The 70,273-nt window shown below is 38.6% G+C and overlaps 7 protein-coding genes across 8 annotated transcripts in view; 2 read left to right on the top strand and 5 right to left on the bottom strand.

Moving 5' to 3' along the window:
• The window catches only part of trip10a (thyroid hormone receptor interactor 10a), a 12,091-nt gene extending 7,844 nt beyond the window's left edge, over positions 1 to 4,247 (bottom strand). The window contains exons 1-2 of one of the 2 annotated variants that reach the window (XM_033970879.2): positions 3,888 to 4,247; positions 104 to 219 (exon numbers count right to left, since the gene is read on the bottom strand). In XM_033970879.2, coding sequence (XP_033826770.1) covers positions 104 to 219; positions 3,888 to 3,911 — 140 coding nt within the window. In that variant the 5' untranslated portion in view covers positions 3,912 to 4,247. The remainder of the gene's footprint in view (positions 1 to 103; positions 220 to 3,887) is intronic. The other variant, XM_033970880.2, reaches the window with a different exon arrangement.
• Positions 4,248 to 4,432: 185 nt separating this feature from the next.
• icam5 (intercellular adhesion molecule 5) lies at positions 4,433 to 9,165 on the bottom strand. The gene is made up of 10 exons (XM_033971200.2): positions 8,913 to 9,165; positions 8,220 to 8,480; positions 7,550 to 7,822; positions 6,797 to 7,039; positions 6,447 to 6,701; positions 5,933 to 6,253; positions 5,613 to 5,849; positions 5,304 to 5,531; positions 4,951 to 5,208; positions 4,433 to 4,857 (listed from the first exon to the last, which is right to left on the bottom strand). Exons 1-10 carry the CDS (start codon positions 8,962 to 8,964, stop codon positions 4,691 to 4,693), a joined length of 2,295 nt encoding a protein of 764 aa, XP_033827091.1. The 5' UTR covers positions 8,965 to 9,165; the 3' UTR covers positions 4,433 to 4,690.
• A 778-nt stretch (positions 9,166 to 9,943) lies between these two features.
• Positions 9,944 to 16,902, bottom strand: angptl6 (angiopoietin-like 6). The gene is made up of 8 exons (XM_055223557.1): positions 16,878 to 16,902; positions 16,692 to 16,748; positions 15,247 to 15,701; positions 14,534 to 14,671; positions 14,228 to 14,450; positions 12,161 to 12,354; positions 11,301 to 11,571; positions 9,944 to 10,186 (listed from the first exon to the last, which is right to left on the bottom strand). The coding sequence occupies exons 3-8, from the start codon at positions 15,676 to 15,678 to the stop codon at positions 10,002 to 10,004; spliced, it is 1,443 nt and encodes a 480-aa protein (XP_055079532.1). The 5' UTR covers positions 15,679 to 15,701; positions 16,692 to 16,748; positions 16,878 to 16,902; the 3' UTR covers positions 9,944 to 10,001.
• Positions 16,903 to 18,013: 1,111 nt separating this feature from the next.
• On the top strand, positions 18,014 to 23,259 carry LOC117375188 (suppressor of SWI4 1 homolog). The gene is made up of 14 exons (XM_033971455.2): positions 18,014 to 18,219; positions 18,356 to 18,526; positions 18,602 to 18,703; positions 18,870 to 18,920; positions 19,096 to 19,266; positions 19,457 to 19,533; positions 19,709 to 19,816; positions 19,898 to 20,021; positions 20,078 to 20,156; positions 20,344 to 20,473; positions 20,761 to 20,915; positions 20,993 to 21,394; positions 21,997 to 22,019; positions 22,262 to 23,259. Exons 1-14 carry the CDS (start codon positions 18,205 to 18,207, stop codon positions 23,213 to 23,215), a joined length of 2,562 nt encoding a protein of 853 aa, XP_033827346.2. The 5' UTR covers positions 18,014 to 18,204; the 3' UTR covers positions 23,216 to 23,259.
• Positions 23,260 to 24,922: 1,663 nt separating this feature from the next.
• eif3g (eukaryotic translation initiation factor 3, subunit G) lies at positions 24,923 to 26,844 on the top strand. The gene is made up of 9 exons (XM_033971379.2): positions 24,923 to 25,034; positions 25,109 to 25,155; positions 25,556 to 25,641; positions 25,747 to 25,806; positions 25,873 to 25,977; positions 26,039 to 26,234; positions 26,306 to 26,416; positions 26,502 to 26,638; positions 26,714 to 26,844. The coding sequence occupies exons 1-9, from the start codon at positions 24,943 to 24,945 to the stop codon at positions 26,822 to 26,824; spliced, it is 945 nt and encodes a 314-aa protein (XP_033827270.2). The 5' UTR covers positions 24,923 to 24,942; the 3' UTR covers positions 26,825 to 26,844.
• A 636-nt stretch (positions 26,845 to 27,480) lies between these two features.
• Positions 27,481 to 41,096, bottom strand: dnmt1 (DNA (cytosine-5-)-methyltransferase 1). Its single transcript, XM_033970612.2, has 34 exons — positions 40,902 to 41,096; positions 40,522 to 40,558; positions 40,219 to 40,326; positions 39,904 to 40,141; positions 39,760 to 39,832; positions 39,602 to 39,683; positions 39,486 to 39,526; positions 39,363 to 39,414; positions 39,201 to 39,284; positions 39,015 to 39,124; positions 38,830 to 38,948; positions 38,673 to 38,765; positions 38,449 to 38,600; positions 38,191 to 38,378; positions 34,550 to 34,733; positions 34,382 to 34,479; positions 34,153 to 34,300; positions 33,864 to 33,979; positions 33,427 to 33,628; positions 32,896 to 33,029; positions 32,643 to 32,819; positions 32,339 to 32,563; positions 31,788 to 31,980; positions 31,625 to 31,715; positions 31,394 to 31,534; positions 30,893 to 31,175; positions 30,632 to 30,773; positions 30,386 to 30,552; positions 29,987 to 30,164; positions 29,534 to 29,729; positions 28,654 to 28,817; positions 28,101 to 28,217; positions 27,933 to 28,026; positions 27,481 to 27,864 (listed from the first exon to the last, which is right to left on the bottom strand). Exons 1-34 carry the CDS (start codon positions 40,946 to 40,948, stop codon positions 27,827 to 27,829), a joined length of 4,512 nt encoding a protein of 1,503 aa, XP_033826503.1. The 5' UTR covers positions 40,949 to 41,096; the 3' UTR covers positions 27,481 to 27,826.
• Positions 41,097 to 42,714: 1,618 nt separating this feature from the next.
• Positions 42,715 to 62,454, bottom strand: s1pr2 (sphingosine-1-phosphate receptor 2). Its single transcript, XM_033971075.2, has 2 exons — positions 62,049 to 62,454; positions 42,715 to 45,374 (listed from the first exon to the last, which is right to left on the bottom strand). Exon 2 carries the CDS (start codon positions 45,257 to 45,259, stop codon positions 44,141 to 44,143), a length of 1,119 nt encoding a protein of 372 aa, XP_033826966.1. The 5' UTR covers positions 45,260 to 45,374; positions 62,049 to 62,454; the 3' UTR covers positions 42,715 to 44,140.
• Positions 62,455 to 70,273: the final 7,819 nt, after the last annotated feature.

Below are 70,273 nucleotides of genomic sequence, written 5' to 3'. Positions count from 1 at the left end.
AAGACGGAGCAAACATTTAATAAACAGTGTTATAATACACACTACTGATATCACAAGTGAACACACAAGAATCTGAGGCCTGGGCAGCGGAGGGGAGGCATACCTCAGTTGTTTGGCATAGTTTTGCTCAATCTCGGTTCTTTCCTTCACAAATTTGACATATTTCTCCACCAGATCCAGGCCTGACTGTGTGTGCTTCTCAATGATCTCGTATTGGTCCTGGGGAAGACAAAAAGGCACATGAAACAAATAAGGAAAAGACATTACACTGCAGGATGGAGACGGAGCATGTGCCAACTCTTAACTGTGAGGTGGCTCTGGTCAAATAAAGGTCACACATCTGTGCCCTCCATATGTTTTGATAAAGATCCAGTTTTTCATCTGCAAACACAGCAATATTTAGCCAAGCAAAGACGTCCTCCAAGGAAACGCTAGGCTGTAATGTATCCCAGTCAAGAATTAAGCCTGTTACAACTCACAACAATTACAATATCATTCAATATCTGATAGAAAGAACAATATGAACTGGAATATTGTGTTAGTGACATAAACATTTTTAAATATGATCATTTATCATGATATATCACACTTGTTATTGTGACAAGTAAGAATATACTGAACAATATCACACATTACATACATATAAACATGGTAAACAGTACTTTGTCCTTCTGTATATGTCTATTTAAATGTTTTATTACTACTTGATATAATGCACTCCTTTCAGGCATATGAATTGATTCAGAAAAAGGGAGTAGGAGCACTAAGATATAGTGTACATTAGAAGTATAATGCCAAATTCAGCACTAAACTGACATATTGGGGAACACTGGAATCATATTATACAGACTACACACTATTGTCACTGTATTGTACAAACAAAAAGTAAATTTTAGCTTAATCACACATCATCTATGATATTTCAGTTGTATACTAATGTTTTTTTATGGTTTAGAAAAAAGATTTAGGCTCACACAGAAATCTACAATAAACCTGATCTGGAGGCTCATTGCTCTACACTGTTGCTCCAGTCTGTCTTATTGGCCTTTGTATTTAAAGGGGGATTCCTGACAGGTTGGGCCTTGCTCTTCATACCCTTATCCTGCCTTCAGGTGAAACAAAAGACCAGATGAATGAAGTCTAATTACAGAACACAGATCTGGGCAGGCCTGGGGTCTGCTATCTATCACTACAATCACACAAAGAACAAAGAGCAATACTGGGAGCGTCATTAATAAAGCAAAAAGTTAAAAAGCAGTAATTTACAAAGGCACATTTGTTTATTGTTGTTATTTCTATTTGTTTTAAGATTCTAGAGAAAAGTATGTTACACTTTTCTCTAGAATCTTAAAACAAATAGACATATACATCATATACATCAGGATTTTGAGAAGTTGGCTTGAATGAACCACTTAACCTCAGTCTGTCTGTTCAAGAAGGAACAAAAACTCTTGATGGTTGAATCAGCAATAATCCAGACTAAAATCAAAACAAAATCTATCACAACACAGGCAGGTCAGGTGGTTATTTTAAGGTTATTTTAATACTGATATTTTTGCATGCAGCTATTTGCATTTTAGATCCTGGGGTTTGGATTGGTCAGCAAACATCACTTGACACAAGGGGAGGCAGCCACTGCAAACTCTACATCAAATATTTACACTGAAAAAAGTCTTCAGCCGCTGTGCCCAATCTTAAACAATCAGAGCCAATCATGATAGAGTCTGTGTGTGTGGTGATTGAAAAATCAAACAACCCTAAGGGCAGCCATCACAACAGAGCCCGTGCACATTATCTGTTTACAAATTTACAGTCTAGAGGAAGCATTAATAACTTATGTCCCATGTGACTATCCTTACAGCCTCATTAGTCAAGTGTTTTCCTCATTGTTTCATGTTCATGTTGTTTTTTTAAGTAAGAAATATTTCGTTCATCCCTTATTCAATCATGCAAACTTTTAACAAGCAGGCTGAACAGCAAAATGTTGATTAGGGATCAGTTCAGATTGAAAAAAATAAAACACTGTCTCATGATAATTATACATACTGTGAAATATAATTTAAGTGAGACCTGAACATGCTCCCCTAGTTAACACGTAGTGCACTGACCATCATCTTTATGTAATAATTAACCAAGATGTAGCTCATTCAAAAGTTACTCCTGCAGTGTAAGAATATCTTGAACCTAAACATCTTGAGAGCCTGGTTTCATTTAGCCCACTGTTTCCAGTAATCTCACAGACAAAACTGCTTTCACGCAACCAGAACATAACTTCAAAAGGAGTCACCGTATAAGTCGGGTCCACAAGGTTGGCAGATATTTCAGTTCTGAGTCACTACGAAGCCACACCAGTAGCACGCTCTCTCTCTTTCACTATTACAAGCTAATGCAGAGAGCTTAAAATAGACTTTGGATTAACAATAATCAAGGAGGCAGATGCCACAGAGTTGAGTTGGCCAAAGGGAGAATATTTGTAGACAAATAACAACATGTAATTAATGACACTATAAAGTGTCTCGTATGCAAGAATATTCAGGTTAGACAGTGACAAAAAACTACACAAAAGCAATCATAAACTGGGCTGTGGTTTTAAACCAGTACAACAACCACAGTGGAAGATCTAAGGATTGTAAAATGCCTGACGACAATGTTATGAGGTGATACGTGTAGCACTGACTCTATCAAAGTAGGGCAAAACTAATTAGGCTTTGCACCATCAGTGTGTAGGATGGAAAGGGGACAGGGAAGGGGCCCAGGGGGGAAAGTTTGTAATGAGGCCACAACCTCCCTGTCCTCATCTTGCATTGCTCCAATTTACATATCCAGGGTGTTCCGAGAATGTCTGCTGCCAGCGTGTGAGCTTATTGCTGTGGTTAAGTGGCATAAGTGGCGCCGGGCATCAAGGTAAAAAGGATTACAAGGTTTTGTGGCAGTTGTAAACATAGCTAGACGTAATGGTGTACAGACTGTATGCAGAACTTTCTCTGGTGTCTAAAGTCAACTAGATGAAACAAATTACATTTATTAAAAAGGAGCCATCACCACTGTTATTAACATTCCCAGCAAAATGTAACTTAACCTGTTAATGGTTAATGAAGGCAAATTCCATCAAACCTGAAATTAAAGTCATCTGCATAGCCTAAAGACAAGTAGCACAGACTGCAGGAGTAAAATGACCTTGTTCAAATGAAGTATATAACATAAATCAATGGGTTTTTTTTTGGGGGGGGGTTCCACAGTTTTGCTTTAATGCTGCAGTGAAAGGGCCTACATTAAACTTTCATTGGTATCAAACTAGGACCAAACACTCAGGCCTACACAAACAACTGAATATCCATTTTTCCCATAAACTAGGCTGATAGGTGGCTATTTACACTAGAAAATATCTTTAATAATGATAAAGTTTTTTTTTTCCAAGAAACCTCAGAATAGGTTACTCTAGATCTGCGATTTTGTATGTATTTCTTGCACAAAACAATACTTTCTTTGTGCATCAGTGACAGTGTTGTTGACAAATGGATAGATCAGATTCATCTCTATGGAAGCAAGGTGCGTCTGAGTGTAAACAATGAAGCATCCCATAAGACACCTACGTAAGCTTTTAACCTGTTAAATGTCTGTGTGTGTCGCCTACAGCCTCGTGGTTATGGCTCAGGCTGTACTGGCCAACATTACGCACAACTACAAATACACTTGGTGGTTCGCATTTAAACGTGGGCTATTCAAGTGTCGGGTTTCCAGCTCAAAAACTTCATCCCGTTATGCAACATGTAGCCAAGAAGGTGAGATGAGACGAAAAGAGCGAGATCTAACATGCACGCACGGTTAAGCGCACAGATCACAGCCTAATTACGCACCAACTATGACAAAAACATGGTCGGACTTACCCAAAGCTCCGTGCCCCAGTCCATGTTCAGCTCCTGGGCCAAGCTGAGCGGCGGTCTCGGCTACAAAGAAGTTATCCAAAGTTATCCCAGAGAGAAGAGGGAGAAGAGGGAGAAGAGGGAGCGAGTTCTCGGCCCTGTCAAGTAATCCGAGGAGCTAAATCCTTCTCCAAAACATGCACGGCCACTGCGGTTTAACAACGAAAGAAAAGTGTCATTTTAATTAACTGATTAGCTCAGACTGGTAGTCGTTAGTTTAGTCTGGTCAAGTATTTTTCATAGCGAAGGAAAGAGGGATAAACTAGCTTTCATATCCGCGTCACTCTCAAATCCTAATTCTTAAAGGGCCAGCTGCACGACACTGGCTGCGCGCGGTGATTCATGACCTACTGTAGTAACAATATTTAGCCTACCGGCTCTTAAGGTGTTAATCCATAGTTTAGATCTGGCGTGGACGTGTGTGAAAAGTTTATATTGTGTATTAAGAATTAAATCATTGAATAAAAGCTTCAATTAAGCCAGGAGAAAATTACGCACGACATTCTTTATTATTACTAAAGCCTTTGCGCACTGTACAAAAATGGAATTAGAGTCACAATCTTGCATGACTTTAAAAGGACATGTAACCCAATATACAAAGTATAAACAAAGCAGTAGGACAAACATTCAGTAGGTCTACTTTCAAAATAAAATAACAAAACAAAAGAAAGGATTCGATCAACTCCACCAAAACTCCAAAACTGATAGCCCAAATCTACATAACTACAAAAATTGCTTTAATTATTTAATAAATAAATAGTCTAGTCCTAAATCACACTTGACCTTGAAGTCAATGGTACACTATCAGATAGGCCTATAACATCATAATGCCCAGACGTCTTCTTGTGTTTGAGGTACATCAGAACCGAGACAAATATGACAAGGACGAGGAAAAGTAATACAACAATTACAATTATATCAATATGTGGTTTGCCTGCAAAGAAAGAAATAGAAAGTTAGAAAATGTGCACACTATGGCCAAACTACTGTAATCTTTAATAAGTTCAGCTGTGCGTAATAATAATACCTTTTATATGCAATGTTACGGTTTTTGTCGCGCTCCCAACTTCATTCGTGGCTCTGCAGATGTAAAGACCCGCGTTAGTGGACGTGGCTTCTGTAATGGAAAGGCGCTCCCTGGTGGTTTCATTCACGTTTGCAGCAACAGGGTATTCCCAGTGAAGTTTAGGGAGTGGGTTCCCATTTGCACTGCAGTTCAGGGTAAAGTTTTCCCCCGTGTTTATTTCTCGAGTGTCACTTTCTGATAAACTTGGGGCATCTATATCTATATATAAAAAAAAGGAATAATAATTACATTTTTTAAAAGTGCATCACATTTATAGGCTTATTTCGTATTGCATTCGGGTGTTTTCAACGTACATAAAACATTGATGCTCAAAGTATAGTTGGTCTGTCCATGTTTGTTGGTTGCTACTATTACATATTGTCCACTGTCAGATCTTTTACGCAGCTTTGAAAAATCCACCTGCTTTTCATCCTTGAACCACACAGACGTGGGCTTTGGGACTCCTTCTGGTTTACATTTTGATTCAAATTGATCATTTTCTGTAACGTTATAGTGGGTGTCACAAAGAAAGAAAGGTCTGTCTGTGAAAAAATAAATACAATTAAAATAAAGTAATGAGGTAAAGGTATAACATTTTGTATAATAGTACAAATTAGACTTACATTCAACAGTGATGTTAACAGTAGTGCTGGTGTTGCCAATGCTGTTCTTAAATTCAACCGTGTATGTTCCTGAATCTTTTTTTGTTAGAGGCTTGGTAGAATTGACCGGTTTGTCATTATAGTACCAGCAAGTATCAGGTTCAGGATTTCCAATGGCTATACACGGCACGTTATCCAACTTGAACTCATCTTCTTTACCAGCATGATTGGTTACACAATCTTGGATAATAGGTTTATCTAAAATACAAAATAAACAAACAGAATACTTATTGTTGTCATTGTTGTTATATTAATTCACATGGATAAAATATAAAGCATACACTGGACATTGGCGGTATAAGGTGCTGACACAACTTTTGGGTTTTGTCCTTGTTGTCCTAGAAGTAGCTCCGTCTCACATGTAAAGTTTGCCTTGTTGTGCTCTTTCTTAAGATCCAGGGTCAAAGTTGAGGTTTTATTTTGTGGTTCTGCCTTGGATTCATTGAATGTTTCTGTCAAGAGGAGTTTGTCATCCTGGTACCAATTTACTTGGAGTTTCCCAGCAAGAGCTACATTTAAAATTTCACATTGCAAGTTGTGTTGTTGGCCCTCTACTAACTGGTGGTTGCCATCTGGAAAGACATGCACCTTGTCTGGATTTTCTGCAAAATCAAGCACAATATTTCATTTTTCATTGAAATGATTTCCTACGATCCAGAATACACACATCTGCAATACTTTATCTCTCTGTATAAAAAAATATAAAGGGAGATATCATTCTGAACTTGCCAGGGAATTGGGCAAAACCAGATATAAAAATGTATACTGTTACTATACTTAACTATTTGTACTTACTGTAAATGATGATATTCAATATTTTAGAAAGCTGTTTTCCATCATTTAAATTTACAAAGCATCTCGCTGAAATCATCCATTGATCCACTTTCTTTATCGTCCACTCCAAAATAGTCACGTTCTCTGTTCGGCTAATGCCCCCAAGAGAAGCCTCCCAGCCCATACCATCGTGAGCTACTGTTGTGGTGCAGATGGCTGAAGCTGGTCCACCATATTGCAAAACTAATTCATTTGGTGTTATTTTCACTGGATACTCTGTAATAGTAGTAAAACAACAACAACATATGAATTGATAAACAAAATACATGCACGAATGGTTAGGATGCACATGTATAAAATGAAATGCTTACCTGGCACGACAAATGTCTGTATATCAAAACCAATATCATTAGATGCGTTACAGGAATAATTTGTCTTCTCATTTACTTGTGTAATATATAGATAAGTTGTGTTTGCAATAATCAAATCATTCTTGAGCCAAGTGTAGTCAGGAGGAGGGTTGCCCATAGCATCACACATCAATGTGATACTTTCATTGCCACTGAAATGACTATAGCTTATATCTATAGTTTTATTTTCAAATTTTGGGGCATCTGTAGACACAATAATAAAAGTTATATGTTAATAAGGAGAGCTTTTCAAACTTTTCACAGTTGAAGGTGCAGGTACAGAAACTGTGTGATGGAGAGTCTGCCAACAGCTTGTCTCCTTGGAGATGTTATTGCGTTGATATGGAGATAGACAAAAACAAGTTTGATAGTATTTTCTGACCAATGCAGTATATCTCCATGGAGACAAAACATACCAGCAAAAAGGTTTCATAGAGCACCTTTAAATAATTGGCTTTAAAATTAGAAACATAAATGGATTAAATGTAAAAAAAAAAAAAAAAAAAAAAAAAAAAAAAAAAAAAAAAGTACTTTTAGAGGGAATAGTCAGTAGTCAGTAATTAAATTAATAATCTGACCAACACTGATCATAACTACAGGACACAAAACCTATATTTTAAATTCTATATTTTAAATACCACTAGAACACAAGAATAAGTTCAAAAGATGTATTGAATTTATGGTAGGATCAATGTATTGTTAAGTCTTACTCACATTGTACAGATAAACTCCATGTCTTATTTAAAATATGATCTGTTCCGGATGGGCTCAGGTGTGACCATGTTTCACAGAGAAAGGTGGCTCCATCATGTGCTCTGCTTATATTCCACGTCAGGTGATCCTTTGTAGAAGATTCTGGCTCTATTATTTGGCCATCTTTAAACCATGTATAGGTGAAGTTTTCAACTGTAGCAACATCAGGGATATCACATATGAAGGTATGCTCATAATTTTCTTGTATCTTGTAATCTTTGTTTTCAATCACGTCTGTCAAAATAAAATTCAGATATTAGTTTTAATAAGTACTGATTTGAATATATATATATATATATATATATATATATATATATATATATATATATATATATATATATATATATATTTATATATATTTTTTTTTTTGTTCATTTTACTCAATCAAAAGCTTAGCATAGCGCAATCCTTAAATTAAATACTTAAGTAGAAGTATTTATTTTAAAGGAAAGGGGTTGTTTTTTTTTTGTTTTTTTTTTTTTTTACAAAACAAATATGCCTGAACCACATTTATGAACAATTAATTAATTAGCATAACTGCCACTACAAATATCAAAGTATTGAAAAAAGTATGCAATAAGACCAATCCTAAAAGTATATTCCCACATATATGAGTTTGTGTCTTACTTACTGTACACTGTCAGTTGAAGGTATTCGCTGCATTCATAGGTGTCATTCACTTTAACTGTGCACATGGCTGTTGTATTCCAGTCAATGTGTGGTATTGACAGCTCACTGTGTGAAGTCAAGTTGCTGCCTGTTGTTTCATTGTCGTTATATCTCCAATACACACCCTGATGGAGTGTAGTGGTGCAATTGACAGAAATCTTGTCACCAACTTCTCTAATAAGATAAGGAGGCTCCAAAACCAGAGGACACGCAGTGGACACACCTGTGTAAACATGATTACATGAGTCAGGATGAAGTAAAACGCTGCTATTTGGCAAAACAAACCTGTATTACCAAATAAAATCCTTAAAAAAAATTAAAGAACAATTACACTACAAGTAAGGCAGACTGTGGCATAAAGTAAAAACCTTTCCAGTGCACTTTGGACTAGCTCTATGATTGGGTTACACCAGGGAGGGCATCTGGCTTTAAGTATTTCAAATCAGATTAAGTATTTCAAATCAGATTAAGTAGGAGCAAAGCCCATTCCTTTTTCTTTTATCTCATTAAAGATATTGGTGGTTAGATAGTAATGAAAGTCAGTTTGAAAAGACACAATTTCAAATACCACTATGTTGCTTGTGTATTAACATGTAACGAGACATTTCTAAATGTTCACCATTTTCACAAAAAGCACATATTTCGAGGTACTTACCCAACAGTGCAGTCAGAAGCAGAAGGGGGGCGCACATAGTTTGAAACAGCATCTCGGTCCACCATGAGGTCGTGAGATGGGCAGAGGTGAGTGCCAGGGTTCAGGATGCAAATTGGGGCGCCACGTTTAATAATTATAATAATAGTCCACACTCAGAGCTGGTCTTGATGGTACTGACCTGGGCTTTTGTGAGGTGAAAGGTTTTGGAGGGAAAGCTAATTGTATATAAAGGGAAACTCTACGCCCAGTGAACAGGAAACTGTGAACGGAAACGCTGTCACCACAACCTCTACAGGCTGAAAACATGCACACCTCCCATCACTTCTCACCAATCACCCATCAGTGATCCACACAGCACAAAATACTTTAAGGGCATTTATTGATAATGATCAGGGCATCACCATGGCAAAAGAAAATGTACATTAGCATTTGTCATAGATTTCTGCTGGGACTATAGTGTGGCACAGGCAGTCCTTAACATATTAAAAAAAACATCAATACTATTTTTTGAGTTAAAATCTCAGTCTAAATTTAAACAGCATGTAAAATAAATCAAAAAGTATAATAGGCTATAATTTGTTAATGGAAAGGAAGGTCACTGGAGGGTCACTATTGTCCCTTCTATCAAAGGAAAACACTGCCCACATTTACATACAAGTATTTTAGTACATTCATTAGAACAGTTTAGTATATCTCAACACAGCAAATGAATGTCCTCAATAAAGAACATATATACAAGAAATCACAAATGATATTCACAAGTGTGAATGCACCTTAATTTATGCAAAGGTGAATACTAATTTATTAGTTCATAATAAAATGTATGAGAATTTTACAAACAAGATGAACTGATGACAACAAACTTACAATAATTATTATAATAAATAAAATATTGAACTATTACACAGTGTTTACTTAAAGCTTGAAGGAATGAGTACTACTTAAAGATACTTCATTTTTCAACAATGATCATTCATAACAAAAGTGAAAGTAAATGCATCAACGTTTTGTTAGTGGATTTTGACGCCCATAGCCTTAGATTTTATTGCATTGCACAACTTGTGAGGTCTACCCACTTCTTTCTGCTTGTTAAATGGGTTTAACCATCATAGAAACACGTTTTAGAGAGTAGGAACCTCCATGGAACTCGGCCCAGTAGACACCGTCCTGGTAGCGGCTGCGGTAGTGACCGCCCCGATACCACACGCCATTCAGGTTTGAGTGGGCACACATGTGGTACCACCAGCCGCCCTTCTGGAAGTGAGCACAGTTACCTGAAACACACACAAAATAATTTTATTAGGAAATATTTAGCAAACTATCATTACGCAAAGCAAGGCAAGTTTATTTGTACAGCACAATTCATACACAAAGTAATTCAAGTGCTTTATAGAGTAAGAAAGACATTAAAATCACAATAACAAAATATCAAAACATAAACAATCATTGTAAAATCAACATTAAAAGAAAAGAGTACAGAATAAAAACTTTTCAGTCATATGCACAGCTAAACAGAACAGTTTTGAGCCTGAATTTAAACATTGTCAAAGTAGAGGCCTGTCTCACATCTTCAGGAAGACTGCTCCAGGTTTTAGCTGCACAAAACTGAAACTCTGATTCCCCATGTTTAGTCCTGACTCTGGGCACCAGCAGGAGGCCGGTCCTTGAAGTCCTCAGAGTGTGAGATGGTTCATGTGGCTCTAACATGTGGGAGATGTTCTTTGGTGCTGGTCCATGGAGAGACTTGTCACAAGCAGAGCTGCTTTAAAGTCTATTCTCTGAGCCACAGGAGCCAGAGACCTGAGCACAGTGTGAAGTACTTCCTGGTTCTACTCTGGACCAGAGCAGCAGTGTTCTGGATGTACTGCAGCTGTGTTAACGCTCGTTTGGAGAGGCCAGTGAGCAGGACATTACAGTCTAACCTACTGGAGACAAATGCATGGATAAGTCTCTCAGAGTCTGGTTTTGACAGTTTACCTTAAATTTTTGCTATGTTTTTATATGGTAAAAAGCTGCAGATGTTATTGATTTGATGTGGCTGATAAAGTTCAGAACAGTGATTCAAAACCGTAACAATAACAGAGCAAAATAAAGTCTAAATCTAAAGTGTAAAATAACCAGATTTAAACCAGGGCTAAACTAGTCAAAATATGCCTAGACAAAACCATAAGGAAGGATAGGGGTGGATGATATTTCAAAATGTTTATTATTCAAATGTAGTGTTTTGTATCAGTATTTCTTGCTTTGAAAAGGTAACCAGTTAACAACCCTCTTTTTCTGAGAGGTCACACTGTACTGTCATGAGCATCCTGTCTCAAGCCAGGTAAAACTTCAGACCTAACCACTTCCAACCCAATTATGTTTTAACTAAAGTGTAATTAAACCAACCTGAATAGCTGTCCTTGTCCCGGTCCAGAGTGGTGAAGGCCTTGTTATTGTGCCAGGAGAGGGAGTCCCCGGCCGTCCCGTGGTAGTGGCCCAAACGCAGGCGATACCAGTCTGTCTCTGGCTCCAGGTGGAAGCTGTTATACTCCGCAAACACCTGTCGCCCCTGCCAGTCCTCCAGAGACACACGCAGCTTGTACTGGCTCTGTTTGGTCAGCCAGTACAGGTGCTCCAGACCAAGCCAGTACTCTCCGTCTAGGTTTCCAAAGCCTTGCTGTAACACAAGCTTAGCTCAGTATCAAATGTCTGTGTAATCCCTCAGTCGTCCAGGTATGATCCCAATTATTTTTTCTTTTACTCAGGATCAAACGAACAGATATACTGGCTGGACACTTACAAAATATGTACATTTCACTCAAAAAAAGAAGAGGCACTTTATTATGAGTTCATGAGCTCAGTGGCTTAAAGGTAGAGAATGGGAATACACGATTATAGGTTAAAAAAGGAATTACATGCACAATTTAATCTTGCTCCCCAGTGCAACTCACAAAATATGCCTCATGTGACATCTCTAACCACTGAAGACCTAGCACTGATTAATGATTAGCTACGGCTGCTGGGATTAAATTAGTGAGTGTTTGGTTCAGAGAGAGAGAGAGAGAGCCCTTTTGAGGTTGTTTGCTATTGGATCTGGCAAATTAAAGCTCATTCTGCTTTCTAATGGTTGTCAGTCAATTCAGTATTTGATTTATGATACATTGTAGGGATGACATATCAGCCCCTTTGTGATTGTGTGGCCTGTCAAATCTCCATCTTATCCCTGAGCAACACAATACATCTGATAATGTCATAGTGATATCCACCTTATATTGTTCCCATGTCCTAAAGAAGTTGACGGATCCATCTTGTCTCCTCTGGATGACGGTCCATCCCCCCTGACTGCGGCTCTGCTCACACCAGGCCTGGAGGAGGCGGTTTGTGCCCTGAGGACGCAGCAAGTAAATCCCACTGGTGACCTCCCCCGAGTCCAGGACATGCTGACAGTCCCGCCACGGCCCTGACAAACAATCATGTTTAACACACTTTCAGTTTGTTTTGCAATTTATTCTAAACATTTAGTGACGACATAAAAGGCTAATATCCAGACTATTTGCTTTCAATTTCCTTTCTGATTTTTACACTATCTTTAATGTAATACTATCCATGTGTACTGTATAAAAACTCAATTTATAAAGGTTTAAGAATAAGAAAGTGTGGACATCCTGGTCAAGATAAGACATTGCATATCTTGAACTATCTTCAACAAAGCTTCTCAATGGACTGTCGAACTGTGGACAAAACTGGCAGATGACATTAAAAGTGTTCTGCTAAGATAAGGTTTAATTCCCTGCATCATTGTAAGATTTCTGGTTAGTGGCTGGGTGGGGGGAGAGAAGACGGAAGGGAAAGTAAGTGGGTGGGTAATTTGTTTTAACCTTTCAAAAAACAAAACAAGATGAACATGTTAACCTGAATAGTTGCCTATGTATATTGTTAAACTGATGTTCTTCTTGATAAAAAGTCAATGCTAAAAACAAAAAGAACAAAATTAAATTGATACAACATTGCAATTAAATACATTTTACTATATCCAAAATGGCATTTATTTTAACGACCAGCCATGTGTGTCAGATTGTGGTAAGCGCTTCCTTGCCACAGATATTGCAAAATGTAAACTTTTATAATGTGCATCCCCTGTCTAGAGTTTTCAGATAAACTCAAAATGGAGAATGCAGATTCCCATGGCTGCCTCCCACACAGTGATAATGTTTAATAGTCTTCACAGACAAGAATTTGGGGCTTAAGCAAACCCACTGATACACACAACACTTAACCTAAACCTTCCATGTTTCTTTGATGGTAATGATAGTGATGAGGTTTGACATAGTAAAATGTATTAAATTATCCCAAATGAAATATGAAATGTTTGGTATTTTAAAAATGTTGGTCCCTGGAAATTATCAGATGACATCGTGCCCTCTCCTCATTATAGAGCCTGAGCTCTGATAAGTGTCTCTAGAGGTTTCTGACACTGTTTAGAAGTTCCCATAGAGATAGGGTATGGTACAATTAGTTCAACGACTTCACTTCTGTTTGTGTGAATCCAGGAAAAAACACAATAGTGAAGATGGCTAAGCATAAACTGTACTGTGTGAAAACACTAGTGTGTGAAAAACATTAAAAGGCCAGAGTTGAGAAATAATTAAAGCGGCAGTACCTGATTTTTAAAACCATAACAGGAGTAAGTAGGTATTTTTAAATCTATCTACTGGCCACTGGCACAGCTTTAACAGCTTTTTCAGACAGAAGTGAAGCAACGTGGACCACCAAAACATAGCCAATCAGCTCACACTCGTTATAGCATATAGTGACTAACATGGCTCTTTCTAATAAGTTTGCATCTATAAAATGTTTCATGAAGACAGCGTGCAGTGGTCTGATTTAGTCACAAACTACTGTGTCTACATTACACTTTATTGGGGAAAAACTAAATGTAGTCATGTATAAGAGAACAGTTGTATAATTCAACTTTAAAGGAGGAGGATAATAAGTCAAATAGACTTTTATTAGCTTTTAGCCACGTTTTAATGGTTCTTCTTCTTCATTACTAACTTACTGAGAGTTGTAGTTTGAGTAATTCATGCATTTTGGGTAATCCTGTATTATCCTGCGTTTGAGGCTTGAGTGCTTAGTCTACTTCTACCACCTGACCCCTGTCTCTGTGCACTGCTCTGTACAGCAATTCTTTTTTCTTTTTTTTTTATCTGGGGCATACATGGAGGGTTCATCACAAAACCTTTTTTCCAACAAGAAAAACAACCAAATGAACTTAATAAAAAATTCAAGTGTTTGCACATTCTTAAAAACAAACAAAATGCACCACTCACTACCTGGTGTCTTTGTAACAGGGAAGCTAATGAAGGGAGGCTCTGTGAGTGCGTCAGCGGCAGTGGTGGGGAGGGGTCCCACTAACATGCTGTTTTCCTGCTGTTGTGCTGCAGGAAGACTTTGGTCTCTTTGAACATCATTGGTCATTTCGTTTGCGTCTGAACTGTAATTATGATACACACTCGGATTAGGAGGTTTGGGTGGTTCAGTCGCGACCTGCACAGACTAGCACAAAAACAGTTCAATTTAAGAATATTTTTACAGTATTGTCAAAATAATATGATACTGATAATATAATGTGACCTTACCACAGTGGTGTGAGGTGAGTTTTTGCACTGGCACTGCTTTTCAAGGCGTGAGATAAATTGATTTTGGGTGCTCATCATGGATGTAAGGGTGCCATATTTCTTTTCAAGCTCTCTGTAATTATTAGACACCTGCAATGCCTTTATACACAAAATAAAGTGATATTACACTCTTAAATATATCTCAAAAGTTTAAAAAATGTCTAAGAAAACAAGTTAAGTTAACAAGATTTTTCTAATTCAAATTAATTAGATGGTTATTGATTTCTATTTGGCTATTTGGTCATTCAGTCACTTTACTTTTCATTGCAGCTGTTAGTACCTCGAAATTAGGGGGTGATATGGCAAAAAAGATATGATTTTCCTGGAGCCATATTATGATTTATATTTTACCATGATTCATGAACATTTTGTATTGCCTTTAAAAGGACATAAAAAGTAATCTGACTCTTCTGAAAGTTCATATTTCTCTTTGATTGGTCAAATTCAGCATTCACTCACTCAGAGCCTTACAGAGGGGGACCAATAAGAGAAATGTGTGGGAAAAAGTGTCTGTATTTAAATAAACAGCTGCATTAAATAGAGAAAGAATCCAAAACTGCATACTGTGACTGGGATTAAATCATAATTCGATTTTTATTACCATACCACCTAGCCCAATTGTAAATGTCCCAGTTAAATTCTTTTTAGTTTACCAGCTCATAGAACACTCTTACCTGAGCTGTGGCATTCAGCAACAAACTCTCCACCCTTTTCTGCTCCAAAATCTGGTCTTTTTTGGTGATGACTTCGTTCAGTAGCTGGGCATAGAGCTGAGCGATGCGAGAGTTCATGTTATTGCTCTCTTTGCGTAGGGCCCGTACCTCCATCACTAGCACCCCCTCCTGTTCCAGCTGACCCCTCAGTCTGTCCATCTGCTCCTGTTGTCTCTTTAGCTCTGCCCTCAGCGCCTGCACTTCGGACTGGTTTGCCGAAGCCGTGTTCACGCAGAGAGCTCCCGTCATCTTCTGCTGAGGTACTATGAAGGTGTAGGCGCAGCGTCCACCTTTGGGATCCGAACGATTTATGACTTTTTGAGTATTGCAGCCATTGATATTCAAGCAAAGAGTTATCAGAAGAGTCAGGGTGATGGTCAGTGTCGTCCCCATGAATTTGTGTGAGGTCTGGACCTCTAAGAAAAACAAAAATGTGCAAATATTGTGCAGGTTAAAAATTGCAATGATAAATAATAAGCAGGCTGTGTTGACTGATGAGGAAAATGTTGATGATGCAAAAGTGATAAGATGCTTTTTGGTTAGCATTTTAAATATTTGAAATCAACAAAGACACAAGCATGGAGAAATTGGCAAACACAGAGGGGCACTACTTAAACATTACAAGTTTTAAACCCATCAAACACAGGGCTAGAATGCAAATATCATCCAGAGAGGACTTAGCGATAGACAGATATTTTGGTTTGGCTGGTATAACTACTACGCTAAATGGCCAGTCTGCTGTTTTATATGACAAAACAACAATACATTTCTAAACTACATTGATACAGAGTCCATAATTAGAATGCTTTTCTAGTTGAGGCCAGCACACTGTATACCAACTGATTGAGTTTAGTTAGTAGTTAGTTTAGTTAATAGTTAGTAATTTCAGATCATATAATTTGCTGAAGGCTATCAAAAACAGTTCTATATCTGCCCTAAAAATAGGTATTAGGTCACTGACTACTAGGGGATTTATAAACAAATAAAATGGTATCGGCCATGACCTTCTTGCTGTTGAGATATAATCAGTGTCTGCTTGTGTGGTCCCAAAAACGTGACAGTTAGAAAAATGGGAAATAACTAAAACCACATTATGCTTACAACCACAGTGTTGCAGTTGTTGCTGATGGCTCTCGAGGTGCATTAAGGTTAAAACACTTTGGTGGTTTCTGGCTGGAATTTATTAGCAAGTCAACAATGAGGAGACAACTGTCAATACAAACCAGTAAGAATCAACAGAGCTCCATCTCACAGCCAACTGAGCCCCTTTGAGTCAGTTCAACATCATCACAAAACGTCAACACCATAAAACCATTAACCAAATATTGACAACTTGTTTCTTTTAGGTTTCGGACTGATAAGAAAGACAAAAATCACAAGAAAATTAAATATATTTTGTATCTTACCTTTTGCACCAAATGAGCGATGAATACTGCTGTTGTCTTCAAGGCAGAGATGTAATCCTGCATAAAGAAGGCTGCTCTCAAAATTACATCCTTAAATTGACTTTCAGGTGTAAGTGAGTGAAAGTTCAATGAATTCTAATGTATTATTCGAAATTATTCACATTGATGAAGCATTATGGAAATAACCTGAAAGTCAAGGACACAAGGCCTGTTCCACGGGGTCTGTGTGAGATGTCTCTACTTGGGATCTCTCAGGAGGAGCCAGCTAATTACAAACTGACTCCCAGCTATCCCAGTGACACCGCCTTCAGCAGCAGGAGCTTGGGCTGTCTCCTCCCTGCCCCCAGTCATCAACCTGTTCATCCTAAAACAAGCTTTTTAGGTTTTTTTTTTTTTTTAGATTTTTTTTTTTTAGGCTTCATTTTGTTGATATTGGTGATGGTACAGCCTCAGATTGACAGAGAGCCAGACTGGTACTTTGATACATTCTCCACAGCAATGTAACTTTTTAGACAAAACTAGAAAAATAGAAAGTAAAAGCATGTTGTTGTTGCTGCTGCTGCTGCTGTTGTTCTTCTTGTTGTTCTTGTTGTTTTAGTCACTGAACATTAAAAAAAACAAAACAAACCCTGCTCGTTCTGTGAGCAGGCTTACATCTCCACAAACCTGACTCGGGCCTGGAGGAGGGCCTGCATTTGACTGTAATCTTTCCATGTCCCGGTTTTAACTTTCTGTTTCCATAGAATATTGCAGGTGAGGTGCCATCCCCACAAAGCTTCATACTGTACCTTTAATGTTGTACACAAGTCATTCAATAAGCCATCCATTTTACTTAAGTTATCTATCTAAATTACATTGTTTAAAAAAGTCGCATGAGGAGTTTTTGAACATTCCTGACATTCCGTTGTATCCTATCATGAGATTATAAACTCTAGCGCTCTCTGGTGGCCATCATGAGAAGTATATGTTCGTGTGTGACATCATGACTGTATACTAACTGCGAATGATTCAAAATGTATTAAATCTGGAAGAACGAAAGTATGTCTCAATATGGAATAACCGAAGAGACAATGTGTCAATTGTTGTTGTTTTTTTGTTCTTTTTTTTTTTTTTTTTTTTTTTTTTTTTGACACCTGCCTTTTCATCATTATGAACATAACAAAATAAAAAGCACATATTAAGTTGTTTTGGTTTTTGTTTTTTTGTTTTTTTTGTTGTTGTTTTTTTAAAGGTGATGCACAAAAGCACAGATTATATTTTGTAATCTAGAAAAAATATCTGGCGGACCATCCCACCTAGGAACTATTTCTTCCGACCTCGTTGCACACGCATACAACACAGGGTAGCACACAGCAAACGCCACAGCCATGTGGAGTTGGACTTTAGTTATGATCTTATTTTTCACCTAGTTTTTCTTATATTCTGTTTTTTTATTCATATGTTTGTTGTTCAGCCTTTGAACTACTGACAAGAATACTGTTTCACCTTTGGTAAACTACCAATTTATGTGAAAATGGTGAAATCGAAGGTAAGATATGTTGGTAGCTTATGCCTAATTATTTTCTTCTTGTATCATAACGTTGTATGTACCATCGACTAAGTCTCGATGCAAAAAAGTTATATACAGTTATTTATTAGTTGGCATTTGTCTTATTTGCTATTAGACCAAAAACCAGAAGAAAGCCCGAGTTTCAGCTAACCATGTGGCCGAGGAGACGTATGGTACAGTCCCACACTCTTTCGTCTTTCACCGCGGACAGATTGGCAAAAATGTGAGCCAGCTCATCCTGGATGTCCGAAAGGTTATGAAGCCATACACAGCAGAAGGCCTGAAAGTGAGTGTTAAAGAGCAGAAACTATGTAGCGTTGTGTCCATAATGTAATGATCTATTGATATATTTGTCTTTTAGGTTAGAAAAAAGAATGTCCTGAAAGATTTCGTTGCAGTTGCTGGACCACTTGGAGTTACACACTTTCTTATGTTCAGCAAAACCCCTTGCTCTGTTAACCTGGTAAGGTTAATATATATTATAATAATTATAATAATATAATTGATTTATTTGTGTGTATATGTATGTATGTGTGTGTGTATATATATATATATATATATATATATATATATATATATATAAAAATAATGAATGTCGTCACACAATTAACCCAAAAGTTGTATTTCAGAGGGTTGCTCGGCTCCCAAAAGGACCAACACTTCATTTCAAAGTGGTCCAGGTAAATGACGCATCTGTTACTACACTTATTAAGTTGGTGCTCAGATGATGATTATTTATTAATATTGATTGAAAGTGATGTTTTTCAAAGTAAACGCACTGATGAAACCAAGGCACCACACATTCAATTCAGTTTGGCAATGACAAATTTGTAACTAGACATTTGTATTTTTCAGTACTCTCTTGTCAAAGATGTGGTGTCTGCTCTGAAGAAGCACAGGATGCATGACCAACAGTTCACACACCATCCACTACTCATCCTCAATAACTTTGGTTCCAATGGGATGCACATCAAGCTTATGGCTACCATGTTTCAAAATATGTTCCCCTCCATAAATGTACATAAGGTAAATAAGTGAAGTGTGAAGTCTTAACTGACTTTTCCTTAATGTATGATGAAAGTATAGTCTGCTGAGTTCACTTTGAAGATCAATCGGAAAGTAAACGCTTTCTGACATTACCATTTTTGTCCCCATTTTAATAACAATAAACATGTGGAATTGTTATTTGACCTTGGGGTATTGTGATATGTTGCAGGTTAATCTCAACAACATCAAGCGATGTGTGCTGTTAAGTTACAACCCAGAGTCTGAGGAAATAGAATTCAGGCATTAGTAAGTTGTTTATTATTACATTGGTCAAATACAGTTCAAATGATGACAATTTCTGACTTGATTGTTCAGTGATTCATGTGTCAAAGTAAACGCACTGATGAACCATAGTATTTGTACAGTAGTTATTGCATTTGGTTGAATGGGACAATGACATCCACTGTTTCTGAACCCGTAGTAGCCTTAAGGTGGTACCTGTGGGTATGAGCCGTGGAGTAAAGAAGTTGATGCAGGAACGGTTTCCCAATATGAACAAGTTTGAGGACATCAGTGAGCTGCTGATCAAGTAAGGCATTTCTAAGTATAATAAAATGCTTGTGGAATGAGTGCTGTGGTCACACTAATATATGCTACTTCTGTGTTTAAGGGGCACAAACCTGTCAGAAAGTGAAGCCGAACAAGATGGAGACCATAACATTACAGAGCTGCCCCAGGCCTATTCAGGTCGAGGCAATATGGCGTCTCAACAAAGTGCTGTTCGTCTAACGGAGGTAAGTCTGTTGTATTATGTGAAAGAGTTTTTCATCTAACATTTTTTTGGTTTTAGATTGGCCCTCGTTTGACATTAAAACTCATCAAGATTGAAGAAGGAATAGGAGGGGGAAATGTCCTGTATCATTCTGTCAGTAAGTACATGTGCTCCAGTTTGTTTTTGGGTTTTTTTTGCCTTATGGTGTATCTGATGACACGTTTTGTATGAATTATTTAATGATTCATTTCCTAAAGTAAACGCTTACTGATGCACACAGTTTATTTGTCTGGAAAAGAATAATTTTTATATACTGCTTTTAAAATGAATTGTGAATTTTGCAGTTACTAAGACGGAAGAAGAAATCCAGGAAATCCTAAACAGAAAGGAGGCTCAGCTAAAAGCAAAACAAGAACGACGGAAAAAGCAAGAACAAAATGTGGCCCAGAAAAAAGAACAAAGAGAAAAGAACAAGTAATATTTTAGATTTTTATTAAATTTGTTTTTATATAGCCAAAAATCATAATAGCAGTTGCCTCACGGGACCTCACAAAATCATAATCCCAGTTGGGTTTTACATGATATTCTCACAAGTAATATCTTCACAAATGTTGAACGTTTTATTACAATAATAATGTGCTATACATTTTGGTCACCACCCCATCTGTATTAAAAATGATTGGCCTATAGAATATTATCATGTTTTGTAAAACCCAGCAGTACTTGAATTCTTTAAAGTCTAAATTGTACTTTGTCATTAGGTTAAAGAGCCTTGAAGGTATAAAAAAGAAACACACAGACGCTGATGAGGACAGTGAAGTAGAGGATCCCGGGGCACAAGATGACACGGTAAATGCAGATTCAGATGATGAGGTGGAGTACTACAGGCAGGCCGTTGGACAGGACCCAGATGAAGGTAAAGGATTTGCCTATATAAATACATGGCTGTGCTTGAATACAGTTTAGTTATTCACTTAATTCCTTTGTGCGCAGACATGTTCCCTGGAGCCAAGAGAAAGCGAATGAGGGACAAGTCAAATGGACCTGCCAAGAAGAGGAAACTGTCTCCTGGCAAATTGTCAAACAAAGACAAGCACAGCAAATCAAAAAGAAATGGTCCAGGAGCCGACCGGACAACCAAAACTGGAAAACTGCATAAACCACGGAAGAAATTTGGTGATTCAGAGAAACATTTTTCAAAGGTTAAGCCAGGAGGCAAGGTGTTCAATAAGAAAAGGCCTGGCGGTGCAGAAAAGTTTGGCAAAAATAAATTCAATTCAGATAAAACTCATGCAAAGAAAAACAAGGACAAATTTAAACCTAAAGGACAAAAGGGCAAACCGGGGTTTAAAAAACCTACAGGAGGTAAAGGCTTCAAACAGAGGAAAAACAACGGCTGAAAAAACATCTGGACTGTTTTTGGACAACATCAGTTGCAACATCTGTGAGGACTTGTAAATAAAGAATTGTAAAATTTGTTGATATACAGTTGGAATAAATATTACAATAATTCACTGACATTTTGGTCATCTCCATGTTTTGTTTTTTTTTTTGTCCAAATGGTCAAATGATACAAAAAATATGACTCTATTTGACATGACTTCCCACAGGTTTAGAGTGAAGGCAGAGAAGGCAAAGATGATAAAAAGATGTGTCCTGCAGGTAGCTTCCAGTCTTTTTAGTCCGTTACGGTAACAATTCCCCTTTATTCAAAATTTACTAAATGAAATTTAAGTCAATTTCAATTTCTTTAGAGTAGTTGGTGGTACCTAAGTATATTTTTGAGAACAGAAACTGCTGTAAAAACAAAACAAACAAAATGGACATTTCCTGTTGCAAATTTGTTGTTGCAAATGAACACAAAATGAGCTGAATGTTCCAGTGGAGAGAAGAGTGAGAATCAAAACATGGAGCAGTTCTTATACAAGATGAGTGCCTTTTTTATTTATTTTTTTTATCTCAATTATTTGAAATTACACTCAAATATTGTTACCAAGTGTGGGTTATCCATCAGACCAAAGTAAGCAAATTACCATCAGTTTTACTTCTTCATATTGTGAAACTTGTAGAGGGGAAGTTAGATTACGGTTTTTGACAAGGCTGTGCTTGTGGTTTATGTGCCAGTTTTACCAAGAGAATACAGGAAATGTAAACTAAAACAAGCCTGAGGCACAGAAACTGCATCTTTTTTGGTGAGTAAGTTTTTCCTCAGTTGTATTTTGTATCATAAATAATAAGATCTCATATTTTACAGATTGTTAGAAGTGTGGCCAAGTGTTACTCAAGATGAAGTCTGATATTCAAGGCTGTGAGACATTTCAAATCAACCTGCTGCCATCCTTGTATGGGATTGAGTTTGTCATTGCTTTAGTGGGAAATATGTTTGCATTATATCTCCTTGTGACTAAAGAAAGGAGAAACTGGCACACGGGGATTGTCTTATCCTGCAATTTGGCCATCAGTGACCTGCTCTACATCCTTACTCTGCCTCTGCTCATTGTTTACTATGCCCTGCAAAAAAACTGGATATTTGGGAGAGCTGCATGCAAAATTGAACGGTTTCTTTTCCACTTTAACCTCTATGCCAGCATCTTCTTCATCACGGTTATAAGTGTGAACCGCTTTGTGGCATTGAAATACCCATTTTTTTCCCGAACATACTTAGGACCAAGGCAGGCAAAGATCACCAGTGTTGTCATTTGGATTTTGGTTGGGGTCATTTGCAGTCCAGTTTTAAAATTTGCTTCAACATGCCCTGATATGCACAACAACAGCACAAAGAATGTGTGTGTCTCTAATTGCAATCAGCACAATACAGAGACGTCACATTTTAATTACACAATGTTTCTCTCTGTGTTTGGGTGTGTTATCCCCTTTTTGATCACCTTTGCCTCTTATTGTGTGGTTATTCAGGTAGCCTGGAAAAGTGTGAGCTTAACCACTCTAGAAAGACGCAAAGTAGCTCTATTGGTGATATCAGTCGTTGTGTTATATGCCATTTCATTCTTGCCCTACCATTTTTTTCGCATGAAACACTTTCACCTTAAAATAATCAAACACGTTGACTGCCCAGTGTACAGCGCATACCAAGTGACTAAAGGCCTGGCCACTCTGAACATGTGTATTCACCCTCTTCTTTACATGGCAGTGTTTGACAGCATCAGAGTGGCCTGTTGTGGGGGGAGGAGAGAGAATAAAACACAAGATATGAACTGAAGTGCTAAATGTTATGCTCTATAGTTTTTCTATTTATATAACTTTGATGCATGTTATTGTTATTGTATTTCTATTAGAATCTTGCCTGATATAATGTATAGTGATAATTACTCAAAGTGTAGACTACATGTTCTCATTTTGATAACCAACTTTTGGAGACAACTAACTTGATAATATTTCCACTCGGATGTTAATCGGGTACTTTGATCTTCAAGTCTAAAGTAGACTTTGTTGCTTAGAATCATCCGTGGTATTATTATAATGTAGATTATGTGTCTCCCAGAAGACAAGCCTGTGGCACCACCAGGCCTTGTTACAAGTCAGATCTGTGGAATGACGACCACGCATGTTTTTCAAGGCTGCCGCTTAATGTAAAGCAGGGGTCACCAACCCTGTGTCCGCGGGCGCCATGTCGCCCCCAAGCCCCACATGAGTCGCCCGCAGACCGGTTCTAAAAATAGCACAACTCACTAATGAGCTTTTTATCACCCTTGCGTTTATATAGATTTAAAAATGACAATATCTTAAACATATGTTCATTATACGTGAAGTTTAGATAAGTTAAGGTGAACTTTGACCTACTCACTTCAAAGGTCAGTATTGTGCACGTGACAAAACCAATGCTCCGCTCTGCGCTGTGAGGATGCGCTGAATGCAGTTTCTTACTCCAAAACATGGTAGAAAATAAAGAGATCACTTTCACAACGATTTAAGACTGTAAAAGAAACCTGCGCGTATCTCATCTGTGGAGCGACTGTGGTGACGGCAAAGCGGCACAATGTGGAGGGACATTTCACTACATCTCACAAAACTCCACACTAACTACCCACGGGGACGAGCGCTCCCCACGGGGACGCGCACTATGGGCAGAACAAGCCCAGAGCTAAACGCAGCTTTGGGTAAACAACAGGCTTTAAAAATATGTAAGCTTATTTTTCTTTAACATTACATAATTGATAACTTTATGAAACATGGTGCAATGTATATTATTTATGTTTTCTTAAAAAGGTTTGTCAATGGATAGTGAAAATGGGACACTTCTCCTATGAGATGTAGTGATATAAGTGTCATCTGGAAATTTAACAATTACTAAGATTAGTAAAGTTAAAGTGCTGAATACTGATATCTGTTTCCCTCCTTGCTCATTGTTTATAATTATTTTGAGAAATCATTAATGTGATCAGTGTGTTCACATATATGATTATTATTTATCATTATTAATAATGTATAACTAAAGGCAAACTGAGAAAATGTGTTATTTCAGAAGAGCGTCTCAAACTGGTCGCCCTTCGTATGACTCAGTGCCCATAAAGTAGCTCTCAGGTTAAAAAAGGTTGGTGACCCCTGATGTAAAGGATGTTAAATATGGAGTCATTTTCAAAGTTAACGAAATAAAAGGAACATTTTCTATGCTTGTTCATTACTGGCCAAACAATATATTCACAGTATGTAAATGACTGAATGTTTAACCTTTCCTACAAATATATCTAAATGAATTTTCACAATTTAAGAAAATTGTGCCATGTTGAATCCAAATGACTGTAATCCTTTCTATACAGTCAAACGTCTACTATCAGTAAAACGCTTTACAAAGCCTCTTTATCATTTGTAATCCCATTAATATTTTAGAACAATGTATTCTGTTTTGACAATATTGATTACAATTTTACAATAAAGTGAACAAAAAATATATACTTACTTTTGTTATGAAAGTATGTCGGAAGTGTATGGTGACAGCTTCCCGTGCACGTTCCTGTTCGCGGTTGCTAGCTTTCGAAGCTAAGCTAGCCTTCAGGATGCCGTCTATTGAATACGACGAGTGAGTATCTCTACCCAAGTTTCTTGTTGTGGTTCGTCCTCATCTTCTGATCCCACATGTTCATCTGTTCTCAGCTCCAAGCCCAGCTGGGCGGACCAGGTCGAGGAGGAGGGTGATGAAGGTACAATTACAATTAGCTAATGTTAGCACGCCCAGAGGCCGGCTATCTGGCCATTTTTCCACGTGTTTGTTTAACTCGTCTTTTTTGTTTGTTTATTAATAATGTCTCGATTCAGGTCTACATCATAATGTAAACCGCGTACACAACTCCAACGCTGGAGTGCGATAAAGTTGTTGTAACTCTTTTTGTGCTTTGTTGTTTGTTCAACAGTCAGTAGCATACGTTAACATACAGGCTAGTCCCAATGACTTGTGTTTATGCACAATATATCGTTTGACATCTGTAACAGTTCGTTTTTACTATCAGGCTATAAGACTGTAAGGGCTGTATTTGATTTCTTGGGCGTTGTCCACTTCACTGGTCACACTATATTATTCATAAAGTCGAACTTCTGTGGCAGGTACACTTCCATCACCAAAGGAAACTATTAAAGGAAACATTAAAACAGTGACTGAATACAAAATAGAAGATGGGAAGAAGTACAAGGTGAGTTGTGGTATTTGTACATTTGGATTCTGGTTACCTCATGAATTTATTACCCATTTCACACACATTTTTCACTTATTAAAATGTATCTTAATTATTCATTAGATTGTGCGGACTTTCAAGATTGAGACCAGAAAGGCTTCAAAAGCTGTTGCCAGGAGAAAGGTATTAGTCTAAATTTAGATTTTTCTGAGAAACAAAATTTAAGTATTTACGCCTCCGTTTTTATAGAACTGGAAGAAGTTTGGAAATTCTGAGTTTGATGCTCCCGGCCCTAATGTTGCCACCACCACTGTCAGCGATGATGTTTTTATGACTTTTGTTTCCAACAAAGAGGTAAGAAAACATAATATTTTAATATACTGCTCTAGAGTCTCTGAATTGTTGTGTGTTACAGGATTTGAATTCCCAAGACCAAGATGAAGATCCCATGAACAAACTGAAGGGACAGAAGATTGTGTCCTGTCGTATCTGTAAAGGGGACCACTGGACCACCCGATGTCCCTACAAGGACACTCTGGGGCCCATGCAGAAGGAGCTGGCTGAACAGCTTGGGCTTTCCACTGCAGACAAGGAAAAACCTGCTGGCTCTGGTATGAGAGAGTTGAGAAAAGAGTAGCAAAGAAATACAAGTTCTTCTAATTTGTTCCATTCATTTTTTTAGCTGAACCAGAACCTGCACAGCCTGCTCAAAGCAAGACTGGTAAATATGTTCCCCCGAGCCTGAGGGACGGGGGAACCAGGAGAGGGGAGTCCATGCAGCCTAACCGCAGAGGTGGGTTTCTCTTCACTATATGAGATCATGGACTCAGTGACGTAGAATTAAATTTTTACACTAATGTAATTTTTGCAATTTACAGCTGATGATAATGCAACAATCCGCGTGACCAATTTGTCTGAGGACACCCGTGAGACAGACCTACAGGAGCTATTCAGACCATTTGGCTCAATCTCAAGGATCTATCTGGCCAAGGACAAGAATACTGGGCAGTCCAAGGTCTGTGTCAGACAACACGTTGCCTTAAAACAGAAGTGATTTTTTGATTTTATTCTCCTAACTATTGTCCCACAGGGATTTGCCTTCATCAGTTTTCATCGCAGGGAAGATGCTGCCAGAGCCATTGCAGGAGTGTCAGGATTTGGATATGATCATCTTATTCTTAATGTTGAATGGGCCAAGTGAGTGCTTCTATTCTGATGTGTTAATATGTTCACTGAAATCTCTGACTGATCTTATTCTTTTTACAGACCGTCAAACAACTAAAAGCCATTGGATTATTCCTGGACAGGTTTTATTTGGGTAAAATTTCACTTGTACCTGAATAAAGAGAATCAACAGTGTTTTTTGTTGCCATTTCTTCACTGGTGTTTTGGTGTGTTAGTCCATTAGAGGTAGATATTGTATGTTTATCTTTTTTTACATTTAAGGCTGGGCAGTAAAAATTCAATTAATCTTGTAATCTGCCATTTATATGATTCTGCACAAACTCTTATAAATCAGATCATGGATAATTTGTAGAACATGTACTTTCATAAGTGGATGTTAAGTTAAAATGAAATGCTTAGCAGTAAAGTTTTTTTCTACCGAGTCACCCATGCATGTTTTAAAGGCTGTAGACCACTGAAATAAGTTCCCTTTAAAAAATGCCAATGAGTAGATCTTAAACAGCTGCAATCTTCAAGGCTTTACTATCCAAGCATTAGCTATTACATACTTAAATTTAAGGCTGGAAATTAGTCTAGTCACAATTAGCTGATTAAAAGTAGTATTTTAATTGTAATCTGAACTATACGCTCTTGGAAGATTGTGGCATTAAATAAATGAAACCATTTCTTATTCTCATGAAAGACTAAATATTTAATGTCTTCAGTCACCATATTTAGACCTTCATAGGGTAAGTGTAAAATTTAAATGTACTAATTTTACAATAGAAAATTTCACTAGTTAAAATAAAATCCAACCATATTTAAGTCTCAAACTTTTTTTTTTTTAGAAACAAATTTCATAAGAGCTTTAATTGAAATATTATAAAAACTACATACAATCCACATTGGCAAACATTTAACACATGATTAAAAGCACATTTAAAAACACTGGAATGATACAGCACAATGTGACTGACAAACTGGAATAAAACAATGGCAGCATTAAAATTCATGAACTGATTCAGTCCTTCAGATGGGACTATTCAGAGACCTCCATCTTCTCTTGTTTGATGTTTTCTGATAAGGGCAAAAAAAAGTTTACAGAGTTCAAGTTTCCAAGTTCAACACAAGGCAAAACTACTCACCTGATCCTTGTTCCTCCTTCATTTTGTCCAGAATGCACTTTTTGAGCTCCAAACCTATGGCTTTGCTCAGAGGAGGAGGCACTGCATTTCCAACCTATAAGAGATTTTATTCCAGTTTCTATTGAAAATACACTTTTACGACTACCAAAACTTACTCTGAACCATTACCTGTCTGTGCTTGTCCAGGACATTTCCAAAGAAGCGGTAAGTGTCAGGGAATCCTTGAGAACGGGCACATTCCCTCACACTGACCACCCTGTGCTGCTCTGGGTGCAGTACGCGGCCCTATGGATACAAATGTTGAATTTGTTTTGACCACTTAAGACAATATAAACCTACAAAAAAATTTACATTTCTCCATGTCAGTGTCACTCTGATGCACAAAGTTACTTATATTGGGATCTCCATCATACACAACTAGTTTGTTAAATGCTTCAGGCAGCATTCTTTTTGGGGTGGCATTTTGTCAAGGGTCAGGAAAAAAAATAAATAAAAATAATTGCATTAAAACTTTACCTTTGTCCATGTTTATAGCACTATGTAGGCAAAATAAAAGGTTAAGGGGATAAATAACTGGTGTGATAATTACTTTGTCATTTGTTTTGCAATACATTTTTAAAGATTTGTATTTTTTGAGTTACTTTACAGAATCCAAATATAATATTCTGGTTTTACATTTAGTGTTTTTCATCGGTGGGCAATATGAATAGAACAAACGTACCTGCTTGCCCATAGGCTCAGGATTGGTCACCGTGGTGCTGAAGAAGCCGTCCCACTCCAGGCGGCCGTACAGTCCGGCCCAGTGGTTGTGGCGATTCCCGGTGTGAGGTAGACACCAGGGGATCAGAGTGTTGAACTGCCGGTCTGCGGGGTCACACGGCTTGCCTTCAACATAAAAAATAAATTAATTCTTTATTAATTTAATGCATAAAGACTTTGTGTTGGTCCAATTGATAGTTGCAGATGACAACACCGTCTTTAAAATGACAAGATTAAAACTACCTACAATTTTAGATGAATACTGCGATTTTTAAGTGTCCAAAGAAACTAAGCTGCTGGCTTCAGCACTAGAAAACTGGTGCCCAATGGGAGCTGACGTCGACATAAACGTCATCCGTACAAAGCTGTGGAGTTCTCAGCCCCTCCTATGGACAGCTGCACATCAAGCCAACAAGCTGGATTTTTTTCCTCATTTGTGCCCACATTGTTCTCCAATTTTAAATTCTTAAGCATAGGAATCACCAGCATAGCAAAGTACAGAGCAACTTTTCACCAGTACACGTCCACTGATCAAAAACAAACATCAAAAGATTGCTGAAACCTGCAAATACGAGTAAATGGTGAGGGGAAACAACTAAAATAGTTTTATGCAAAACCAACTTTTCAGAGCTTTATAAGTCTGCTTTAAATAAAAAGGTGGCAAGATAAGGACACAATTTGCGTTATCATTTGTGGATTTCCCTTTTTCCATTTCTAGGTTGGGGTTAATTCTGACTAAATGTCTTTAATGTACAAATGTCCAATATCTAAACATTTCAAATACTGTAAAGCTTGTGTCTACATTTAATTTGAATTAATAACCATTTAACTTAAGCCTGTACCTCCAGCGCAGGTGCAGACCCCCCTCAGGGCCCCAGTGCCACTGCGTCCATTCTTCTTGTCAGCGTGCGTGTAGCGGAGTTTCTTGGTCATGGTACCATCCTTCAGTCGCACCTCCAGGTTGGGCAGGTCCCTCCAGTCAGAGCCGGGGGCCAGAGGGATGTGACGCATTCGTCCCTCCACTAGAGCGCTCATGTCCTGGGAATACAACAAAAAACAGTCACATGTCATTTCTATAGTTTAGCTCTGAAATGGTGAGTAGCAAATAATTGGGCTAGAAACTCTGAATTCTGATCAATTTATCAATATTTATAAATATTTGAGTCCATCCACTTTAGACAAAGGAGTAGAACAGATTTAAACTCTTCACAAATCTCAATACTGTTTACACATGTCACCACATACAAATGTTATTGGATCAGAAACATTAAGTGAATATTAGTGAAAGTATGAACCTTGCATATGTGGTCTCTGAGGATGGGCTGATACTGTGTTCCTCTGATCTGTCTCTGGAACCAGGACTGGGGTTCTCCGTTGTAGGAGATCTCCAGAGCAGCTGCCCCGTTTCTTATCTCAGGCAGGTCTGACATGGCGTCCCTCACTGTGATGGTCCTGTAGATCCCACCATTACCTCTGCAGAAAAAAAACATGAATAAGGAAAATTTAAAAGCTGAATATTGGGTAGATTAAGCACTCAGCTCTTTATGCATTTTGAGACCAAAAGAATGAATCAGGTTATATTGCTGAAAGATTTGAACAATTTTGTGAAAAATATTTAAAATCTAATTGATGTTTCAGTATGTGACAAAGTAGTATGTGAAAAATTGTAGAAAGTATTTTCAATCTAGACTTACCGAGTGACATTGCTGACATATTTCTTCTCATCCACAACCACATTGAGGGAGCAGGCTCTGGGGGCAAACACATGCAGAGGCTCAGGGTAACGTGGCAACTTCTCTCCAGGAGCAGCAGCCAAAATGATGGCCCTCCTGCGAGTCTGAGCCACACCGTACTGACCAGCCTGAACACAAACAAACCAAATGGATTAATTTTATTGAAATGACTTGTTCACTTGCACAAAAAAAGGAAATAAATCAAACCTGGAGAACCCCAAAAGTGCACTGATATCCCATTCGCACCAGACAGCGAAGAGTCAATTTGAGCACCATGGAGCTTTTGAAGGAGACAAAGTTTCTCACATTCTCAAGTAGGAAAAACCTGGGCCTGTAGTAGTCACAGTAACTGCAAAACAAGAAAAATGCATTGTGTACAACTTGGGTGATAATGAAACTACAATTAATTTGGTTGATGCGCGCATACAAATAAGTCAAAAAATAATTAGAACATCCGTAACTTTATACCTCAGGTATGAGACAACGAGGGAGTTCTTGAATTTGGAGTAAGTGCGGGAGTTGAAGCGGTTCATGCCACTGAAGCCTTGGCATGGAGGCCCTCCACAGAGCATCTCCACATCCCCCTTCTGTGGTAGCCTCTGGCCCAAAGAGTTGGTCTTCTCTCCAGACATGACCAGCTTCAGTAACACATTACAGTCCTCAGTAAAGACTGTGGTGCCCGGATTATTGAGCCTGAAGGCCTGAGCTGCAGGCTCCCACATCTCTATGGCCCACATGGTCTCAGAGATCCCTGAAGAGAGGGTTAGAGACATCTTTACAGGGTTTGTACAGTGTAAAGACTGCCAAAGAAATTCACAAGACAGCCCTACTGACAGTTTGGACACAGCCACTTCATGCATTTAAAAAGGTCTTAAAATGAGATGGTGAATGAATATTTAAAATCATCTTTGCTTTATGGACTTAATGTTGAGAGAGTGAATGGCTAACCATCTGTGGAAACGTATTTACCCGCTTGATGGAAGCCCTCAGACAGGCCTCCACATCCAGAGAACACATCCAGGGTGCGATATTTGGGCAGTTTGATTTCCTGTGTTCCACTCTGAGACTCCTGTGCTTCTTGAGCTGCAGCCCCCTTTCCTTTGCCTTTACCTGAAAAAAATAAAATTAAATAATTATTAATGATAATGAACACAAGGATTAAAAATGGTATAAAAAAAACCAACACTTGTGATCACTTACCTTTTCCTTTGCCCTTCCCTTTTCCTTTGTTGACAGCAGAGCGAGCATGATTTGGAGGGTCTTCAAAGCTTTTGGTTTTGGCATTATAGGCCTAAGGTAATACATAACCAACGTTAACAGTTTGAAATAGTTTTAAAACACATTTCCCATTTGTGATAGGTACCTCAAGAAAGTAGAATCTGTCAGGCCCTGCGCTGGAGTACTCCTGGACAGTCTCTGTGAGGTCCTCTCCGTATTCCACCTGACAGCGACCCAGTACCTCCGACATGCTCACAGTCACCTCCTCATCACTCCAGTACAACTGGTTTATGTCCGTGTGATAACTGCCCTTCACTCCTTTGTGAGTGTTCTCTGGCCTGGACAAGGATTACATGATGATGGCACACAGAGTCCAAGTACTCACAATGCCTTTAGCAGATCAACCTTCACAAGCATCAATTATATGTTTAAAATGCCCAGGTTTGTTGCTATAATGCACTTGGGTAAAGCGTGTAACAGCAGTGATTCCTTCCAGGTTCAGAATTGTTAAATATATTGGACTTTCTTTTAGTACAGTAAAGAGTATATCAAAATTTTGGACTGACTGTCACTGCATATTGATGGCTAGAGCCCTATATATATATATATATATATATATATTTTTTTTTTTTACAAATTTCAGCAGCAGAGTCAGGTTGTGCTACAAGTGAGAATCTCCAGTTTTGAAGCATGTACCTATAGAGTTTGTAGAGTCTCAGTTTGACCTCTGTAGTGTCTGGTTTGCCATTGCTGCGCCTGTGACAGAAGATCTCCTTAATGCGGCCGATGCGAAAAGGTGGTGGTGCATCCTGGTTTGAGCCCTTGATATAATCTGAAGACTTCCTGTAATACTCTGGATACAAGTCTTCATCCACATCCTCTTTTCTGTGAGAGCGCTTCACTGGACTGGCTGGTTTTACACTACAAAATACAAGATGCAATATATTTCTATAAAGCAAACTAGTAATTGTACACCTGAAGCAGGTCTGATTCTCCCTACCTGAAGTTAAAAGCATCTGGGGGCAGGTAAACGCTGTCTCCCACTTTGAACTGTTCTCCTTTAAAGCAGGCCAGAGCATACAAAGCTTTTCCATCATCTTCATTATCCAAAGGTTCAAATGCACGGGGTGTCGCTTGCGCTTCCTTCTCCTCATTTCTAACACAACTGCTACAGAACCTGGCCAAAAAATATGCACAATGGATTAGAAAAATAAAATTGACAGAACCATGGCTGAAGTTGTACACAATTTTACTTGAACTTTGAGTCTTCTGAAGGAACAGTCTTGGGAGGAGTTTCAAAGCGGGCAAAGTCCGTGTCATACCAAAACTGGTAGAAGAAACTCTTGCCATCATCCTCAATGACTTTAATGTCGTCATCCATTCCACCCTGGAATGGGAATGTCACAATATCAAAATTTAGAGTTAGAATTACTGTGAGAATAAACCTGGTAATTCTATCAATACTCTTGAATAATTGCAGAAACAGTGAAACAATTCTTCCAATATGAGAGGGGAATGGAGGGTAATGAATTACACAGTATATGGCCAGCTAAACAAAGTAAAAGTTAACTTCAGGAATAACAGTGCATCTTTTGGCATATGGACCAACTGAAAAAGACTTTCATCCTTTTTAAATTCTCATGTTTTGCTTTTGTTCTTGTGACATGATTGATACTGATTAGAGTTGGGAGGTCACTTAACAAATGCAATAGAGTGCTGCAAGTTGAGTTGGTGTATTCTAAATTGATTGATGCCCACCATACAAATAGTGAGTTGAAGTTTACCTCCATGAACCAGTTTTCAGACGGGGCTTTGTACATGACATTGACTTTGCCTTGTATGTAACTGAGCTGCATGTCTTCACACTCGTCCACAATGACCAGCTCCAGAGGGTCAGATGACTCTCCCAGCACTGTGTTTGTTCCTCGATAAAACCAGTGAGCGTGGAACATCTTCTCTCCATTTGCCTCCCAGAGTGAAGTGATCCTGGAAATACAGAGTTACACGCATTAATCATGATGAACTAGAGTTTCATGATATGAATTTTTAGTGTTACAATTATTGTAAGATCATTTCACAATTGTCAATTCATTTGATCAGATACATTTATAGCATTAACTGATGCCATGAAGCTAGTCACATGCTAGATGAATTTAATCAATTTTTTTTATGATTAAGAAACTTTGACAAACATGCAATTTTCATCCATTTGAGAACTTACCTGGCCAGATACTGAGGAGTAGATGGGTCCTCTGACAAAACTGAAACACAGTCTCCCACCTCCAGCTCCTCATCATTCACACAGACTTGCCTGTAATACTGCTTTTTCCCTTCCACCTAAAATGCAAAAGAAATGTACAGGTTTACAGAACTTCCAAGACAGTCACCATCTCCCACAATCTCATTTGACAATAGAGCCGTTAATTAGGTCAGTCCAGCTTGTCTAGTGTTCACCAAAGCAGTGTGAAAAAGTATACAATGGAGAGCAGTTGTTACATTAAAGCACCTACCTTAATAGGCTCTCCAATCCATGAAAGTTTGGACTGGCTCTGCTTCTTCCTCTTTGTTGTAGGAGGCTTTTTAGTCCTCTCCACAGGAACATCTTCCTCCTCAATGTTTTCATCATCCTCAGCTTCTTTAACTGCCAGATTGGGGCATCTAAATTGCAGATTTTCAATATTTATTAACATGTTCAACTCTGGTGTTCAACTGGATCCTTGTAGCAATGCCCAACCATACCTCCTTTGCTTGCATGCCTGTTTACTCTTTCCACTTCCTCCAAATTTGATCATGTCTTTGCAGGCACTACACTTTCCACAATCGGCAGACTGGCAAACCTGAAAACAAACATCTAGTTTTTAATTACGGTAATAAAATGAATGCTGTGCCTCATCAGTAGCTACCAACCTCACACACACCACAGCGCTGACGTTTAAGCGGACCATTCTCTTTATCATTCTGGTCAATCTGGTCAGAGAAAAATGCGTCAAAGATCTGGTACACAAGCTTAGTGGTTGTGGCTTTGGTTGGCCCTTTGCTGTCCTTCTCAATCTTGGTGGGATGTCGAATGGCTTGTCTCCGTGCTGCTCTCCTGCATTAAAAACAGCACAAATGTTTAAATTGTGTCAACTTTCTCCATTTGAAATGCATCTGAATACATTAGGCCATGCAAACTGAAATGAGCGACTGAACCAAACACTGAAGCTGTGCAATCAAACGTTTACATTATAGCAGGGGGTCTCCAACTTGTACCAGTAGAATTCTATATATTAAGCTGAATGAGGAAACTTTTGTCACAGACCGGACTCATACCAAACTACTCAACCATTTAGTTTATAAATGTAGGATTTAAGCATTTTGGGTAAGCTGTTAATAGGTGGGGTGCAGTTAGTTGCACAAACCAATTCTCATAGTGGCAGATCATTTGTAAGCTCCAGTTAGTCTTGAGTTCATAAAAAGTAACTCCTAGGACATCAAGATTGGAGAGCCCTGCACTACAGTCTTATGCACGCATGTTCATGTTGGCCAATTAAATTTATAGCAAGGGCTGGGTACCAAAGCCATCAATTATTTTACCCGTTTAGTAAAATAAATCTTTAAAAAAGGCAACAGAAGAATAAAATCCACAGATTGGCTTTGCCCTTTAAAGTTCAAATTTTAAAGCTTAGCTAAAATATAATTATCCATGTCTACAAATCAGTTGTTATCGGCAGCACGAAGTCAACCATGATAAATGATCCAGTCTTGGAGCCATCAGACCCCACAGACGCAGCGATGTCACGGTGCGACATGTGATGCCGTCTAAACGCGCACACTCATTTTAGCATGTGCACAACAAAGGCACTAGTGTGGTCTTACAGGTGAGCAGATGAGCTGACTGAACAAGCCCAGAGTTGAATCCACCCCAAAAAACATGAAGTCTGCACCACGGAGCCTCTAGGGCATGTTACCGCCTGTGTGTTGTGGCTAAAAATGGATATCCTGTGTGCGGCGCATTTTCTTGCAAACTTGCAGCCAAGCGGACAATTTGATCCAATCTTTGCTATAATCATCCTTCTTTGTCAAAGTTAAAGCATATTTCTCATGCAATCGCCAGCGAAAGCCATGAGGAGCACTGCCTTTGAATGAACTGATCTGACAAATCGAAAGTGAAACTTAACACGTGTCTGCCCACGTGGTATGTAGGCAGGCCAACCAGAGTCTGTTCACTTGTTTATACTAGGACTGCATTCATTTAATAGAGTGCTCTGAAAACAAAACATTTACCCGATTTTCAGGTAAAATGGGGCAAGTTGGCATTTAAATAGTTCCTAAGTTCAAACACTTTGCTATATTGGTAGCATTTGCACACGCATAGGTTTTTGGATACTAGTACAGCTTAAAAACTGCTTTTTTTTTTTTTTTAGACAAAATTAAACCAGTGTGACCCATTAAAAGTCTGGGCTCATCCCAAAGCATGCACATGGCTCTTGTTTGTGTAGTTCCATGTGTTATCCATGTCTATTATTTCATTACTCAAATAAAGCCATTAATGAAAAAAAAAAAAAAGTCTACATGCCCATCTGTGTAGCCACTTGTATGAATCGTGTTCTAGCCAATATACATCTTTCTTACAACTGAGATGTCACCATTCTTTACATCATGAATTAGCCAATGTTTTTGTGGTCAACATTGCTCAAGAAAGTCAGAAAGCCAAATGAACCCCATACTTTTCATTTCAAACTCCTTGAGAAAACAGTTGCTGCCCACCTCCACACTCATCTTTCCTCCAATAACATCTACGAACAATTTCAATCTGGCTTCCGTCCCCTCCATAGCACTGAAACTGCCCTTTTGAAAATCACAAACGACCTCCTCCTCTCTGCTGACTCTGGTTCACTCTCCATCCTCCTCCTGCTAGATCTCAGTGCAGCATTTGACACCATTTCACACTCCATCCTCCTTGACAGACTTTCCTCCATTGGTGTCTCTGGTACTCCCCTCTCCTGGTTCCACTCCTACCTCTCAGATCGCTCTCAGTTTATTCAGCTCAAGTCATTCACCTCACACCCCTTCCCTGTCACATCAGGTGTTCCTCAGGGTTCTGTCCTCGGTCCTCTGCTCTTTCTAATCTATCTTCTCCCCCTTGGTTCCATCTTTAGAAAACACCACATTCACTTTCACTGTTACGCGGATGACACCCAGCTCTACATTTCCAGTAAACCCAACTCTACACTTCCACCCTCTTCCCTGACAGACTGCCTCACAGAAATACAAACCTGGTTCACCTCAAACTTAACGGCAATAAAACAGAACTCTTACTTGTCGGCACCAAATCCACCCTTAGCAAAATAAATCCTTTTTCCATATCTATTGATGGCTCCTCCATCTCCCCCTCCCCTCAGGTAAAGAGTCTGGGTGTCATCCTCGACAGCACACTTTCCTTCACCTCCCATATCAACAACATCACCCGGTCCGCCTATTTCCACATCAGAAACATCCACCGCCTCCGTCCCTCACTCACCCCACACACCACCGCCATCCTCATCCATAGCCTGGTCACTTCTCGTATTGATTATTGCAATTCTCTTTTGTTCGGACTCCCACAGAAATCACTCCATAAACTCCAACTGGTCCAAAACTCAGCTGCCCGCATTATCACACACACACCCTCCCATCACCACATCACACCTGTCCTGCAACAGCTCCACTGGCTCCCCATCACGCACCGCATACACTACAAAATCATACTCCTCACATACAAAGCTCTCCACAACCTGGCCCCTCCATACCTGTCTGACCTCATTCACATCTCCACACCCGCCCGCTCCCTCCGCTCCTCCTCTTCCCTGCACCTCACTGTCCCTCCTGCCCGTCTTGTCACTATGGGGAGCAGAGCCTTCAGCTGCTCTGCTCCCCAGCTCTGGAACTCCCTCCCTCACGACCTCCGCAACACACACTCACTCCCACACTTCAAATCTAAACTCAAAACTTATCTGTTTAGAAAGGCCTTCACATCCTGACCACTCTGACCATAACTGCTCTGTCTTTTAATCTATATTTGTTTTTAAATGTATTTTTAATCATTTTACATTGTTCTATTTGTATTGTGTATGTGTGTATATGTGTACGGCGACCTTGAGAGCCTTGAAAGGCGCCTAACAAATAAAATGTATTATTATTATTATTATTATTATACTCTGGGTTGCTAGATCACATGACTTCAACCAGTTGTGAATAACAATAATTTTTATTTTTATTAAATTACCAATTAATGCTTTTAGTAAGTACCCAGTCCTGTTTAAACAAACGTGTTTTTAAATGGCCATTTTACAAATCATCTCACAAATATGGGAACACAATTACAAATGTTGGGTTTAAAGCAACATGAAGTGTAACATGGTTCACATAAAAACAGCACAAAAAGCAATCAGCTACCTACCAGTACAGCAGCATGCTGCATAGGAAATGTTAAAGAAGCAGAGTAAAGTGAAAAGGGGACAACTTTACTCAAGAGAAGCCCTTAGTTAAATCAGATTTGGTCAGATTTAAAATGAGAAAAGACCCACCTTTTTCCCAACGTGACTCCAGCAAGCTTGATGAGGTCCCTCATGCAGGGAGTGACAATGATCGGCTGCTCATCTGAATCTCCAGCCTCATCATAGCTTTCCACCTGCTCCACCACAAACTGGGCGTGACGCAGCAGAGTGTCCTCTGTGAAGCAGTTAAAGTTCAGCCCTGCAGGGGGCACAGTTGTCTGAGGACACAAACATTTGTCAGGATCAGCTGATGTTAAATCACCACATGCATCACAGGACAAATCTCACCTCAATCTTGTTAAGAAGGTCTTCATAAGTGACATCAGGGTTTTTCTGAAGGAACTCAACTACTATCTTGCTCATGTAGATCTTCTCCTGCATCAGGGCAAAGATGGGGCCATACTCCTCGCTGGGTTGCATTAGGATGTAATCAGCAAATGCTGGATTTTAGAGATAAATGTCATGAGTAACTGAACACCTTAGTAAGCAGATGTGATTTATATAAGGAATACCTGTAGTGAAACCAATAAGTGCTTTCTCTCCCCCATCAAAGCCAGTGATCCACCAGGAGTTGATGGGTCCTAGTTTTTTGGCAGGAACACCTCCTGAAGGTACAATCATCAGATTGAGTACACTGGAACATTACACTGGTGTATCAAATTTTCTTACCCTCCATGCATGGATTGTCATCATAGATGGGTTTGACGACACAGCTGAAGTAAAGCTCAACATTCTTCTCAATTAGGCCAGAATCAAAGGGGCAAAGGTGACCCCTCTTGTCATACACACTAAAATAAAATACAAAATTAAATAAAAGATATTGTCATCTTATAATTTAGCATTGGGCCACAAACCTGAAATTAGTGATTTTGTGCTGTGGCAGATCCTCATAACTTTCAAAGCCATCTTCATTTGAATCAAACAGAGAAAGTCGTTCATCTGTCAACATTTCTGGTTCATCCAGCTAAAATGGTAGATAATTTTAAATTGGAGAAGTTTAAAAAGCGCACACATATTGAATAACCAATTCAGGCACTTACAGCATTGTCTGGATCCCCTTGGAAGAATTTTAGATCAGGGTCATCCAGGTACTGCCGACAGTCTGTGCACTTTGGTGGAGGACTCTGAAAGTCATAATTGTTGCACTGTATGAAGATGTAAAATATGTGACTTGATTTCTACTAACCTTTTTACCCAATTACCTTTGCAGTAGCAGCAGATTTTGTTACATCAGTCTTCAATTCTTGAGTTGGTCTGCATTTGCAAAAGTTTTAAGACAATTAAACAATAGTTTATTTTAATTTGTTACAGAATATCTAACCTACTTTGGATCAGCTTCTACTTTAAGCCTCTTTTCCTCACGAACCTAAAACACAAAAAGAACAAAGTTACTCCCAAATGCAGGTGACCCTATGCCATTACACATCACTGGCCTTTTTACCTCATCAACATCATCATTATCCTTCTTTTCTTCATGACCATTGACGGTTTCTTCATTCAAGTCTTCAGACTTGCGTTTTTGACTAAAGACCAGAATATTCAGAAGTCTTCAGGAAAGCCAAATTTATCTTTTTTTTTTTTTAATTAAAAGATACTTACACTTTAGCAAACATTGACATGATCGTCGGTTGCTTGCCGCCATTTCTTGTCACTCTAGAACTTGCTGGAGACTCTAAATATAAACCAGTAAATGAGACCAGTTCATTTAAGCTTTGTCAAAATACTCACGCAGCATATACTAACTTTTCAAGTCAGAGTTTGCTTTGCTCTTGCGGCCACCCTTTCCTTTAGGAGCTCCAGGTGACTTGAGTGACTCAGATTCATCTTCCTCCATGGTTACATCACCATTGTTTTCATTTTTATGAGACCCATTTGTGAGGCCATTAGAGTTTCCATTTTGCACCAAACCATCACCATGTGAACCATTTTCAAGAGAAAGCTCATTTCCCAAAACAGCTTTGACTTTTGAGAGATAGACCTCCTAAAGTCAAATAGCAGAAAGAATATTAGAGAAGCATTTTGCAAAGATGCACAACATACATATTTTACAACACTCACCTTTGTAATCTCAGAACTAGTCATCCTTTCTTTCAAGTTATTGAGCTGATCCAAAGTGCTGGCATTCAAAAAGTCCTGCAACAAACTCAGCTTCTCCTTCACCTGATCCTAAAAATGAAAATGCAGTGCATGAAGTCTACTGAACAGACAATGAAACAAACTTTTGAATAAAGAATAAAACGGTCTGGGATAGTCAGGTGAACAAGGGTTGGTCAACAAGTTGGTCCAGCGAGTCATGTAACACGTCTTATGTGAGTGAAGCTGCACCAGCAAAGATGTGCATAAGGCAACTGTAAAACCCACCTCATCTGAAACTCCATCTTCATCAAGCACCTGTAGCCTGCGGACACACAACCCAAGTAATTCATGCAATGCAATGAAAATCTATACCGTGCATTTACTATTACACTTATCAAAACCAAATGTCGCTGTTCATTCACAAAAAACTGTACAACTTGAGTGGCGCCAAATCCACCACGCCGTTTTTCCCTTTGACAGGCTACATGCTAACAGTTATGAGGGCTAACTCGCCACCACTCAAGCTAGCTTGACATGGCCAAGAGTGGCGAATGACAGATATGCATACACCAAATGATCAGTTGCTTTTAAAACTACAACAAATATTAGGCCGCGAAGACGCAGATCACAGGACGCTTTATTTACATTCTCAAAAGCAGCGTTACCTTTTCCTGACATCCTCTGGTAGTGACATGGAAGTGCTGGCTGGCATTGTAACAATCACACAGATAGAAAATGCTAAAATTGATTTAAAACGGGTAAAATCAAAGTTAAAAGCCACTGGAGGAGTCTCGGTTCGTGCGGAGTCCCTGAATGAGTCTTGATGACTGATACAATGGATGCTATAAGCGCTCGGGCGCGGGCCGTCTTTTCCCGGGTGTTGTGGACCTCACCATTTTGAGGCTAATACGGGGAAGCTGTTTCACATTCAACGCTTAAAACATCATTATATTCATATTTCTAACTCTAACCACAACTTAATACACATTTAAGTACATTTAGAATGTCGTATTCATTAGTATATAACATTTTCCTTTAAAAGATCTTTAATGACAAGGGCCAAATGTAAAAGTACTCCCCCGTATGTTGCCACTAATGTTCCAAGCGGAAGTAGTTAATTTGACAGTGTTGTTTACAAATGGACAGTTCTGCAGCCTCTCTCTATGAATAATAGACAAAACAAAATATTGCATCTAGCATTTCATTTGAGGCTTTGTGAAGCTAATCGCTTGAACATTCCTAACAAAACGGTGCCGCCACTTAAAGAAGGGATATTCAATTCGAGCAAATTTGTATTGGTTTATGCGAGATTATAGTATGCTATGGGATACATGTTTCAGTGTAAATGAACATTCTACTATTTGTTGATTAATTATGTGAAATCTGTAAGGTAATTTGTAGCTAATTGTTGTAGTGTACTTTTAGAAAATGGCAACAAAACAATCAGAAAACAGATGGCCACTTATTTACAAACAACAGAGACTGTATGATTGTAAATGAAAATCTGTGTCACCAATTGCATTACTTTCACAATTTCTTTCTGCCTTGTAGCTGGAGTTTTACAGAACAGTCAAAAGGTTGAACTTGTAAGCCCATATTTCACCACCAGATGGCGCCATTGTCCCAAAGATGTGTGGTGCTTTAAATTTCTCAGGGCAGCACCAACCAGGAGGAATCTCAATAACTACAAATTAACTTAGAGGAGGCAGTTTTTTCCATGCAGCTGTAGCCTATCACTTCACATCACAATCATTCAATAATCAGGCCACATAATGCTTCAGCTCCATAAATAAACAAAATTAACATGTAAATGGCAGTGAAGGAACTAATCATGTAATAATAGTTTAGACAGCTTATATTTACCAGAGCTATCAGACCTAAAAGTTTGTGTATGAAGCATTGACTGTATATAATGAAACATGTTATAAACACTTTGAGGTTTTTGAACCTATGTCACATCCTGCTGGGCTCTGGACAGACTTGGCTGGGGTCCCAGCAGTGCAGCCTCCTGGGGCTGGTTCAGCCATGTTCCCACCCAGGAATCCTGGATGTCTGACAGGAAACAGACCCAACTTTCCCAAGGCCACTCGAAGGCATCCTTTCCCTTCACCCCGAGTCTCCCCCCGAAGCACAAACCTCTCTTGGGGCCTCCCTCAATGCTTATTTCGGACAAAATATCTCACAAATGGACATTAAACCACTGTACAGCTTCAACTTGTACTTGTGGGCTTTCCCACCACAGACATGTCTCACTCAGTCTTAAATGGGTTTAATATTTAAAAGAAAGTCTAGATTTATTCAGTGATTAATAGTGGGATTTGCATGAGACGATTCCACCTTCATGTTGAAGCTGGTGTTTTTCTGACTTTGTTGGAGCATGTTGGCGTTAGTTGCTCTCAGATTCAGACACAAAAGAGAGAGGCGTCTCTGGACCTGCATCATATCTTAAATCATTTTTCTCAGAATTAAACAATATGACACGGTTCAAAATGTTTTATTTTATAAAAAACGGAATGTAATTAACATAATTCATGTACCTACATTAGTGTTTCAGACTGTACCAGTTTAACATAGGCAACGTGCTACTACATACAAGGCTATTGCACACAAGACAATATATACAACACAATCATACACACTATAAGACAGTACAAATATTATACATATTTATGGCAAAACAATGTCAGGCAACACATTGAAATCAGATTCTCTGTGTTGTTGGAAAGCAAATATGTGGAGCTGCCAAAGTGCTTTTTATCATTTTAAACAGAATTTGAAATGTTACATTAATGAAAACACTGAGGGAGCCACATGAAGAGGGAGGGTGAACGCCAAACAGGAACCGGACAGTGTTTAACGGGACTTCCTTGGGTCAAAGGAAGTAGAGTGTTGTAGACGACCCCTCAAAAGACCACATCCCAGTGTGACTTTAAAAATGGACCTGCTCCAGTGGAGTTATGGGGTCACAACAGAAACATGAAACATTAAATGGATTCCTTGAACTGGGGTGCTCATTAACGGGTTGTGCTAAAAAATTTCACAGTGAGAGTAAATCTACCCTGTCCATCCCACTCTCTGCTTGTCATTGATAATTAACAATAATACTGTCAAGAATGGAGCACCTGCCCCAAACACTTCATACATACATTCAGCCTTATTGCCCAAAAGGAAGGCAAAACCGTCAAAGTACATTGCAGTTGCTACGGTTTATAGAGCATCAGTCCCATTGGTTTAAGTGAAATTTATCAGTGCCACTTATTTAAGGAAATGTACTTTCTGATAAGGCCTTCCTCAAAGGAAACAGTCAAGGTACAAAGACTACAGCTAAAGCAACAGGGACAGGTTACAGGTTTGAATCGGGGCAGAAAGTTAGTGGTGAAACCGAACATTATACACACCAATAGAATTGAGTTAGAATTCATGCATTACATATAAGCACAATATGTAGGTTGTATTAAATCACATAGTTCAAGCAAAGGTATATGGGAGTATAATGTTTCTATTCACTGGTTAGCTTCAGCTCAGAATAGCATGAGAATAAAGATTGGGCCCATTTTACAAACATCAGTAAAGTGGAGTCATCTGTTTTAATCTAATGGTAAAACATTCACAAGTGTATGCGACCTTGATGGTCTGCTGTCACCCACTTTAATATGGACATGATGCATGTTACATTTGTATGGTTACAATGAGTTTATGTTAAAGAAGATAAGATGACAGGTTTATACTGGAAATGGCTTGTAACTCCATAATAATTAGTACCCAAAGAGTACACAATAGAAGGCTCATTTCACATCCATTCTTTGGATTTACTCCCTGTTTGGTTCGCCCCTAAAGGGCAGCCTGTTGGCCTCATAGAGTCTCACATGCTCATTCACCCAAAAGCACTTTGATGTGCGCTGTATTAGACACACGTGGTGCAGTCCTGCATGATGGGTGTGGTCTGGTGTTCATGTTTGTTGGTGCACTGCTCCAGAGAGCTGGAGCTCTTTAGGGGGACCAGGCAGCGGTCAGAGGGACGTCCACTTTGAAGCACCCCCCAGCAGCACAACACACGCAGGAACTCCTTCCTCATGTCTTTGCTGCGCAGAGTGTAGATGATCGGGTTAAGTGCTGAGTTTAGAGTGGCAAAGCCAAAGAACATTTCTGCCTTGTTGAGTATTGGACACAACTGTATCCTACAGGAGGAGTCCAGTAGGAGGATGGTGAAGGCTGGCAGCCAGCACATGATGAACACTCCTAACACAATAGTCACTGTCTTTAAAAGGGAATAGGCCTGTGAGTTTGTGGCCTCCTGGTGGCTGGACCGAACAATCAAATATATCCTCACATACAGGATCACAATAGAAAGCAGAATAATGCTGAAGATAGTGACAACACACAGGATGTATTTCTTGGAGTAAAGTGGTAAAACGGCTGAACAGTCCGGGAGATTGTCAATGCAATTCCAACCGAGGATGGGGAGTCCACCCAGCAGGATAGAGGTGACCCAGCATGCCCCTATCAGCAGGAACATGCGGCACGTTTTAGTGGAGCCATACACTTTTACTTTAGTGATGGCAATGTAGCGTTCAATGGCTATAGCCAACAGACTGAAGACTGAGGCAGCCAACGCTATGAACGCTGTGCCTTCTCGGATGAACCATTGCACAGGGAACAGGTAGAAAGTCTTTGCCCCTGAAAGAAAAATATTAGCTATAAAGGCAGAACCAGCCAGGAGGTCTGAGAATGCCAGATTACCGATGAAAAAAAACATTGCTGAGTGAAACTTCTTGTTGCGAAAGACTGCAATAAGCACCAGGAGATTCTCCAAAATGATAATGGTGCAAAGGATCACAATGACAATGTTTAATGTATTCAACCCAGTATTTTTCTGTGCAGTGCGCTCCGCCACCTCCTGACTGGTCATGTTCTTGGCGTAGACATAGTAGTACTGCACCAGGCTCCTGTTGTAGTACAGTGAATACTTGCTCCTCATGGTGGTGGGGGAGAAGAGCACAGCTGCGTTTTGGCAAAGATTCATTCACTCTGGATTCATGCAGAGCCCCTATGACGTGGTGCAGTGTCCTATAGGAGAGGACACAAGGGAGATCCAGGCCATGTCCAGACTTGAGTTTCAGATGCTTCGAGCGGGTCACCTGCACAGACACAAGGGGAAAACCTGTTAGTCCCATGTAACTTCACTGGAGAAATAAAGGATGGCAAAATGCATACTTTGGAAAACCACTACTTAAGAAACCTTAAGCCCAGGATCAATCAGAACCTGTGACTAAATAACCTTTTTTCTGATTCATTTGTCATTGATTGTAGGGAATGTATTACTGTTATTAAAAATTTGTCACAGTAGGACAAAATACGAGACTCAACTGTCTACACTCAAAGCAAAAAATAAATACATTTAAAAAAAAAAAATCTGTCACTTGCTGAATTAGTAAAAAAAAAAGAGATACAACAAGATACTATAAAGTATAAAAAACCCTGAGCCAGTTTCCTTTCAAACCACACATGCAAGTATCCTAAATCAAAACACCCCTCTAGTCTAAAAGGTGATTTGAACGCACAAAAAAGGTCACTGTCACCTCCTGTCTCTTCTTCTACATTGCTACAACTGTTGCAGCATTGTTACAGCAAGAACAACTTTAACCGAGTGACTCACAAAGAGACCTGTATATTCATTGGCTTAAAAAATACAAGCAAATAGAAAGACAAAGCAAGAATCACATGTCTTTTTTTCCGCACAGAATGGTGGTTATCTTCAGGTAGCACAATGAAGCTTTGTACAGGAGCACTGGCATATACCGGCACAAAGGTCTTTACTGACAGACTGAAGGGGACATTCCTCTATCCTTGTCAACACAGAGCATTGTTGCACGGAGCCAACCATTCCACTCCAGTGAGCTACCTCTTGAAACGTTCGTATAGCTCATGGGTCAGCCTGGGCCCTCTGTGATGACCTTCCCCTCTGGCCACTTCACATTGCTAACACTGAATTAAATATAAACATAGATAAACATGTGGAAGAGGAAAAGGTGGGAGCTTCCCTGACATTGAAGGATAAAGGTAAGCGCGTATCTAAACAGTCTACAATGTTGGTGCACACAAAAAATATATTATTACATATTTACAAGGATTTGCATTAAGAATTTACAGTTATTTAAGTATAATTTACGTTGGTTTAGTTAGTAGGTTTAACGGTGCCATCACTATCTGCTGGATGATTCCGCTTGTCTCTATAAAAATGTGATGTTCTTGTTCCGCCTGTAATGTTCCACAATATGGCATTTAACCCACAGAGACAAGATTTTATTTTATTTATAGCTAAGGAATGTCTAGTTGTCTATGCAGACCCGTCAACAGAAATTTGAGGGTCTGGGGCAAGAAGGCTTATATGGGCCCCTCTATAATATATATTAATAGGCAGATGTTCTAATTCAGGGCCCCTAAGATCCTGGGGCCCGAGACAACAGACCCCTTTGTCCACCCCGTTGACTTTCCTGTGCCTATGACTGTTTTTTCTTTTATTTAGTTCAAGCTAAATTATCTGTCCATCAAAAATACAATTTCCTTACTCCTGCATAGACAGAAAAGAATACATTGAAACATTAACCCATTAACTAAATAGACCTAAACAAATAAAAAAAAAAAACATTAAACTTGTTTTAGACCATCCTTTTCCAATTAGGGTTGTTATAATATTTTTACAATAACAGTAAAAAAAATAAACAGCTTGTGAACCTCTAATGCAAATGACTACAAAAGATATTTTAAACCTGAAAAACTACACCAGGGCTAAATAATGTGCATCGGCTGTAAATAAAGGAAAACTTAAGGCTCTGGAAATCAAATTAAGCAGGGGAGGTGATGCGTCTAACCTGTCTGCAGTAACAGGACCCCTCTGTTGGCTAAATGCTTGGAGGTAATTTAACACTGATGCCCTGACTCACTGCATCTGCGACGACAACTATGGCCAAAAGTGAAGAATCTGAAGTGGAAACTATGGGCCTGGACTAAGCATTCGTTTGCCAATGTTTGACTCAAGAGACAAAACATGGAGATGTGTTTTATAATGCAGAAACCATACTGTTGTTGTAAAAATATGCAGCTGTCTTTCTGTGTGCTGAGCCTGGTTTGAAATGATCAACTGTGAAATGCTTGGGTTTCAACCTCCTATAAAGGACCTTTGATATTACTAATAAAGATATCCAGTCCAATAAAACATTCCAAAGGTTACATCTTGACCTAGTCTGATAGCAAATTCAGTTTTGAAAGAACATCATAAAGAGTGAATCTCAGTGAGTTGTTGTCCACGGCCATTTGATCCCAGCTCTGATTAGGGCATTATATCATTGTGTGCTTGGGCAAAACACTACCTTACCTTCATAAATGTGTTGTGTAAGTCAGTGATTGGTGGTTATCAGAGCGGCCAATAGCGGAAAATGGCACTTCTGTCAGTCTACCCCAGGACAGCTGAGGTTTATCACCACCAAGTATGAATAAAACAAAGTAAAACGTCTCTGAGTGTCCAGAAAAGCTCTATACAAATTGAATTGAATAATTTTGGCCTGACAATGTCCGCAGTGATCATGCATGTGGAATGGCATTTCAATACAAAAACAGGATTGAGAGACATGACGTAGGAGCTGACACACATGCTTGAGTGTGTCCTCACATAATGTCTGTAACAAAACGCATTCCCTTCAACACTGCTGCTATTGGCTATCTGTAATAACCAGCACGCTGTTTCCTCAAGCTGCCATTAAGAACAATGGTCTCCTTGATAGAGACACCACGACAAAACGGTCTATTTAATTACACAGTGAACTTCCATTTTTCTATCAGTGTGGTATAAAATGACATATTACTATTACCTATACACAGTACAACAATTATTGAGATGCAAGCTTTGTGCGGAAGAAAAGTTTATGCTCAATTAGAATTTCAAAAAGAAACTGATTACATGTAATGTGGATCCAGACCATACCATATAAAATAAATACAATATAAAACAATACTTGGTGGAAAAAAGTAAATCCTTTTCATAACTGAAAAGTAACTAAAAAAAAAAACAAAAAACTAATGGCTTCTTCAATCTTATGCCATTGTTATTATGTAATTTTCCTTCCACTACAACTAGATCAGTAGCCCTTGCCCCATTCACTAGTTCCTTAATAGACTTGAGGTTGAGCAGCACATGCTAGTTGCTGCACAATGTGTAATCACTACATTAGGACAAAAATGTCAGATGATACTGTCCAGATCTGTGCTTCTTCCACTGTCTCCAGCCAAAGAAAAATGAACTTGTCTCATATTGTTTAGTTTTAGCTCTGCCTAGGTTGTCTGAGGTCATGGTGAAGTTGTGTTGACAGTTCAGGATTCTGTAGTCACCACCGAGATCTTAGTGTCAGTCATCGATGGCATCTCACAGAATGTGTGTTTGTTTATAAGTGAAAACCTGACAGGCTGGTTTTACTATGTCACTCCTCGCACTTATCACCGTATCATTATGATGTCTGCAAGACGATTGGCTGACACAAAAAGAAGCTATCGCATTAACAACACAGCTTCTGTCAGTGCCCGTAGTTTGACCCAGATATGACAAGTGACAGAGCAAGTCCATAAAAAAATTACATCATATACTTGTTGCTCTGGATGACTCATGTGAGACTGATAAAGCCAATTCAAAGTAAGTGATAAATCAGAAGAAAAGCATGCACAATGTGGCTGTTGCATAAAATTAAGTGTAGTGCATATGTTAACCTGCATGAAAAGACATGTAGTCTTTTTTTATTATTATTTTACTTTTTACACTTCAAATTGTATGTATTTTTACGTGTATTCATTTTAATCTTTAGTGTGCTATGTTGTGCACTTGATATAGCAACCAAGTAATTTCCCTAATGAGTCAGTAAAGTTTGTCAAGACATCAGAAGATGGAAAGCACAGATTTCCTGTAAACAGTAACCCTAAATACAAAACGCTCCACTCAGGTGCAGGGCTGGGACGATATGATTTGGGTGAATGAGCAAGTGAGACGATATTCCTCTCCTAACATTTCTCTATCACAATTCAACTCAATTTAACTCTTGTCTTATTAAAAACAAACAAAAATGTTTTGTGATTATTTATGTTTTGATTTGTTGTATTGTGATTTTAATGTTGAGTTTTTTTCTGTAAAGCACTTTGAATTACTTTGTATACGAATTGTGCTATACAAATAAACTTGCCTTGCCTTTCAATACTAAATTTATTTAACATAAACAATACAGATTCTAAATTATTGGATTGGCTATGTCTAGACCTCTCAAAATAAATAAATAAATAAATAAAAATAAAAAACATTAAAAATATCATTAATTGCACAACCTGGAGAAACCTGCAAGGTTTTCCATTAAAACTTTTACACAGCGCGATGTAAATCGTTCAAGCATGTTTCGTTAGGCACGTATAATCTATGGGCTGCTAAAAAAGTGACAGATTGAAAGTTTCTGTTTGCAGATGTCACAGTGCTATGTACTAGTAGAGCAAAGTGTAAGAATGTTGCACAAAAGCAAACTTCCTCTGTGTTTTACACCAAGATAAATTGAGTAGAGGTGCTGCATGTCTGACAGAAGCCATTGGGGACATAACGCAAACGTTATCCACATGGCATAACAGGAAATATTCAGCTGAACACAACAAACAACATTATTTTTCATTTGTAAAAGCAAAGTTAAAATGAAATCTGAACCTTGTTTTCTCTTAATCCTCCTAAAGAGACAGGGACAAGGTGTTGTTACCAGAAACACCTGATAAGTCCCAATTAGTTGTGTTTGTTCACCAGCAACCACAGTGATGACATCCCACAATGCATCCTGTCACACAAAACAACATTTGTAAACCCCGACACAGCAAGAATCCCCAAGCAACAAACATACAGATTTAGATAAGACTAGCTCTATTTTATATATTTTATTTATAGAATATTTCATTAGCAAGCACCATTTCGTCGCCTGATATATATGGGATCCAGAATACACACTTCTTGAATACATTATGAAAATGTGAGTGTGTTCACCGTTAAATGTCCCTAATTTCAGATGGGTGTGATTGACAGGTGCATTAGCCTGTCAGAGATGCGCATGGTCTGTCCGTATCGGAAAAAAGTAAAGGAAAAAAATATCACAGGAGACTGAAAAATATTGCGGATTTTTGCAGGATTAATTGACGAAGCACTAAACTCTGTGAGAGTCTGAGGTGAGATGAATTTGAATTTTATTTGTCAGGTGACCAATGAGCTCCTTAGTTCCACACATGTCACTGAAAGCAAATTATTTGATTGCATGATCACGTTTGACCGGGATTGAGACACAATGGAGGATGTGGGGACCAGACTGATATCAATCTGTATAAAAAATACAAAGAGATATCATTCTGGATTTGCCACAAAACTCTTGCTCCACATTCAGAAAACTGCAACAGTTTCAGATGTGACAAATAAAATGATTTATACTTAAAGGGCTTTGATAAAATAGGAATAATAAAACACTACATAATGCAATATAATACAAAGGCTGCAAATAATGGTTGTTAATGGATGATCAGCTAAGAATCTATAATACTGTGGGTTAACAGAAGCATAAAGGTGCACATGTACTTTTTCTGGCAAGGGGCTTGCATGTCTCCATGGAGATTCTATTGCTTTATCAAGAATGTTCCACTGTATGGCACAGTATTAAACATATCATTTTTATGGTTAAAATACTTGCATTCTCACTGTCAGTGGGCTCGCCTCTTCACAGAATGCCATGTCACTTTGCCTGGTAGTGTCCTCTATGGAGATAGCTAAGTTTAATGCTATATTGTAGAACATTATAACAATAAACATGGAGACATGTAGGTAGCAAATTTTCCAACAGAAAAGTAACATCATGAGCCTTTAAGTCAAGGTACAAGCATCAAGTCTTGGCTCTTGGCCCAGTTCAATGGTGATTATATTTATTGATCTTTGCGCATTAATGTACATTTTGACTGTTTTTCCATTGGGGTAATGTGCTTTTCTCACTTTAATCAACTCCACTCCACATCCTGCCCACGCCATCTTGTCTCAAACTTAATCTCGTTTCCAAGTCTCCAAGGCAATCTGTCATCAATACGCCGCTTTGATGCTCTGATTTGCTTGGCTGTTAGGACTATCAGTAGTTGACAAATATGTGCGTGAAAGTTCCTGTGACAGTGTCTGGGCTGACAATGATTAATACTAATGGACCCACCTGGGAGATACTATCACTCTGTGCCCTTCTAGACACGGTAAAATGTTTCCAGTCCACCTAAGTAAACTATGGTGTCTGCATAGTGGACACTCACTCAATCTCCTCTGAGGAAAATTCCACATGCACAGTACAGCAGAGAAAGTCAGAAGGTTTTCTTTAGTCAAGTGATGACATGTCGACTACATGAGAAAGCACCGATAATGCTAACCTCTGTAATAGACCTGTGCAGCATGAGAACAGGAAATCAAGAAAATGCTTTGATTAAATCTGTGGTTATCAAATTTTTCAAATCAAGAAATATTTATGAACATATTTCCTTTTCCGAGCACCTGATCCAAACCAAGTCAAAAACAGGTCTATTCCTAAGATAGAGCTAAACCAGGTCTAAAATAAGACTGGATATACAATTACTATAGTTGACTACCCTAACCCTAACTAAGACTATCCCTTTAACATAATATGTCACAATGTGTCATTTCAGTTTTATTTTTTTATGCAGTGTATTTGTTGCTATGTTTTCTTGCTTCTCCCAAGCCCGAATAAATGTGTGATTATTATTACATGTTTGGATTACAAAGCAAATTTTGAATAAAAAGAGGAATACATTTTATTATAATAAAACTTAGTAGTCTTAGAAAAAGCATACGGTAGGATAAAGGACTATAACACTGCAACTATATAGTATTTACAGTATTTAGGCTAAATAGTTGTTTATGATGTTATAATATCATAATAAGAGAAAAATGCATTATTTTGCACGGGCCTACACCTATATTATTCACAGTTCATTATCTGCAGTACAGTGGCCTATGACATTATGGCTCATTGTACATTAGAGAAAACCTCTTGTGCTTCTGTATGTTATATAGTTCTAATCTATGATGCAAGTGGATCATTATGTTATAATTTGCACATTTTAAATTGCAATGGTAATTAAAGAAACAAGTCTGCTGACTTCCGTGTTAGAAAACTGTGGTGGCCAATGGGAGCTGACGTTGCCGTCAATGTCACCACAACAAAGAGTCAGACAGGAGTCAGAAGGATAGCTGCAGAGCACACTAGTGAACAGCGGAATGTTGTCATTTGTACCAAAATGACTATGCAGTGCTGCCAAATCCAATTAAGAAAATAAAATTGGCGAACGTAGTAAGTAGAGTGCAGTAGCCTTCTTTTCACCGGTGGCAGTGAAAAGAAGGATTGATCAGCAGTATGGCGTCTTGAAAATGAGAGATTAAAGATGACGCAAACATGCACAAATCACTCCAAATACAACTTCAGATGAGTAATTGTTGAGGGGAAACAACTACAACACAAGCTCTGAAAAGTTGATTTTGCATAAGCGGTCTGCTTTAAGGACACCAAGTGTGTTCTTCCTGCTTTGTTTGGTATAATAACTTGTTGGACTCGGCTCATTTGTGTTTACACTGTCAGCTTAGCATGATCCAACAAGCCTTATCCAGACAGGCTTTCCCTTGCATTTTGAAGCTTCATGCACTAAAACATACGCAAACTGAGTGACTGTTATAGCAAGTGGTACAGTCTCACGCTGTCACTGTGCCCCATGGCTACATGGGAAAATAGCATTGATTTGTCAAAGTTGATTATCAGGAAAAATCATTTATGTTTTTGATGCCAACAATCATGAATGTAATCTATGTCACGTCCTTTAAACGCCCTTGGGCAGACAAAACCTACACATACAGATCACAACAGCATCATTTCCATACAAGCTCAACAATAATTCAATTCAGTTTTGTTTATTATTATTATTACCTATTTAAATTATTTATCAGGCTGTTTGATGAATTGTCATCAAAAACCTTAATGATGTGGTCAAAAGATCAAAGTGGCACCAGCAAGTCAGCAAGCCCAACTTCCCCAAATGTACCTAAAACAACCAACAGGAGTGAATTACAATGAAATGAAGTTTGAAGATAAAACACATGCAAATACATAGCTCAAGGCAGTAGTTCTGAATGCCCTGAGGAATTCTGAAACATAAATTAAAAGTAGTAATTGCTGTAGTCGTCAGGGAAGTAAGAATAACAAACTTGTGATCTGGTGTAGGATGACCATGAAGCAGAACAGATTCATGAAATGTGAGCTGCTTTATTTCAGTTTCATACAGAAGTTGTCTAGGAAAAACAAAAAGCAAAATACGAATATAGAGTACCATGAAACCGCCAGACAAATAATTTTTTGAATTAAAAAGAAGTATTTCATAACAGTTAGCGTCTGGATTACAAACTAGTTCCCCTATAGGTTATACTGTTCCTTATTTTCCATGTAAAACAGTGTTGTGCAAAAATATAGTGCAATGACATTTAGTGAGTTATTATCAGAGTTAAAACAATTTATTTTAAATAATAGTGTTAAATAGAAAGTAAATTTACTTCAAAACACTTAAATATCTTGAGTTGCTTCTAATCTCATACATACTCATAACACCATTATTTCTAAGCTGTAAAATGTCAGTTCAAGGGGTTCCAATACAAGCACACTCCACATAATTAGGGATTAACCCACAAGTCAGACAGAGTGACAGTCTGTCGGTTGTTTGACATCTATGTACATCATGGGGACGTGCTGTTTTTTTCTCATTTCGTCCTCAACACTTCTCAGTATCGTTTTGTTGTGTACAAATGGTGTGCCGGTGTGAAACAAGCACATGCTCTATAAAGGCATCATAGAAAGTACTGAGGAAGCCATAATCAGCATGACCAGGAGACAGACAGACACCCCCGCACACCCTCCTCCCTTGTCTGCCAGTTGGGAGGGTGGGGAAACTCCAAAAAGGAGGGTGTTTGAGATGCAATTACTGTAATACCCCTGTCAAGTTAAGTCAGCCAAATTATTCATGTTTTTCGTTCTTTTTTACATATTTCCTGCTGCCTTCTTGATTTACAGAAACCACAGCGTCCTGGCCCCACCATCCCCTCCTCTCATAAACTTTAAACTTTGCCACAGAGATCAAAAGGCATAGGCCACAAAGAGGTGATTAAAAGCACATCAAGTAGGATTTATTCAGCTCGCATCTGCAGCTAGCATAGAGTGCCTTTAAAGAGTTCATTATAGCAGCAACTCTTAATCCCCGATGCATTACAGAACTCAAGAAGTCCGCTCAAGAATGCAGGATGAATTTGATTTAATAGGTCGGGTTCACGAGACAACACAACATTGTAGAACAACTATAGTTTAAAATGGAGCTGGATTCTATGGTCGAATTTGTCATGGCAGATTTGTTGACTTGGTTTATGATTACTGTCTCTCATTATTGTGCCACATAAAACAAAAAACAGCACAAATATCAATGTCAGTATAAATAAACAAAACTGATTTTTTTCACTTTAGTCTCAAAGTTGGTGCCATTATTCAATCCCAATGTGAATGTTGTCAGTTTAAGCCATGTTTGTGGAACCAATCCCAAACAAATAATGTTTCTTTAAAAAAATCTCCCACAGAGTTATATAGGCCTCATGCACGTCATATGAAATCATCATCAGTTTCTAGAGCGTGCATCTATTTCTAGTATTCAAGAAAAATAATTGAATTATATTGTGATGACACCAATATTAAAACCCCAAATAGAATCAAGATTGTAGAAAAATCATATCATCAGACACTTGCATGTGAATCATTTGCACAGCCTCATAACACGCAACTAACCTCATACAAAAAGCAACGCATGCACAGATACACATGTAGTGTTAACCACAAGTGCGCGCACACAAATATAGACCAGGGCCACAAATGTGTGCTTAAGTTTCACTGCAGTGCTGCCTCTTCACACCTTCCCATGCCCTAATGAAAGGCTTTGAACCCTACTTGTCTTGATCCTATTCTCCTGCTCTGCCAGACCTTGAACTCCACCCCTTCTCATGTTCTCTCTGTCATGGCTAATCTGTGAGGTTGTCGTGAGAGGTTATTTGTTGTCTCCAAAGAAAAAAATCCCCGTCCTACACCAAACTGTGAAGTGTGCTCTGATTATCCAACCAAGACAACACAACTGGCATGTCAAGAGCAGAGGAAATACTCACGACTGAGGTGTTTAACAGTATTTCTCAAGTAAAAGTATTGTAAAATAATGTAAATTCGTCTTGCGTCCCAAATGCTTTAATTTACTTTTCTTACAAATAGAGAGAAGAGTGTTTATGTTAGTACTATAACTGCCCCTATTGCATTTTCTTCTGGATATTTTTCTTAAAGGGCACATATTACTTACTGATCTATGTAATAATGTTGTTTCCTCCTCAAAACATACCATGAGTTATGTTTTGTTTCATTTGTTTCATTTAACACACAAACACTGCATATTTAGGCTGAGTTCCACCTTCCACCTTGCGATGTCATGTACAGTAAGTGCTCCATTGTGTTTTTAAACAACATACACCATCACTAGAATCATTTGGAATATTTCAGCCAGGAATTGCAAATTTCTACTGAACAAAAGGTAAAAGGAGCTGTTAACATGAATGGGGCATTATTGGGCTTTGGAGATGTAGACAACTCAATAATGCTGGGTTACTCAAACATGTGTGAATGAAACAAAACACTACTCTAGGTATGTTTTGGTGAGGTAACAACATTCTAATATGGGTTACAGCTCCCAAGAGTCAATTTTGCATAATAAAGAACCTTTAAATGCAACACAAACTTACATGTGGATTTCATTTTTTACTTTATTAATAAAAAATAAATGTGCCAACCATTAAGAACATACTGGAGTATTTTACACACTAACTATTCATTAAATAATACACTCTCCTCTCCACAGGGAGTCAAAGCCACCCTGATTGCCTGTGCTTACTCTGTGCTCACTGACCATGATAAGATGATGAATTGATGGAGGGTCTCCACAGCAACGTATGGCCTAGAGTAGAAAAAACAAGTCCAGACTCTGGCAAACAGACCTCTAAAACATGGCTGCAGAGTAGAAGAAAAACACTGTTGCCTGGAGAGTGACTACTGTTGTGTCCACAAGTGTTTCCATGGCATTTTATACAAAAAAAGTTATAGGTGGCAGCAACTGTTAATTTAAAAATGTTATAATGTTTGTTTAGGGTCAAGAGTGGCATTTAAACCAGCAAGAGTTTGAAAGTAAAGAGACCCAAGGGCATTAAAAGTTTCAGCTCGATCACATGCTGTGCCTCTATTTTATTTCTTTGGCCAGGCAAGTTTGAATTTCAAACTAACAGCCTCCATAGATGTCTCTTTTGCAATTTCCCATTCAAAGCATGGGCAGTTTTTCACAGTTAGAAAACAGCTTTGGCCTTGTGCACATACTTGAGACAACAGCAACTTGACTTTGACCTTCTCTCAAATAAGACGTGAAGCAGCACACATGTCATATGAGTCACAAGTAAACAGCATCTACTTTCTCTTAATCTGTCCTCTTATATTTGAAACGGTCTGGCCTCTACCATGACCCTCCTTATGGCTGGAGGTTAATTCAGTCATGTGAACAGCTTCAGTGAAAACAAACTATATGAATTTAAAGAATTGGCAAAGACGTAAACTTGCTTTAAGCTTTCATAAGACTGCAGGCAATGCAACAACTCTTTTCCATTTACGGTCTTAAATATGATAATTAAAAAAAACAATAATAAAAAGGAACTTCTCTTTTATAAGGTCAACCACCATGTTATTGCTTTGCCTGCAATGTTCCACAATATGCAGACATGTAAGTTGATCTATATAGAATGTATTTAATTTTGAGTGTTTTTATTTCTTAAAAATATCTAGAAAAACATGCATTCTTACAGTGGATGGGATGACCTCTCCATAGACCTGACCTATAAATGGTTGTGTCTATTACTACTACATAGAGATAGATATACATTTATTACCATACTGTGGAGCATTAACAGTAAAGTAATAACACCTCCATGGAGACAAGCCGTTTGCTTACCCTCCTACTGAAACGCTATGCACTGCCCCTTTAACTTTGACGAAATAAACATTTAATTTGACATAATGTAACAATTCGAAATAGTCTACATACAAATCATAATCATATAAACTTAGTTACTGTCTGAAATCTTGCACATGTTCCTCATTATCACCAGTCTTTAAGTGTGAAAGTGCTGGTTAGGGGAGGAGATAGTCTTCCATTGCAGACCAAATGAATAGTTTAGCTGGGATTCCTAAAGCCCAGAGCTCCCACTGGCTGCATGGGACAATTCAAGAAATCCAAGAAAATGGTCTCCAGCCGTTTACTCCTGGATATGGGGAGGTGGGGTGTTGAAGTAATCCTGGCGAGATTTCCAGCTGCACAAACAAAGCATGAGTGCATGACAAAGGCTTCCAATAGTGACTTAGAAGAAAAGAAAAGCAACAGGGCCTCTGCAAACCACATCATCTTCATAAATGTCTACCTGCTCCAAGACTCGAGTGCCAAGAATGACCAGGATTTGATCTAAAAACCACAACATGACCGCAGTGATTAAGCCAGCCACCAAAACAGAATGCTCCCATCTCCATTGTAAATCAACCAAAAAGATGAGCTACAATTCAGAGCACAGTCGTAACCACAAACCTCTGGCCAAAAGACTATTGCTGTCTCCCAAAAGTACTTAGGACCTGTAGGGTTTTTGCACAATAAAAGCAGGGAAACAGTATTTTAGAGCTGACAGGTTGGCTTACATGTGTGGGACAATAGAGAAACTGTGTTATCAGTTTCCAAAAAAGTGTCTGAAAATCCTGGCATGCTGCTACAACCTTGTCATGAGGGGTCCAAAAGTGTGTCCAAGTCTCTCAAATGGAGGCAGAATGTAATAAAAGCATTTTAATGGATTCACTGGCAAAGAACCATAATAAAAATGGTTTAAAATACAAAATTGTGTTTATAATATAAGAAAAAATGTATTGAGGAGAAGGCAAAAATGAATCACTGGATGTAGTATTTTTAGTGTTTAACTGCAAGGGTGTTGCAAGAATCACATGCCACCATGTGATAAGAAAGTACAGATTTTAGTAAGTGGTTTTCCATTGCGATATATTATATGTATGTCTTTTTTGTGGCCTAATGAAAAGAGCACATCACTTTCATTGCAAGATAGGACCAGCACTTTGCATATAAGGTAACAATCTTTAACCATTTTCATTTTCAACTTTCTTTGTTCACTGTCTTGAATTCTGAGCTGTACTGTAAATGTTTATATAATCATCACAAAAGGACTAAGAGCATCTTTGCAACCATGCTTTAAAAGGAAGTATTTCTGGTGACATCCTCACTGTGTTTACAATATTGGCGCTGAGCAAAGGTGGCCATATTTATTTGTCTGATCCAAGACACTCCCCGAAGTTGGCTGTGAATCACTGAACTCTGTACCGTCAGCTGTGTGTTGTGACTTGTGCTTGGGCAGCTTGCGAACAGAAGGCGTTTATTTTGCTCCAGCTGCCACACCCAATGAAAGTGTTTTTCGGTCTCAAAAAGTCTGAGCATGCAGTGGATCCCAGATGTCTGTGTTAGGACAGTGCTCGTCTTCTTGTTATTGCTATAAGCGTAGACACCAGGGATTTGCATGTTTATATTATATGCTTTATGTCCTTAAACACATCATTTATTAGAGTTTGGGACTATAGCACACATTGTACTTTGGTGTGCGTTTAGTTATAACAGTAGTGATATGATCAGGAAGACTTAAAATAGGGGTCAACAGTGTTTTGCCTATTGGGGTCACCAGAACAAGTTATCTGTGATTTGCATAATTTGACTAGGCACATTTTTACCTCCTGATGCCCTTTGTGTTCTCTATTTAGGCACAAAGAGAGTGACCCCAGAAATAAAACACAATAGCAGAGATGGGTGGAGTACCAAAAAAATACTGATATTGATCCATCAAAAAAGAAAAAAACGTATTTGTCCCAGACATGACTCACGTAAGAGTAAAAAAGACAGCAGCTCAAGTAAGAACAATTGTCAAAGTAACTGTTTGGGTGTAACGTATGATATATAAATAGAAGATAACGTAATAGGAAGGACAAAACAAAACAAAAAAATCACAAAATCTGCCATTTTCAAAGGTTAGATGAAACAAAATTATATCTGAAAGACACACAAATGTTTTAATATAATCATGACAAAGCTTTTGTCACTAACTCACAGTGGAAAGAGAGTAACAAACACTATTTAGTTCATAACAAAACGTACAATACACAAGTAGGAGTAGATATAGTTGCTGAAAAAACTATCCACCAGAGTAACAATGTATTAAGTAAATATAACTGAATACTACTGCACACCAGCCATATGAAAAGCTCAATTTACATACTATCTTTGTTTGCTGTTATCTGCGGCTTCCTATTCTACAAAGTAGTTTCACTTAACCTGGTAACAGAAAGGGTGTATTGCCTCTAGGGGGGCGCACCTCTGATGTTTTTGAGCGGGTGTCCCTAAAAAGCGTGATCTAAATAAAATACTGCTTGTATCAACAACAAAACAGAAGAAAAGGTCCCGTAGGAAAAGGCCTTCTCTCTGAGTCCTATCTCGGACCGCTCCCAGGCTTCTGCTGAAACCCGAGCATCCTTCAGGGAGCGACACCACCCACCAACCATCAACGCTACCACCACCCAGCCCAGCTTTCCTCCACCCCTAGTGACCTATTAAAAAGTCCCACAAATCCCGTTCCCATTCCGAAATCACTATTCATTTATTTACTTGCGGTGAACTTCTAAGTCGTATTTATTTATCCTGCTCATCTGCCTGTTTCAGTTCTCACGCTAGCATCCACTGAAAAAAAGCTAAGATTACATTTAGAGGAGGAAATTGGGCGGAGAGTGGGAGCTGGTTCATTGAGACTAGTGATGTAATTGAGAAAGAGTGTACATTCCAAATACTATGCATAATGCTAACTTTCATTTTACTCTACAGTATATGGGCCAATGCACCATAAATTTAAAATGATATTGTTTTTTGCCCAAATTCAATGCACAGATGACATTCACATCACCCTAGGGCTTATAACCCATAGTACAATAATATGTAATGCCAAATAATAAAGATAGGACATGCTTCATAAAAAAAACTAGCATGACTTCTCCTTATATGTCCTAGTACATCAGCAATCTCTTTCGCCAAATTAATTCCACTATACAGTATAATGTGTCCGGTTAAGCATATATATTTTTCGTATGGCCTTTATCTAACTATCACTACAGGATAGCTGGAAATATAGTAATTTTCATTTCCTAACTGTTTTTGCACCATTTTAAGTTTACCATAAACTGACTGTTTGCTGGTCAGGTGTGGCAGTTATTCATGCAATTTCAAATAGCCCCTATCACTTGATGCAATCTTCTTCTAGTTGGAGCAGTTGCTTTATTAACTTCTGGGTGGTAATGGCAAGTAAACAGTTCCTTAGAGTGAAAGACGCCTGGTAGTAATCAGGCTTGGTGTGCTTGATAATTTGGTGTTGTTCTGGTGCAATGACCCATGTGATCATATGGTCCAAATAGACAGATTGCAAGCTGGCTACATCATCCACTGTCTGCCTCCTTTCTAGCCACTCCTAAAGCATGCTGCTTGGAGAGGGGTTGACAAATAAACAGGACTGCTCAAAGCAAACCAAGCTACTCTCGACTAACAACACCATCAATGAAACTGCTGACAGCATCTTCAACACTTGATAGTCAGTCAAAGCTGCAAAGCAGGCTTCCTCTTTTAAACCCCCTACCAATGTCGTTGTTGCATCAAGCTGTTTGCTCATCCAGCTTAAACAGGGTTTCCAACATCTACGTATACATTTCTTGTCTGATTTCTCGCCCTCAGCTCTAAGCAATTCCCACAGTGCTAATGAGCAACGCACTGTATAGACTGAGAGACCAACCACAGGATAAAGCATGATGGATGATAGCTTTTATCTGGGCAATAAACATTAGTTCCTCCTCTTATCATCTTATCTGCGTGTGATTTCAGAGTTCAGCTGCAGTAGGATGCCTCTGATGGGGTTGCTAACACCTGTCTATCCTTCCTGAACTTTAGTGCAAATACAGTAGACTATTATAATTATGGTGTATAGGTCAAAATGCATTAACGAAAGATACATTTTAAACCACACGTAGTTTAATTTATTCACTGCTGTAAACCCCCAGAGCCATGAGCTTAACTCCCATACAAAGGGATAATATGGCCTTTTGTCTTATTAATACATCCTTTCAACGGTGCTTTCTTAGAGTGACGGATGAACAAGCCTCAACAACATTGGAGGGTCAATGAGGGGGGTCTCAGTGCCCATGCGGAGCCCCCCTATGCAAGGACCACTGCTGTAGCCTACATGTACTTATAGGTTAACCAAGCCAGACTCCCCCCTTCAAGTCTGCTTTAGTTAATATTCCACCAATGTGTTTAAAAAGCAACTGTCAGTAAGCTGTTGTTGCGCATGGACCAGTTGTCACATGCGTTATGAGTCAATTGTAACAATCACTACAGGACAACCTTAGTTACAAAGTTTAGTCAGGAGACCAGAAAAACTAAACTCCAGTTTGTCAGTTACAGCATGTTCTGCTGGGCATGATAATGCTGTTGTTTAGAGAAAAGAATATACTGTCATTCAAAATACTAACCCCATGAATTGTTTCTTTAAAAGCGGTAGAAGTATCGTCCGACAGTGGCCGTGTCCACCAAGTCTTCACATGCGGTTCCTCAATGCTGCGTCAAACTTCAGGGCTCTGTCTCCAGCACTGGGGTCTAAAGGTAGCGATGACAATCAAAACTTTGCTGGAGGACTGTTCGGCGTGTCGTGTCTCGTTACTGGTAAATCCATATTGCGGTGCGCCTAAAATCAAGCATACGCCTCAGAAAGCAGTCATAGCCACGATCTCATTCAACAAACGCCTAGAGAAAGTTGTATTTCACGTAAAGACTGCACTTTCTCCTTTGTCGCTCTAATCCAGCAGTCCTCTGAGTGTCCTGCTTGTGGCAGTCTGGAACAACAGCTCCTCGCGGCTCTGGAGCGTCAGCTCAGCGCGCGCACGCAGACTACGTGCACGTGTAAGCACACACCCACAGCCTCCATCAGAGACACAGACACACAGACACACACACAGACACACAAACACATAGCTACTGAAACGTCACATGGCGCTGAAAGTCGCGAGCCCTAAAATGATAATACGGCTTGTGTGAACCGCAATTAATAGTATGGAAAATACTTTTAAGCCTATTTCTGGAGCCTCGGCTCACTCTAGAGCGCCAAATACAGTCCAGATGTTCCTCACTTCCTCTCAGCATGAACTACAGTCCACGGCCTTTTTAGTTCATCCTGCCTCGGTTTCCCTTAAGTCTATTGTTAGATCTCATGCATATGCCCCTTTGTCTTATTGTGTCTTCTGCTTACGTAATCCTTGACCATTAACAGCAATAAACACAGTGAGCTTGCACTAAGATACCTTTACCAACAGGTCACATGCTCAAACATTACTCATGTTATGTCTTACATGACTTTCTGTGACAACACCAGCTTTTGATAATAGTATCATAACAGTAGTAGTAAATACTGAAATGGCTGCAGTTCCAAGGCTGCCCACCGTCCGCCCCTTTAGCTCACCCTATGATCCAATTATTTTGTCTGAAGTGATTCAAGTTTCATTTCTATATTTCCTCCAGGTGCATAGGTGTCACGCGGGAGGTGACGTGCAGCCAGGTAAGTCAGGGCTTGTTAGTCATCAAAACCTCTCCGCTGCATATGCCCAGACAGGTGCTCCATCATCAGTGAAAGAGCCTCTATCCAACCCCAGAGGACGTAATAATACTGTCTTCACAGCCATTGCGTTAAAAGTCAGAGTCATCCCAAGTGGCCATGAAGTCAGCGTCTGTGATGAGAAGTGAGGAAACCTGTGAATGTTGTTTTAGTGTTGGTTATCTCAAAACATTCAGGAGGTCCCCGGCTTCTGAAGTGTAGATAAGAGATAAGCGTTTTGGTTTTTTTCACCCAAATGCATTTTTGGAATAGACAAAATAGTAGTTATGAATCTGAAGAGCAGACAGACTACTGATGGAGCAGAAGCGAAAAGGAAAAATTGTCTTAAAAATGTGTAACCTTTTAAAAACAGACCGACCTAATCACTAAGAATGTTAAATGGATGTAGGATGGATTCATTTTAAGTATTGAAATACTCCATATTTATTTTAGATCAACATGAAACAGATTAAAGTGATGACTCATTACCATATATATTTAAAATCAAATAAGGGAGAAAAAAAATTGAGCCTATTTAAAATATTGTAACAATCTTTCATTTATCAATATATCTTACACTTATTCAATGTCTATTTAAAATGGTTACATTATTTTAATATAAACTATTTCATTGGAAAAGGGTGGCAATACATTAAAATAGGGTAAACATTTTGAGTGTGTAATGCATAAAGAAAAAAGTAAATTGCAAAAGGGATCATTTTATTTTAGTTTTTGCTTTGTACACCATGGGTTTTCTGAGTTTTGTTATAACTCCAAATGAATGAATCACATATTCTGCGTGGAGGGGACTCCTTACGCCTCATCCTGCTCTGTTCAAATCAAAGTGAGTGGAAACATCTAAGTTTAAGTTTCCTTGTGTACTTTTACAAGTTTTTGACTCATGTAAAACTGCAGAGAGTGGCATTGTGCAATCCACCGCACTCTCACCACAGTGGTCCCAGCCCCCGCAACAGCTGGTATGTGGAAACTGTATGTTGCGTTCAAGAACAAAAACTTCACTGATAGGAGAAAATGTTTGCTGAAGAATAGACCAACAGTATATGGATTTGTCATATAAACCTGTGTTTTTCCGTGTATGTTGGAGTAGTATGTAGGTTTTGGTTGCTTCCATTTTGAGTAAGTTTTGGTTTCGTCCCGTCTCAGTTCTAGATTCACTTCAGGTCCGGCTCTTCTGATTATTTCCTAGTTTTGTTCTGCCTTGTTTTTTCCTAAATCCTTCTTATAGCAATGTTGTTTTACACCTACATAGTCTTAGGTTTATCCTTGGTTTTAGTATTGTCTTAGTCTTGATCTGGCCATTGTGAGTCATTCAGTATCAGTAATGCTAATTGTCCTTCTTCAGCTACTGTACGTTGAAAGTGCTGTACTTTATGGTGCTACTTACTTGACGTGAAATGTTTGTGAACCACTTATTCAGAGGAGGTGCTGTTGTCTGCCTTGTTTACACTCCACTGAACTACTCATTTTTATGGATGTGTAAGAGACTGTCTTTTATGGACTGCTCACTGTCAGCGACTTTATGATGTCCACTTTGAGGGAGCTGTTTTATCACCGCTGTTGCCCCTCAAAAGAGAGAGAGAGAGCGAAGAGGGAGGAGGGGTGTAGAATGTGTAGGGGTAGTAGAATGGGGAGGGGTCAAGAGCTGTGACCTCACTTCCTGTTGGGGCTCCTCACAAGCATTCCATTGTCTGTGAGAATGTGCACAGGCTCATGGGACGCTGTAGCACATCTGGATGCGGTTATTAGCAAAGCCTTCTGTATACCCACTTCCCCACTGCAGCCTCTAAGGACAGCTACAATATGTATGGACCACAATGCATTAGCCTATAACAATGCATGAGGCTATTTGTGAACTTGAGGGGGTCACCAGGTAGACATCTGTTTGTATTGTTGAACATAAACCACATTGTACTCCACTGTACTGTTGACAGCTGTTCTACAATATATAGGTACATTATTCATTCATTCATCCATTATATCATCAGCTAAAAACATACTGAACTGTAAATAGACAACAAAAAATACTTCTGCTACTAAAGTTACTACTGATCCCTTTCAGCAACTGCTAAACCTGTAAACACTATTACTACTTAGGGTATTTTTAATGCTATGGCTGCTGCCTCTTCTTCTGCGGCAGCAATTACACTTACTATATATAATACATTTTAGCATTTGATGTTTAACACTCTAATTTTTCAATAGCATCTTTCCATGGGGTCAAGCAGGTAACGTCAAAAGTTTTTTTTAAGATATTTTGAGCAATAAAAATGGAATTGGATAAATGCAAAATATATAATTCAATGTAATACTGTGGACCTTGCAGGTAAAGCAGACACGTCTCCATGGAGGCAAGCAGGTGGCTGAACATCAACAGGAAAGTTACATAGAGGACTTTTAAATAAATCACCTCAAATCTCAGTTTTCACATGTTCTTATGAGGTTGTGGTGACTATGGTTGGCTTTGTTTCTGTCTGCATCAGATGATCTTTCTGATTCGCTTGCAAAAATGTAGAACCAAACCACATAAACATTTTACTGTCATGTGCTTTTATCCCCCTTCTACATGTACATATTATATCAGCTTTTTCCGAATGACTGAGACAGGTACAGCTGCAAACCAACCTGCGGTGGCCTGACCTTGGCCTGAACCTAAGCAAAGATTGTATCCAAGCACATTTCAATAAATAGCAAAAGTAGCTCACGTCAGGTATATTCAGTCAGGGTCTGCTTTGATTTGCAGCATCATATTTTTTACAGAGATCAAAAAAGGCAATGCATTTCAGTTTCTCAGGTTAATGAGCTTCATCTGTATCAGTTTGTCAAATGTGTCTTTATTGTGCACGACAGACATTACTATAGTTGCGGAATACTTTTACCAGACCAAACAACTGATTAAAATCAATGTTTAGACTCATAGCAAAAAGCAAAGTTGTATCAGATTAAAAACACACCACTCACACATCCTGTTTTAGTTTTAATTATATAGAATCAAATTTGCAACATATTATGAAACTATACAATTATGTTCTCCTTACTAAACTTTATAGTGTTTTACAAGTAAACAAAAACAAAAAGCACATATTGGAACTTAAATTACCATTACATTCATCTCAAAGGTTGGGACCAGTTCAGCAAAAAGCTGTGGTAATAATCCAAACACAACTGGAGGGTAATTTTGCATCTGATTAACTAACAAGAGAAAAAGAATGATATTTTATGGGGTACAATTCACAGAGTTTCTCATTATTAAACAGTAGTTATACTTTCAAACCAGTAGCATCCACAGTTTATTTATAGTTAGTTCTCTTTTTTGTTAGTCATCTTTCATTTTAGCAAACAGCAATTCACTTATTATTATTAGACCAAGCAGGGGGACTAAATTGCTTTATGTTGTAGTTCTTTCTTTCTTATATTCTGAACAGTGAGAAGGCTGTAATCAGTACAGCTTATCTGCTTTTGCACTTTTAGACAAGAGGCTTAAGTACGGCTGGTGTCTGCTGTTCACAGGTTTTACAAATGTTTCTTGCACTTACTTTCCCAAGGCCTTCTACAACCTCACTGTTTATCAAAATAACACATGTGCACACCAACACAACATGAGAATAATAAAGTCCACTAGTGAACTATGGATCTTATTTTACTGAACTAACTTTTCTGATATACAAGCAACATAAGATTTTCCTCTATTTCAAAATTCTGAACTATATTTACTCCAATGTCTCTCATACAAGTATAGGATTACGTTACTTTGGCAGCTGTTTCTGTTCCCATGATCAACTTATGCACCCAAAGTATCACTATAAAGCAAATGTTGTATTCATAAATAGAGAAGAGAGTTAGATGATACTTCAGTGTTGGTGGGGTCCTCGTCATTTGGGGGAGTCATGACTTCCGGGAGATTAGGGCAATGTTTATAGAGCTTTGCTAAAGTAGCCCAAGCAAAACACCACCAAATCCACAAACCCATTATCTTAATATTTGCCCTCACAAGATTATTACTCCAACTGAAAGAGTTTAATACCAAACCATTTAGGTCAACTTAAATAAATGGAGGAAAGAATGGCCCCAAAGAGTGTAAACTACTTGAGTTCATAGTAACATAAAGTGTATGGAAAGTTATGAGAAGATTACCCATATTGGATCAATTTGCCTGTTACAGAAGCAATTAGTGACTAATTTACTACAGTTGGTAATTCTGTGAATGGAAATAATAGTTCCCACAATAACTCAATAATTGAAGTACAGCTAAGAACACAGAATATAAGAAGAATTATTTAAAGTACATTTTACATACGTTTTTCTAAATATTGCTTGGTTTGGTGGGGTAAATATTTATCACAGTTTTACATTAGTGAAGTAGCAATTTGTAGTGAAGGAGGAAGTAGTATTCTTAAACATACTTTCTCATGTCATATATACATATACAAAGAAACAAGGAACCATTTAACCGCAAGACATTTGGTGAGAGTTTAAACCTTCATTAGAAAACTCAAGTAACAGATGTGGAATTATCTTTAAAATAAAAGTAAAAAAAACAAAAAACAAAGAAAACTAGGCAGGATTTTTAGTAAAACATATATATTAACTATGCTTTAGTGTAGTTAGTATTCTAACCTGTCATATACACATAGGATAATTATTTGTCAGTCATTTAGCAGATCATTTTAACTGTCAAGCGAACACTGTCAGGTATAACATTATCTGTTGACTTATGATGCAAAGAACCATGTCACAATGTCACCAAGGAAGTAAATGTAGTAAAACTAACTGTCTAACTGTCATTTGTGGTCTCAAAGTTAGTAGGGCGTCCATGACATTTAATCTGTGCTAACCTCACAAAAGACCAATGCAAAAAAAAATCTCTTGTTTTGACCTGGAACCATATGGCAGCCATCAGTGTCTCCTCTTCTGACTGAAAAAAGTAACCCAACACTAGCATTTGTAGCTAATTCATTAACCATAAAATAAGTTCAAAAGGTTAGTGGCCGGGTTTTTCTGCAAGTGCACATGTGTCGGGTAAAATAAAGGAACAGAAATGAAGTTAGCTTTACTACGATTAACTTAATTGCATTTCAAGACATATTCCGGTTGGATAATGTGATCATGAGATATTTTTTCCTACATCTGTAAAACTCATACAACATCTGCTCTCTTTCACGGACTTTTCCACGTGTTGCAAAGGTAAGTGAGAGAATTAGCCCAGATGTCACGCCATAATCACTCAACACAAGCACACAAAAACCAGACCAGTCCTTTGTCTGTGCGTGCAAGATCTGAGAGTATTTTACAAGCCAGTGGGAGTCAATGAAGCGCTTCGGCAAAGGAGTCAAAGGAGGAAATGGGAAGAGGATGGATTGTACAGGAAGTAAACTCGATCAACAGAGGGTAAAATAAGCTAGCTAACCAGGTCAAGCGTGCACCTTTCCGAATGCAGTCTAGGGAAGAGTTTTGCTTTGACATGTATAAGATCGGATGTGTCTATTTTCCTGAAGGCGCTCCTGTCAGTGCAGTTTGTTTGAATATGAGAGTTTGTGACTACGCGACGAATGTGCACATTTGTCTAACGCACAAGTGTTGTTGTAAACTGGCATTAGGTCACAGGGGTCAATCTTGAGGGTCATCTGATAAAAGGGAACAGGCAGGCCATTAGTTTAATCCAGCTGTTGGAACTGGATTCTCTCATGACCCCCACGGACTAAGGCTGGACACTAAATAAACTCCCGCTTTTAAATCAAATCACAATGGTTTGCACAATAGTTAATATAATAAAATGACAATATAATAACAATATGACACACAGCAGAATTATTTTGTAACTAAACATTTTATCTTTTACTTACATTTTTAATATTTTTGTAAGTTTGTGCAATATTTGAGAACTGCCACAAGCCAAACATTCTGTGTTTCAGTGCACAATGTATCTTTTCTGGTAGAGGGCCTGCTGCATGACTGTCTTCTTGGAGATGTTATTACTTTACCCGTAATGTTCCACAGCATGTCAGTAAGGTTATCTAACTCCAAGCAGGAAACACTGTCAGGATATGTTACAGGTCAGATCTTTGGCGAGGTGATGCTAAGAATACACATCTTTCAAGGTATTATCGTAGCAATCAAAAGACCTGTAAGTGAATAAGTGCATGATAGATAAGGTTAATGCCATACTGTTCAATACTCTAGGCAAAGTAATGACATCACTCTATGATGATGGATAACCCCTACGAGAAAAGTTACATAATGCACCTTTAAACCAAATTTCAAGTTTATTAAATGTGTGTAAAACAGTACCAATCCAGACCGTGATTCAAATCCACAACCAAAACAGAGGCTTTTTTCTTGGTATGTTACTGACCCCTTTTTGCCATGTTACTGAAGAAGGACAAGCCAGACAAAGCCGGCTAAAATGACTACACTCCAAGTCAAAAGCAGAGGACCCAAACAACAGCAGGCCGTAGTGCCTCCAGGCCATGTGTTTGACATGTGTGCCGTAAACGGAGCACGATTTTGGAAAGACAAAGCATGAAGCAGACGTGACAGGAGGTCAGCAGGTGGGGGGCAGCTCGCACTTACCTGATACTGCCCCAGGATGGTATAATCATACACTTAAGCTGCACATGACCCAGACTGTGTAGTCATTACATTACTTAGGAAGTGGACAGGCAACAGAGAGCTTCTGCAGCCACAAACAGGAAGCTGAGTAAAAATGTTTCAACTATAGAGCTAAAGCAATTCCAGTTCGCTACAAGCACATGCGTCCTGTGCTCAAGTCACTGCACTGGCTCCTGTGGTTCAGAGAATAGACTTTAAAGTCTGTTCATGGCCTAGCACCAAGGTACATCTCCAACATGTTAGTGCCATATGAACCATCTCACACTCTGAGGACTTCAGGGACCGGCCTCCTGCTGGTGCCCAGAGTCAAGACTAAACATGGGGAGTCAGAGTTTCAGTTTTATGCACCTAAAACCTCTTTCTGAAAATGTGAGACAGGCCTCTACTTTGACAATGTTTAAATCCAGGCTTAAAATGATTCCTTTTAGCTGTGCATATGACTGAAAGATTTTTATCCTGCACTCTTAAATTTTATGATGGTTA

The sequence above is a fragment of the Periophthalmus magnuspinnatus genome, chromosome 8, assembly GCF_009829125.3.
Source record: "Periophthalmus magnuspinnatus isolate fPerMag1 chromosome 8, fPerMag1.2.pri, whole genome shotgun sequence".
NCBI lineage: Eukaryota > Metazoa > Chordata > Actinopteri > Gobiiformes > Gobiidae > Periophthalmus > Periophthalmus magnuspinnatus.
This window is presented reverse-complemented; position numbering and strand designations above follow the sequence as displayed.

Coding starts and splice junctions, on each gene's coding strand:
- eif3g (XM_033971379.2), top strand. CDS start 24,943: ATGGTGACAGCTTCCCGTGCACGTTCCTGTTCGCGGTTGCTAGCTTTC. Junction 25,978..26,038: donor CTTTTGTTTCCAACAAAGAG/GTAAGAAAACAT, acceptor TGTGTGTTACAG/GATTTGAATTCCCAAGACCA. Junction 26,639..26,713: donor AGAATACTGGGCAGTCCAAG/GTCTGTGTCAGA, acceptor ATTGTCCCACAG/GGATTTGCCTTCATCAGTTT.
- angptl6 (XM_055223557.1), bottom strand. CDS start 15,678: ATGGGGACGACACTGACCATCACCCTGACTCTTCTGATAACTCTTTGC. Junction 14,672..15,246: donor TGCTGAATGCCACAGCTCAG/GTAAGAGTGTTC, acceptor TTGTGTATAAAG/GCATTGCAGGTGTCTAATAA. Junction 10,187..11,300: donor GGACAAGGACAGCTATTCAG/GTTGGTTTAATT, acceptor TGTGTGTTTCAG/GTAACTGTGCTCACTTCCAG.
- dnmt1 (XM_033970612.2), bottom strand. CDS start 40,948: ATGCCAGCCAGCACTTCCATGTCACTACCAGAGGATGTCAGGAAAAG. Junction 40,327..40,521: donor AAGATGGAGTTTCAGATGAG/GTGGGTTTTACA, acceptor TTTCATTTTTAG/GATCAGGTGAAGGAGAAGCT. Junction 32,564..32,642: donor CCAGATGCTTTTAACTTCAG/GTAGGGAGAATC, acceptor TGTATTTTGTAG/TGTAAAACCAGCCAGTCCAG.
- LOC117375188 (XM_033971455.2), top strand. Junction 20,916..20,992: donor TGGACAGGACCCAGATGAAG/GTAAAGGATTTG, acceptor CTTTGTGCGCAG/ACATGTTCCCTGGAGCCAAG. Junction 22,020..22,261: donor GGGTTATCCATCAGACCAAA/GTAAGCAAATTA, acceptor ACAGATTGTTAG/AAGTGTGGCCAAGTGTTACT.
- s1pr2 (XM_033971075.2), bottom strand. CDS start 45,259: ATGAATCTTTGCCAAAACGCAGCTGTGCTCTTCTCCCCCACCACCATG.
- icam5 (XM_033971200.2), bottom strand. CDS start 8,964: ATGCTGTTTCAAACTATGTGCGCCCCCCTTCTGCTTCTGACTGCACTG. Junction 5,850..5,932: donor TTATACCGCCAATGTCCAGT/GTATGCTTTATA, acceptor TTTGTATTTTAG/ATAAACCTATTATCCAAGAT. Junction 5,532..5,612: donor TGTTAACATCACTGTTGAAT/GTAAGTCTAATT, acceptor ATTTTTTCACAG/ACAGACCTTTCTTTCTTTGT.